We start from the raw sequence: 72,089 nt of genomic DNA, 5'->3' as shown, positions 1-72,089 counted from the left end.
CATTAGCCTGTCTGTGAATCACAAGGTACCGAGACATTTTCATGGTAGGCATATCTTCTCTCCCATCTTTATCCCCATGGATATGTACTAATCGTTTGGTCGTTGAAGCCCTGACTTTTTGGCTCCCCCAGTATCAACTGACAAAAGACACACATTAGCATTAGCCCAGATTGTGTCTGTCACCCAAGGTCACACAAGATAAGCCGCCAGCTGTCCGCTCCACCAAGGCACGGTACATTGGACATTAATTAAACTGTATTCAATACAGTTCAGATCGATTCAGAATGTCAAGATGCCTGGGCTGAGTCGTGCAAAATGTATTAGCACAAATCTCCCTGCCAGTACAAAATGCATTACAGCAGCATCCAAATATTTTCAGAATCTGAGACATGAGGTTTAATAAATTAGAGGATAACCAGATAATTGATTTCTGACATATTAGAGAAGGGACCCAAGTGCCTAAAGGGACAGGTATTTAACCAAGGGAATGCGCATTTTTTCGTGGATGAAAAGTCTGGTTCATAACAGCCAAAAGCTGAGCACCTCAACTTTTTGAGAAGTTGCTTAGTAATCTAGAAACTTGCAAAATAATTGTCATTTTCATGTCAGTTCACTAAAAACAAAAGCAAACTGCTGTCCTCTTTATTTATTGTTTTAAATTCTTGTAAAGAATCACATTATTTTTCTGCTTTTAAATCAACAGCAGGCATGGTAAAGGAAAAAAGATATTCTTTTTGCCAGGAAATGTCATCTTTGCTGTGGAAATGCTTCAGTTTCTCCACGAAAATGGAATTTCCCTTCAGAAGTAATTTAGTAAAGAAAAATGATGGATTTGTCCAGTAGCTGGAATTATAACACCTTCCATGCAAAAAGGTTTTTGGCATTAAGTTTTCACCACAGAAAGCTGAACAGAGCCCTGAGTAAAACTCGCAGTTGTTCCTGACATAAAACCAACTTCCCAGTTCAAGGAGAGTTTAAGTGCCGGTTCCCATCAATCTATGTCATGAATTCTTCAGGGATTTAATTCTTTAGAAAATGTAAAAGAAAGGCATATTTTTAACAGGTATCTGTTTTCTCTGTCCCCAGTGCTGACAAACAACATATCGATGGAAATGTTCTGGGCTTCAGTACGAGGAGGATGTACCCTTCAGTACCCTTCCTCTACTAATAATTAATACCATTACAACTGCCCTTAAAAACTCCAAGTAGTAATAGGTGACATACAAATGGTCCTTCTCCCCCAAAAACATGGCAGGCTAACAAGGCAGATAAATAACAGGAAAAGGAACGTATTGCTGTTATCAGTGTGTAGGAGGGAGAGGAAGGGGAACACTGAAAGCTTCATTGGTTTGCTCCTGAAGGCAAAACTGGCTGCAGGACTTGGATTACTGACGTGCCACCTGATTCTAAGGTTAGACTCCTTTTACTTGACTCTGGAACCATCAGTTCATCTTCCTTAACGATTGCCCTGAACAGCTACAATATACTGTGTATATTTTCTACAGCTTGTAAACACACTACCTACCCCTGCTATGCTGTTACTCTCAGTCCTCTTGACCTTTCTATGTCCTCCAGAGGAAAAACCCTCAGCTGAAGGAACAAGCGTTTTGGATATTTCCACACTAAAAAGCTTTCCTGAAACCAACCACTCGTATGATAACGGTGTAATCTGCACATCCTGATGGCTTTACTCCCTGCCTCGTTCCCTGGCCTGTCCAGATGTCCCTGCTTGCTGCTATAAATGAAGGTTATTACTCCCACACTGACATTAGCCATTGATTGAAGTGTGGTTTTTCAAGCTGGAGGGAGGAGGAAATAGCAGAGAGCAATAAAGCCATAGTTCATTGTGTTAAAGCAGTGCGGCATCTCACTAAGAACCAGGTGTGAGCTGAATAGACTGAATAATAGGCTCTAGTTAGCACTTTGTGAGCACTCTGCATAATAAAGTTAAGACAGGAGGCTGGCAATCAGCACTGCACATTCACCTCACACAGCCACCTCAGAAAATGTAGGATGGAAGCATCAATAATGTGTCCAGAGTTAAGTCCACAAACCCTTCATTCCAAACTCATCTTTCACCCTTCCAGTTTTTTCAAAGCAGTAAGATTTTCCTCTGAAGCAAATTGCACTGTAGGAGAAAAAAGAAATCTGGTTGGTTTTTTTTTTCTCCAAAATAATCTCATCTGCACTTTTCAAATTATAGGAGTTTTCTTACATGAAAAAAAAAAAGTTTCCTGAGTCTTTGGCACCTTTTTCGTTCAGGAAGTTCAATGGGAACTTTAGCAATCACACAGAAATAAATGTGTATAAACATACAGTAACTGACTTTTTTCCACCCTAAACCACAAAGATATTAGCACTTTTCACCACTTCAGAACAAATTTCAAATGCTGCTGTGGAAAGAGTGAGACCCTGTTTACATGAAGGAAATGAGCTCTGCTGTAGTTTTATCAAAACAGTAACCTGGGAATGTGGGCATCAATATTTGAGTGCAGATTTCCTTATTGGAAGTCATTACCCTTGATTTTCAGAAGGAATTGGTGCTCTTGTTGTGTCAGTGAGATGGGGGAGCCCTGTGGAGCCCAGCAGCTGTGGTGGGCAGTAAGAGCTGTGTGGTCCAGCTGATGAGCCCAGAAACCCACCAGAGCTTAGCAGCTCTGCAGGGCAGTGGAAGTTAGTGGACCCTGGCTCTGCCGAGCCCTTCAGATGTTATGCTTGTAAAGCAGCCACTATGTATTCCAGTTTAGCGTTTCAGTCCTTAAAGTTTTATGAATGTAAAGCTTGAAGGACGGAAGTTTTAAACTGGCTGAGGTCTCAGCTATTTTACCATTATAATCATAAAAGTATCCATAACTTAGTTCAGGCAGTGTAGCCCCCACTGAGTAGGAGAGGTCCTGAAGTCCAGACTGCTCACAAGAACTACTTTATGGCTTCAGTTGTTCTGTGTCTTTGCACCTTCTTTCTCAGCATTCGTGCTGCATAAGCTCATGTGAGAACCTGCTTCTGTGTGAGAACAAACTTAACTCTGACCCACACTCACAAACTCCACAGTTTTACTGCTGGGATCTGGTTTCTGTGTTTGCTCAAGATAAGAATGAATTTGCTGATATTTGGGGAATATTGCAGAAATAGGAATTTTAATAGGGGTTTTGGCAAGAGCTGGGGTTACACTTTGTGGGTGCAATAAAGATGGCAAAGAATTTCTGTATGGTTCAGTTCTGGCCCAGACAATTACTTCAGCACTGTTGCTATTTCTTGTTTTAAAAAGTGGTATGGTCACCTTTTTTCATTTAATATTCAAAGTAAGGAAAAAGAGAAAGTAACATCTCCCCTGTTCTACTTCTCTACCATTAGAGATGAATTGGGTTCCTTGTGAGCTCTGCAAGTCCCTGGTGGCATGTGTCAACCCTGTCTCTGTGTTAGGTTTACTCATCTGTAAAAGCATGATATGCTGTTTACTTACTCTGATAATAAACCCACAGAGAGTCTTAAATCTTTGCCTAGTGCTTTGAGTCTCCAGTTCTTCATGTGTTATCCAGAGGGAGTCACCTTTCAGAGCAAGAAATGCCCTGCATGATGGTGATGAGTTTTAAAGTGTCAACTTAATCATTTCCAGATTGCCACAGGAGGAGCATCCTGGGGCAAGGATTGAGTTTTGTATTTTCTATTTTTACTTAGCACTGTATGTAGCACAGAGCTGCCCAGAAAGCAGAGCCTCTGGTTAGTAAGAAATAAACTATTACCAGCTGAAGTTGGATGGCTGTTCATGGGCCAGAAGTATAGGACAGAAAAGGTCAGAATTAGTTCATATTTCTTTTGTCCCAGAACTAAGCAGGCACATTCATTCTCTTGTGTCTGACACTTCTGGCCATGGACTGTGGGATTTGCGACTGGTGCCACAATGTCACTCAGGCACTGATTCAGTCATCATTTGAACAAATGCAATCTTACCAAGTGATGTGAAGCTGATGACCAGCCCTGCCACAGTGCTGATACATGTGTCTGAGCAGCCAGCTGGTGGTACTTGCAAGTACTTATGTCAGGTGGTAGCCAAAACACATCTCTCCTTTTGAAATGCAGGCTCTGCTTTGTCTCTGTTTTGCTGCCCCCCAGCGCTGTACTGTATTTCACACTAAACAAATCAAATAATAAGAATAAAGAATAAAAATAGAAGAGGAGTGTACATCTGCTCTGCAACTGGGGTAGGCATGCATCTTAACTTTTTTCTGAACTTCATACCATCGGCACAAGAGAGAATGCATCTACTGTACCGAAACTGCATCAAATGGGAAACATAATGTGCTCGCTTATACAATCACCCCTTTATAGACAGCAATTTCCAAGCAGTACAGCTGCTGGTAGTGAAATCTGATCATCCAACATTAACCTCATCACCTCAGTACATATATTTTACAGCTTTTCTGGTCCTTGTCCCTTCAATAGCACCTACTCCTGTAGTCCATACATGTGTACACCACACCTATCACCCAACATATTCAAGTCAGACTTGTAAAACTTCACATGTATTTGTATCTTACAACATATTGTAACAATTCTCCCAACCTCTGTTTCTTTATCCAGCAATTCATGTACATATTCCCCTGTATGTACCTGCCAAACCAGCCAGGGCTGCACTTATGCCTCTTCACAACCCCTTTGCTCAGTGTTTGTAACTTCTGCCTACACTTACCCACCCAGTGCACAGATTATCTTCAGTAGCAACTCCTCTTAGATATATCTTGAAGCAGTAATCCACTCTAGTTAACTAACAAAGGTGGAAGAGTATTACTTACTTAAGTTTTGCTTCTGAGGACAACTCTTTTACTAGGCTAGATTTTCCTCTGTGAAGCTCACAAGCAGTTTCCAAAGCAACCAGAAGATAGACATGCAAGCACATCCACGAACATTTGGTTTCTAAATGACATCTGATCTTGTGCCACCACTCAAATGCTTAGCTTTACCCTCTTCAAATCCGTGGGAAAACTCCTTGAGGTTTCAGTAAGAGCTAGATTAAGCCCTTGAATAAACATTGGGAATAGCTTGCCACTTCTAGTGTAGACACATCTCTTGATTTCAGTGACCAGCTTTGGATTAAGATACTTCTTGAGATAAAGGTGTCAGAATTGAGAACTTTGTACTGGGCTGACTTGGCTGTCTTATGCTGTAGCTATCAATTCTAAGCAACAGGGCCAGTGTAGGAAGACCTTAAGGGGATGCAGCCATCACTTCTGAATGACATAAGTACATATCAACTACTATTTTGAAGACACAACTAATAGTCATGTGGCAACCATTACAGTTGCCAGAGCTGCACCTTCTGGGTCAGACCATCACCAGTATCAGTGCTGACTGTGCAGAACAGGGTGCTTCTGATGCCACAGTTTTGCATCAAATGAGAATCACATTTCTTTACCTCCCAAGCCCAATGTGTCTAAACAATACATAGCTTTTTAGCAGGAAGTGAAGCCTCCCTTATGTTATGCTGGAAAGACTATTCGGGAAACTATTTTTGGCTGGGGTGTTCAGGGACACTATAGGAATTACAACACTTATTTCCAACTTGTTGCAAATTGAGTGCCTGACTCCATAAGCTCTTTTGAAGGTGAAATCTATCTACTTGTATCAAACCCTAGTGCAGGATAAAGGTATAGGTACCCTCTAGCTTGGAACAGTGGTGCACAAAACTGACTTTAAGCCTGACCTAAGGAAACACCATTTAACTAAAAAAACCCTCTTCCCCGGAAGCAGGGATTACCAAAACATTAAATTTCTAACTATACCTTCAAAAGAATTGACAATGATATCTCCGTAGGATAGGGACTGGCTTCAAGAGTATTTGAGTTCAAGTTTTCCCAAAGGAACAGTTAAAAAGTTCAATAGTATAAAAGAGAGCAAACTTTGAAACTGCTCTAATTTATGGAAGTACGAAATGGACTAGTAGTAGGTCCTGTTCGTAGAAAAGTAAAAGATATAAAGAGCTGCTGTAGTGGATCAGTCTCATCCTTCAGTGATGGCAAAAAAATACAGAGTGAATCTTCTGTGATAGATCCTTGAGCATCTTCCAGTTGGCAGGTCAGGGGATTGCTGAGACAGAGGTTGCATCTTTATAGCCAGTAAAGGTCTTGTTTTCTGTGAATTTTCCACTTGAATACTTTTGGGAATAATGGAGAGTTTACAGAGTTTTCCAAGGTCACGTAGGAAGGTGGTCTCAGAGACTATAGTAGAAGTTGCGCATTATTTCTCCCTGGCTGCTCTGAGAGGTTCATGTGAACATGGTTAGTAGCCCTTGAGTGATGCCTTTGCTTTTAATTTCAAAGTGTACGTCTTCTGGCTGCATTACTGGAAATTGTTTATTTTACTGGTTACGAGACAGTATTTGGATTAATGTGTGTACTCAGGAAGGTGTCATTGCCTGCTGTGGTGCTAAGCGTATCAGGCATGTGTTCTAAGTTTCCACTGGTTCTAGTATTATAATATGTGGGTAGAGCAGCAGGTGCAGAGCAAGAGCAGTGATGAAATAGTTAAAACAATCTTTTAAAAGCAGAAAGATTCTACAAGACCTTACTGCTTAGTTTTAAATTAAGTAAGTGTTTAACAGTGAGCACTGCAACTGGTAGGAGAAAAAATAACGAAAAGAAAGAGAAACAATAAGATCAGTTATTGAAAAAACAACCAAATCATTAAAATACAAGGCTAACTGTATAAAAGAAATGATGTGTTAGGCCTTGGAGTTAAATGGTTCATTTCCTGATTCATTAAAACCTTCCTTCCTCAAGAATAACTGGCAATTGCAAAGTTCTGCCCTAGAGGGATGTTCAGGTCATAAAGGAGAAAGGATCCAGAGGCAAATGAAGAGTTACAAGAAAGTCCTCCAAAGCTACTTTGCTTGTTCACACATTCAAAACAGGAGGTTGATTGCTTTGCATTCACAGCTCTGCATACACACATAGAAAATACTGTATCAGACTGTATTTAGGACTGTGTAGAGTTTAGAAAGTGGTTAGGCTAAATTTAACAGCTAAAAATGTGTATTTTATAGGGCCTCAGAAAAGATTTAAAGAGGATCATCATGGTGCATTCTGTCTTAAGGGTCTGAAGGGATGTGAACACAGTGGTCTTTGCTGGTTCTGTATGACTGAGGTTAAAAATCTACTTTAAAAAAACTTTTATTGCTCTTATACAGCCCTCTTCATGTGGAAGCTGATCTCAGAGTATTTAGCCAAATAGATTATTCTGCTTGTGCCTACTGGGCAAGCTGAAGAGTAATACGTGTAAGGCCATGTAAGTGAAGGCAGATCCAAGAATACAAGGGGCTACAATACACATGGGTACAATAGTAAAGAAAGTTATACTTTACATCACTTAACCACCATTAAGACATCTCATTATGAACAAAAATTAGGTCTTTCATCACCAAAAACAACACTGCTCACCATTGATTATTTCATGTTAATGGGTTGTGGTAATCCATACTCCTTCCTTGTAGTGTGTTTAGGTTGTTAAAGGGATTTAGGCAGCTAAAGTTGCAGTAAAACTAATGAGATATTATTGTTTAAAAGCAGATAAAATCTTGGCCTGAGTTCTTTCATTAGGCGTTAGAAGCCAGCTTCTGGGCTTAAGTAGCCCTCTTGGATCACATGGATCAATAATGTCAGCTTTTAGACTATGGTTGCCTATTTTCTGTTCAGCTTAAACTCTCCAACTCTGTCAATGGTTCTAAGAGCCATCCTGGGAATGCTAGAAACAGTGGATGAGAACAGAAACATTCATACCCTTTTACAGAGGCCTGACCTCGCTGCCTTCGGTGGGCTTTGGCTCAGGCTTATGAACATTCACAGAAAACATACTGCACGAGTCACCCAGCTCCAAGGAGAGACTGTTAAACAGATCACACTGATTTTCTCAAGGTTCCTGGATTCTCCAGTGTGTCAGAAAATAAACCTTGAGGCCTCTTATGTGAGCAATCATTGTGGGTATGGAATGCGAAACATTTCTAATTTGTGAAGGCAAGCTCAGTTGCATATACTGTACAAACACACACACACAAACACCATGTGGAAATAATAAGTGTGTTTATGATGGAGATCTTTGCTTCCTTTATTATTTTAGGATTTTGTATGGATTTGAAACAATTGTTAAAAGCTTTAGCTTCAGTCTTTCCTTACTAACATACTCATAATACTGACTTCACCTAACAAGGCAGCTGTACTCCTCCTTCTTAACATATATTCAATTATTTTAAACATACCAGTTGTTCATACACAAATATACAAGGTCTAGAAAGCTAACCAGCCAAACTGAGATTAAGTAGTGCTCTTGAGTATCATAGAATCATAGAATGGTTTGGGTTGGAAGGGACCTTAAAGATCATCCAGTTCCAACCCCTCTGCCGTGGGCAGGGATACCCTCCACTAGACTATGGCTCAAAGCCCCATCCAGCCTGGCCTATCTTTCAGTTCTTTTAAACATGGACTGTGATATTCAGATTTTGATTCGAATGAGTTCATAAACGTTCCCACTCATATACATTACAAGTGGGAAAGTTGTCTGGTTTGTAAACTTCTTATTCATACAGGTAGCGGACGGTTTCCGAGACAATATTTCCAGTTTTGAAACTTAGGTTCCAATTTACTGTAGCTCCAAAGGTCCATTTGTAATGTTCTGCCAGTCACTCAGCTCCTCTATGGCTGGTGGTGTTGCACAAGGTCCTGAATCCGAACAGAGGTGTGTTGCCCATGTCCTCAACTGCATGAAAAGTGGCTCTTTCTGATGCTGGGAAAAGTAGTTTGCTGCATGTTTTCCCTATTTGAACATAAGGGGGGACTAATATACTTAACTAAAATTTATTTTACAGAAGAATTGCACAGCAGTTCTTTCAACTAGATTTTAATGTTTCTTTGTAAAATGCCTACCTCTAAAATGTAGTATTTCACTTTGGGTTGACTGTAACATTTAATCTGTTCTGAACTGAACTTACTTTCCTTCAATTTTCTTTTTTACTTCAAATAAAAAAAAATATAATAAATCTGTATTTGTATTTCAGGTTAACTCAAAATAGTTTGTAAGTTTTCAGTGAGTGAAATGAATCAGTTACTTGCCCAGCAACAATAATTGCCTATTCTGTGAATGTGCTTCAATAACATTGTGAGTGTGGAGGCCTTTGCAAAGTGCCTGGTCTCCTATGATGAAAGACCTATTGATTTTTTCCAGCTAATGGCACTTTTTCACTAGTGCAGATGAGAAAAATGTGAGCTTTTAGACATAAAATCATCCTTGGTCTATGCACGGGGTAACACCCTTGTTCAGTTTTCTGCCCAAACTCACCTGGGTGGTGAGATACAGAAAGAGCAGAGACCAGAACCTGGTTTTCCTACAGAAATGTATGCAAAATAGATGGGATAGTGGAACCACAAGCTGCTTAAAAAGTACCATGAATGATGCATGAGAGGTATAAATCAGATGTATACCCTCTATAAACCTGGCATACGATACTCACATGTACTCTCTAGTTTTTGTACTCGGAAAGCTTTGGAGAGACTTGAAGACAGAAGATGCTAAGTGCTTTTAGCTAAGCACTGCTTCCCATCCACACACTGAGCATCCTTTAGAGAAACTCCATACAAGGACTGGGCAGAAAGATGAAGCCCATTTTTAGGATGGGTTTATTTTTATCTTTTTTGGAAGAGTTTATCATCCCATTTTTTTTGTATCTCCCACCAATGAAAGCTCAGAATGACTGAAATAGCACAGTGTGTTGGAGTGAATTCTTCCCCAGGAGACTGATCTTATTTTATTATTGCCGAAGAGAGCAAGAATTTATTAAGCCTAGAAAAGCAGAGGAATTGGTACTTCCCTGCCAAGGTAGATGAATTCCCCAGCTGCTTCAGTCACTCCTGAGAAGCTCTTTTACTGACTTTCCCGTGTAGGGGAGAGGCACTATTTTGTTCATATTATCAGCTGACAAATAAAACAAGCAAATTCAGAAAGGGGGAGGAGAGGGAAAATTTGTTCAAAAATATATTTAAAAGCGTGAGCCTTCCTGTAGAGGAGTTTGTTTGGTGAGAAATGGATCTCTTGCTACAGGCTCCAATTTAAACTGGCTGACCTAGAAGGAAGAAAGTGCCTGGGAAATAAGCAAAAGCAAATAAATAAAAAGAAAAAAGGCAAATAAAAAATAGGATTTGTCTTTCCCACTTTTCAAATCTATGTGGGTACGATGGGACTTTTCTGTCCTACCTCTTAGGGAGCCAGCAGCTTTCTGTTTGTGCATGCCACGTAGCAAAGGGCACAACAGGAATCTATTACACTACACAGTGGAGTGTGTATTCCTCCTCCCTTGCTGATGCATATGATAGAAATAATGATAGAAAACATAATTAAATCAGACAGTGTTTACTACTGGTTCAGAGAATGGAAATTCGTAAGGTTTAGTGACTCTTGGTCAGATGGCAGCTATCTAGCTGGGTTTCTAGTCTTACTTAGCTACAGCTCACTCTTTCACTTCCACCTCTTGCTCTGCAGATTCCCATTACCTGTGTGTTTATCCGTCTCTTTCTTTTCCTTCCTTGCCCACTACCCCCTCCATGTATCTCTGATCACTCAGGTTCTTACACTTGTCTCCCACAGTTCCTGTTGAAACAACATGCAGCCATAGTGCTGGTGATGGTTTTGAGGAAGTGAAGGCTAAGTGAAATATCCTCTCCTTGTAACATACAGGATAGGAGAGTTTCTTTGGCTGTTAAAATGGAATGGTCTTGACCTTAAAACAGACCAAAAGTTTCTTCTAGATTTGAAAGACCTCAGAATTAAGTAATTTCCTCTTTTCTTGCTATCTGGATCTTCTGTTTCATCAAAAACATTAAAGAGATTATTCAGTCATGTTAAGATCTCATGAATTTTAGAGTTCTGTGTCTATCAGAGCAGATAGACACTGGTAACGCTTTGCACTGCATTCGAGAGGTTGGTTGATTGCCACACCTGCACTGGCTTCAAATTGCCTTGCTTGGGTGTGTTGATAGGGGAATTTAGATCTGGGGAGAGATTCAGTGGGAGCTGCAGAGATTTTTGGCTACATAACACTAACCCATGCATAGAGCGCCACAGTGACATGGTCACATCTGAACAAGCCGGATCAGGGATGTCTGTCTGATATGCAGTCATGCCTTTGAGTGCAGTGATCTGCAGAGTTCACAGAGTCAACATCTGAATAGAAAGGCTGATTAGCATCCTACCCGTTGGGCCACCTCATTTCCATCTGTGCAGTGAAGAAAGAACTACTGAGGCGGTAACAAACATGTTGTGGGAATAACAGCAATAGCGGGGGGATAGGAATTCTGTGTTTCTTTAGAGACAACATTTTCAGCCAGGAGTGGAAGTTAATACACTGAAAGATTGTAGAAATTAGGAAATGAGTTCTTTTATTTCAAGTGCTTTAAGTCACACAGTTTTGCTTGTCTGGATGAGCAGGAGTGAGAGATCATGAGTGGTATGGATGTAATGATGACTGGCTTTGCTGTGATTTCAGGAGGTGCTGCTAGGCCAACAGTAACATGAATCTCTAAGGCAGAGGGAGCTGGGGGGAGAAGAGGACCACCCAGACTTGCCTTCCCTCTCTGTGTTCCTGTTACACCAGCCCTGTGGAGTGTCACCCCTTTGGAGTACTGACTTGTACTCAAGCACAGAGAAAGTTTTCCCTCAAGTCCTTACTCTGCATGCGGATTTTGGAGGGGGAGAGAGCATTGCTGTAAGTTTTCACTGTCCTGCTCTTTATTAGGAAGCTTTGGTTCTCTGCCCAGTGGATATAACTGTTCCATATAAAAACCTATTACAGAAACAAAAGGGAATTGATATCAGTTATTACTTGAGGTTTCAGTGGCTCTTCACGTCCGTACAACTGAGCAATGGCTAATATGTAGAAGTTGTTTGGAAGCCAAGCAACCTTCTATTGGAATAATACAGGAGACAATGTTCAGGAAGGTGGTTCAGGAGTATATATGTATCCTAACTTGTGGTTGAGATGGGAAATAAAATTGCAACATCTGTTTAGCTCCAGAATTTTTTCCTATATTCTGCAGTCTCAAGCCAGAACAGCCCTTTTTTTCCTTCCAAAAGTGATGTAAGATAGAAGCGGGGACATAATAAACCACATTCTCACTCTTCTATTGATAGAAATACTTGAAAATGACTGGAAGTGTGACTAAAAGTCAATTTAACTTGAAGACAAAAAAACCTTAACAATTATTAGCAATGAGTTTTAGATACCCAGGGAATACTACTTTTCCAGGGAGACACTGATGTCACCTAACAGAAACTGAAACCTCATCCCAGGAGTAGCAACTTGATGAAGGGTGGTGCAGAGGGTTTCCAGCCAGCAGTAAGGATGTGCATGCAAGGATCTGTGCTCCCGCAGATAGATCACCAGTTTTAGATAGGATGGCAAAATAGTGATGAGGGCTTGCCATGGAAACTGTTAATTGTTAAGAAAGGCTTATAACTTTCCAGCTATTGCAAAATAACCCAAGTGATATTTTTGTTTATTGCTGGGAGAAGCCTTGGTAAGAGGCTGCTATAATTCTTAATTTGCTTTTAGAAGCAGCATGCTTTGAGATAGGTATCACTTAAGTAGAGATGGGACTAAACAGGAGTTTCATCTCTTCCCTACTCCCAGAATGAAGGGTGGTTTTGTTTTAGCATGTCTGCCTAGATTTGAACTTGTTTAGAAACCACAGTGGGTTTATTCAAATAATAGTAATAAAATAATAATAATAAAAAAACCATCCAGGGGCCTCTTTTTGCTTGCTTTCTGGATGCTGTCCAAAATGGCAGAGCTCTTGCAAGACTAAACTGCTCCAAATGAACTTATAAGCTTCCCACTGTTGGGGCTGAATATCAGCTCAGTTGTTCATGGGATGCTTGTGCTGACAAACCCAAACCGTAGTCTGGCTCCAGCCTCAGACTTGAACCACTGCATTTTAACCTAATCCTATTCCAGACAGAAAACGGTATATTAGGGGTTTGGCCCATTTTTAACATTTTAAATTCCTGTTTCATTTTCAATGTAACAATGCCAACAACATTTAGAAACATGTCTTAGCTGCATTAATTCAGAAAGGCTTTCAGGCAGACCCTTATATTCAGGTTCTGTATTTTCTGATTTATGTGCTTCATGGTGTGAAGACGACAGCAAGACAGAAAATGATACCTTGATTTGTCCTGGCTAGAGGTAATAAGGGAGCCCACAGGACCTTTGCTGTGATTTCATAGCAAATTACTTTTGGTTTGTGTGTGAGTGTGCATCTTTCTTTGCCCTTCCCCCATTCCCCTCTTTCTTCCAGTTCTGTAAAAGGAAGTATCAATATGAGCATTTCTGCTATGGTTGTTCAGACTTGCCCAAACCATGTGTGATGGCGCAGTCCTATCCACAGAGCATCGGTCCCTGAATGCCTCAGAGCCCAGGTCTGTGCGCTCACTACATCCTTCTCTTGCTCTGTGCCAGGTTGCCCACCCTGCTGAATGGGTCCCAAATCCTGCAGGTGGGGTGGAGAAGTTGCCAAAGAGGACAACAAGCCCCAGGCCAGAAATTGCTCCCAGCTCTTGGCTGCAGGGATGAGGCTGCCCACTGCAGCATAAGCATTAACATAACAGATTCGCTGTCAGTGTAAGCATCCTTTGCCCACAAGGTGAATCTACGTATCTACCTTAGCTGTACATAAATATTGCTTTATCATGCCTAGCATCTTTTTCCTTTCTGCATATAGGATCTAACACAAAGGAGGCAAAATTCATGTTGTGAAAGTATGAATGTAATTATTATACATGGAGAACGCTGTATTCTGATGGTGGTTAATAGGTAGTTTATAGCCCATGACTGGACGCATCTTTCCTTATAGAAAAGATACCTCTTGGACAAATACTGCATTTTTTAAAATTGCTTTTATTTGTACTGCTTGTTCCTAAAACCTCTGATAGAGACCCTGTAATTTCAGGAATTAGTCCAGACACATAATAAGACCTAGACCTTCGTGTCTTGATTTATGGGCAAAACCCACCATCATTGGCAGTCTTTGGGTGAAGACATTTGGATATGTACACTTAGGGTTGCTATGGTCTTTCTTTAATAGTTTGTGTGTGGCATTTTGTTGTATATAATCTTTCTTTTTCTAGATCTGAGAGCCCATGACATTAGAATGGTTTTGCTGGTAAAATCAGACATAGCTGTGGTATTAGGAATTATTCTAGACACGGTTAAGTCTTGCTGTAGCTGTACTTGCTACAATACACAGCTGGGACTGCTACATGCCACAGAGGGCGAACAAGCACGGCTTTTTCTTAACGTGAGTATGGAGAGACTCCCATAGGAAATGTTTTTGTTTTGTTTTTTGAAATCTGTGTGTGGCATAGGAAAGGAATGGGTGGAAGAATGATAACAAGAGAGAGCATGTCTGTGAGAGAGATAAGATTGAAAAGGGCTGCTAAGCAAAAGTGCTCAAAATTGAGCCCATGTTTGCAAAATTGTGCAGCCTTCAGAAAAGCCGATGCTCATTTAGTTGTGTAACTTGTACTGAAGTCCTGGAAAATCCAGCCCTCAAAATTAGCAAGATAAGAAATCTGATTTTAAAAATGCTTTAATAAGGCTTCTCTTTTCTCTGTGTTAAAAGCTATGAAAACAAACACAGTCTTGCTGGGCATAGATTTGGGGGTTTGTTTCCTTTTTATAAAGAAACAAATTCTGACTCTGCTTTTCCAGTGATTTATACGTGAGCCCCACCTTGTCTGTTCCCTCCCAAACATCTCTCTGGCTCTGACAGCAAAGGGATTCAAATGCTCTGTCTGCAAAATCTTCCTTTCAATTAGCAACCCAGAGAAAACCAGAATGGGTGACAGTGACTGGCTGAATGACCAGCTGGCTTTTGGAGTACAATATATACATATATATGTGTGTTTAGATATATGTGTGTATTAAATATATGTGTATGCTTTATGATTGAATAGACATCCACCCTTTGGCTCTGCTTTCTATTATTAACCTCTATTAGCATTGCAGTTACAAATACCTGGTAAACGTCTGCCTTTGATCTAACGCGCCTGTCACTCAATAGTCTTTTAAGCTCCAGATTTCCTCTCTCTTTCTTGACATTTGTCATTGTCTTCCCTCTGAATGCCTTCCTTGCTGTTCTCAAAAGCTGGCCAAAAAGCGTTAGGAGGGTAGTATCAAGTACCACGCTCGAGGCTCAGAGGCAGCTGCCATGTTCTAAAAGGTCTCTTTATTCTTTGCAGCCACAGCTTTGCAATTGCCCGAATAACAAATATTCACTTCCCTCCCCTTTATCTTTCATGGAAAAAAAATCTCCCAGAATAACAATAAGTTCTTCCCTCTTTCCAGCCTAGCCCAGTGTACATTAATACACCTTGTAATTGCTTGTCTCTATCGGTTTTAGTCCTTTGCCCTTTTTTGCTCCTTCTTTTTGTACTTCAGCTTCACCATTGATCCTATTCACTCTATTCCCAGTGCTGAAATCTAAGTCCCAAATGCCAGCAAGAAATACCCAGCCATTCATGACAAACTGAATGGCTCAATTTAAAGGGGAAGATAGCACCTCATCTACTGTTACTATTCACTACAATAATCTCCATCACTCGTTCACTGGAGAAAGCAGCATGTCCTGGGTTCAAGTACAGACTATGCTGATGATCTGCAGCTTGAAAGGACTAGAAGGAGCATTGCATATGACAGGGAGTCACCTTTCTGCCTTTGAAGGTTTTTATGCATTCACATCAATACAATGGTCAACACTACTAAGAGCCCAGGAATGCTGTTCTGTTCACCCCCGCCCTGGCAGGATCCCAACCCTCTTGCAGCAACATGCCAAAAAATAAGTCAAGACGGCTAAAACAGGCCCAGATCCTCAGCTGGTAGAAATGTGCTGTCAGTGTAGACACTTCTACTATAGGATCAGTGAAGATTCAGCAGAAAAAGCAAACTTCAGCATTTCAGCAAATGCTCCACCAAAAGGATGGCATAGTTAGATGTAAGTACACATCCCACCAGCCTCCTAGTACCTCCTGATGGTCTCTCCCTTTGGAGACTGGCCTACACAAAGAGGCCATGCACGGAATAAGACTTGTTGGTGATGAATCACTTGTACACGGGGTACCAATGTCTCCTAGGCTGATCAAAAGTTCTTTGTCAGCAGTTACTATTGTCAGAAAATGGAATTTTCAGCTGAACACAGATGTTCACAGGAAAGAGCCTGTGCTCCTTGAATACTTCTTTAGTTTTAATTTATCGTGAGGTAACTGAAAATCTCAAGAAGTTTTCTCTGAAAACTGAAAAGAAAAAAAAAAAAGTCCACTTATTGGTAAATTTTATCCACAGGGATCTGATTTGGGCTTTTTTTCCACTGAAAATGTTCTTCTGACAGAATTTAACTGAGTATTTTTCAGTCAATGAAAACATTATTCCTCTTTTTTCTTGTTAACAAAAGTCAAAACATTCAGGGTTTTCTCCATGTATCATTTGCAGAGCTGCCTAACCCAAACACTTATAATACAGAAGTGGGGTTTGGTTTTGTTTTTCTCTGCTAACTTCATTAGCTGTAGCATAGTGGACCGTAAATCCCCATTTCCATGCATTTTGTCAGCGATGTGACTATGTTGCATTACCAGAAAGTGGGCACAGAGTGATGATAAAATTATATTGGTTACAAATAGCAACTCAGCACACTGATTTCCTGAACTGCAAACAGTTGCAAGAGCTATTCAGGTTTGATGTGTTTTTGTGGTGGTATTATTCCCTTTAGAGAAGGTTACGTCTTGGTGGGGTAAATTCCAGCCTTTCTCCAGAACCAGCTGTCTACAGCTATCCATCTCACAGATGTTTGTTCTACTGAGGAATACTAGGAAGAATGGAAATCAAATCCAGATCATGTCCTTGTTTTATAGTGTCTCTCCAGGTCTTCTCATAGATCTTGGGTAGCCAGAAGACTTTTTTTGTGGCTACCTGGTGTTTTCCTTGCTTTTCCCAAGAGGCGAGCAGATTATTAGAAGCCACATCTGCCTGCCAGTTATGTGATCATAGCTCCCATTCAAATGTAGTTCTAGTTATTGCAAGGTGCAATGAAGCAACCAAGTTGCAGGGCATAAATAAATGCTGATGCAGAACCAGAGCTGCAGAGCTCAAGCTGTCTGACTCTAGGCTGTCTGACCATGGAGGGTTGGAGAGCCTCTGCTGTGGCAGATAGTGCCCCGAGATGTTGCAGCAGAAACTTATTTTGTGAAGGTTTTTTGGGTTTTAATGCCATGTGCATCACTCTCCAGACTTCACAAAGGACCAGCTTTCAGTTCTTGCATTTCTGAATGAGAAAATTTGTTGCAGAACAGACTTCGAATTATACTGAATGATTTTATGTTGCTATCTAACTTCATGTTGAATCATCAGGGAATCCTGGAGAAGATTGAGTCAAACAACCAGTAACAGGAGGAAAGGCTGTTTTCCCTAGTGATTTCTTGTAGGTCTTGGCTTCAACTAAGTCAAACACAAAATGGAAATAGTCTTTTTCGAGGTATTTTACTATCTCCAGCCAAAATCAGGAAATGATTCTTTGCAGGAAAAAAAATATAAACATGTATTAACTAAACTTTTTAAAGACTCAGGAATTTGGCTTTGGGATTTTGACTCATTTGTGTTTTCTCGAGACCAATCTTATCCTCTACATCTCGGCATAATTATTCTCTATTTTGTGTAACTCTGAGTGTCATTAGAAATGTCAGCAAGAGATGTAAAGGTTTGTGTAGATCTCACCTCCACAAGCCTTAATTTTTTTATTAAAAGTAAGGTTTGAATAAGAAATCACAAAATTATAGCCTACTATTCAAGAACACTGCTTTCTTGATGTATTTTCTTGTTTTCAAGCTTTTGGGGTAGATAGGCACTGGTCACATTTGACAGCATTATTCTATCATCCCTTGAAGATAGCTGTCTGGCTATTCCCATCTAAGAAACTGAGACCGTAAGCCAAAACATTTACACTGCATTACAGAAGACATTCCTCAACACTAAGCCTTGTTTCATGTGCAGGTCTATGAAAAAGGGGAGGAGAATGGCTGCCTTTTGAAGGAGATGACCAAGTTTCTTTTGATCTGTTTTTAAGAGTGCAGAACTTGGTCTGAAGGCCAACCTCAGGCATCGCAGACATGATGAACGAAATACAGCTTCAGAGGGTGGAGAAGATAGAATTATAGCATTGCTTCATCCCTCTGCACACCGAGTTATGCAGGAATGGTTTGCTAAAACTCACTTATGCCATCTTTAAATTAAAAATAAATACAAAGAAAGGATTATTTAGCAAGCTAATTGAGGAGTTTTCTTGTGGGCAATTCCCGTGTGTATTGCGCTTTCTCTTTAGCTCTTTTTGAACTTCAGACAGAGTATTACGGATTCTTGAATACAGAGCCTGGAATGACTCTCTTCTAATCTGCAGGGTTGGTTTCAAGGCCTTCCCAAAACACCGAATGCAGCTCTTGCACTGAACCTATTAACATGTGGTGGACACGATGCCTATCTTTTAGGATAACCAGCTTGATTGATAGAGTGACTGATGGGGATTCCAAGAGATCCTTGATAACCAGTTCTAATTTGGTCATATATAGGGCTGTTAATATCCAGCTACACTGGCTATTCTAGTATTAAGATGCATTATCTTTGTACCTAAATAAAGCTGTTCATATTACAGTAATGCAAAACTACCAAGACTTACCCCTTCACAGAGAAGAAAGTCATTGTACCTGAAAGATTCCACAATCTGAGTATTGAGAGCCAATCCAAACATTTCAACATTAGGAAGAATTTCCGTGATTTATAATGAAACCCTTCTTGTGACCTAGTTGCAAGTTTTAGCATTATCCATATGCCACAATCAGCTTTATCTCGTATCACCAGGAGATATATTTATGTATTGTCTTCTGGACTGAACATGGATTGAAACAGCTGCTTTGACAATTTCAGTGTCAGAAAATTCTGGTATTTCTAACCTGCACTATCTTCCCTGTTAGTGTTGCCATCCTGTTCATCACAGCGGTTTGGTCTAATAACTCCTAACATGTAGCATTCATTAAGCTTCAAGGAGCTGCAGCAAGCTGTTTTAACACACTGTGCCTTTTGTAGTGCAAAAGCTAGGGTCTCAGCTGGTGTCTGCTGAATTAGAAACAATTAGAAATGCTTTAATTGAAGTCAACAGAGCTACCTAAACTTACCACATTTGAAAAGCCAGCACAGACTGAGCAGCACTCGCAGTTAACAGCACTCAACTGCTGATTATGACTCATGTGCAGACTGGGAAAATAGGGAATTTTTCAACAATATCCCTTTCTGTGTTGTAAGCGGGTCAAATGCTGTCCCAGTTTTACGACCCATCGGGGAGATGGAGTTTAGGAACACACAAAAGCCCTAGAAAAAGAGTTACAGTTGAGGTCGCATTTTCATACCCGCATTATTGAACTATACCTTTGAAAGACAAAAGAGCAGGCGATGTCCTAACATGTAGCTGTTGCTTAATGATTGTGTTGTCGGTCTGGAGAGGGCGGAGTGGTAGGTTGCTTAACAGTTTTACATTTTCCCATGGTATAATACTGGTGATACGGTTAGCTATAATTAAAGGGTTATATAAATAAGCCATTGGGAAACAAATTAATTTATTTCCTTGGTGGGGCTAGTTATGTAATTTGGGGCTTATATGTTGATGTGTTTTCTCTTTGAAGCACTTAGCCCCCCCCCCCCAAAATCTGGTCCTCCTCTCCCAATTGTTTTCAGATCATTTCAAAACATGTCAAAGGAATGCAGATGTTAAATGTGCTGCAGCTTGAACTTCCTTGAAGCAGCAATGCCCTTAATGAGAAAAAGCTGGAGAGCAGAGTGAGACCTGGCTTGTAAAACAGTTTTACGGTATGTTTATTACTTTATCAGAAAGGGCCCTCGAACAGGCACAGTGGAGTAGCACATAACCTAGGAGAGCCATCAGTGCCAATGGGCCACTTGGACTCGACGGCAGCACCCACCCGCTGCCCCCAGCCTTGCAGGTAGTGGGAGAAGTGGTCACCCAGATCTCATTTGGGACAGCCTCGTTGATTTTGGTGGTGCTCCGCCTTTTGGTATTTACTCAGGATCTGGCCCAGTCTTAAGGATGGCAAAAGGAAGAGTAGGCTGGTTCCTACCCTGATTAGAGAAATCACCCTTTCCAAGGAAATAATAAGATGTCATTAAAATGTCGTTAAAACTCCAGCTTAAAAAACCAAAGCAAAACACCAAGTTTTCCTCTTATGCCTTATGTGTTTCTTTTATGAGCTTATAAGTAACATCATTAAGCTGATTGCCGTTCTCTGAGCAAATCTTTATTTAATCATGTATTTTTTTTTTTGCATTCTCATCCCTAGAAATATAAAGCCTTAAGCATTAGAACTTTAAAAACGAATTCCTGAAGTTTAATTTTGCCTACAAAGCTGTAATACAGAAAACAATTTCCATGAACGCTATTTATGTTGACAGCTATACTAGTTTCCTGTAATAGACATCATTTTGGCTTCACAAGAAAAAAGAGGGGGAAAGAAAGGAGGAAAAAGTAGTGTTTAAAAGTCTTGACATAAAGACCATGGCTGCACTTCAGACAACTCCTCCAGGCCCCAGCTGTGAGATTCAAACAAGCTTCACCAACTGAAGGGAAGTGTACTTGTGTGATATTTCTGGTGTTGAATGAAAAGACATAAAGCATGAAATGAGTTCTGGAACATGCTCTCATACCTTTCCTCCTCTGACATACTTGCCTTGTTATAAAAGATCTCAACCCTAACCTCTTGGACTTGCCAGTGTGGAAGACCCTGCTGGCAGAGGGGGAAAGGCAGTGCTGGTTTCTCCTCAGTTTAGATTTCTAGTCTCAGGATAAATCCAAGTCCCAGTTGGCGATGATGATTTCCTTTTAAGCTTTTGCTTAATGTAGTGCAGTAACTTCACAGCATGTGCCTTAGGAATGAACACCAACCAAAACTGCTGATCGTGTTTATCTTACACTACAGGGAAGCCACTGATCAAAGCAATGTATATTTTAATCAAAACTCTTCCCAAAGTGGCAGCTTCCACTGCCAGCACACTGCCAGTGTGCCTCTGCTAACACTGCAGAAAGAATAAAGAACAGTCCTCCCAATTAGTAACAGTCTGGAGGCAAATTTGAAGCCATCCAGCAGAGCTTCCCATCCCTGAAGTGGATATCAAGTTGAAGACTAGGATGAAGTTGGACTGGGGCCCAGAGTGTGTTTGTCTCTCTCTAGTGGATTTTGAAGGGAGTGAGGCTGTATGTTTGCCCATAGAGTGTCTGCCATTTTAGCATTTTGAAGATTAATAGCTTTGATTTTCAAATCCTGCAAAGAAGAGGAAGAAATTATTGTGAGTTAATTTAATAGGGCCATGCTGGGTTTGACCCCTCTGAGGGGGTTTGGTTAGTTTTTGTGGGAGGTTCCTACTGTTAGCAATCAGCATTGGATTAGGCACTGTGTATGCAGAACAAGAGGTACAAAGGTTCAGTCGCTGATCCTTCTATGACTTTGTAGTACAGCCAGGCACACAACTTTGGTGGCTAAGCTTGCCAGTGTTCGGAAATCACCTTGACAACTGTTCTCAATAAAGAAGTTTATGGCCAATCCAGCTCAGCCCCCTCCTCAAGCTGAGCCTAAGCAACCCCATTGTTGTCCTGATTTGGTTTCCAAAAGGCATCATAGTAATATGCAGAAAATAGTCAGAATGTCAATACTGGAGTGAAGGGAATGACAAGCTTTTAGGCATTTGGGTGGCTGAGATCAGGACTTGTGAAATCAGAAATGGTGGTTTCCTGTAAAACTCACATGTAAATTTGGACAAATTGCTTAAACTTGCTGTCCTTGATGCATAAAATTACCTAAACATCTACGTTAATCCATTTATCTTAAAGAAACTTAACTTTAATCATACTTAACTTCAATCATACACTTGTGTCCCAATTATGCTAATAGCACTCAAGTATGTACTTGAGTGTTTCGCTGACTGATGTTCTTCTGAATTGCAAGTGCAATTCAGTGTCTCCATTTCCAGGGATGGTGTACTTCCCCTGAAGGAGGAGAGCAAGCTAACGTGGCTGAGTAGGAACCACAGGGTTTTTACTTTTGCTAAATCTTGTTTGGCACTTTCAAGAGACCTGCCTTCTCTGGAGTTTCAAGGGCCCCTCTTTTCTTCTTCTTTTCTTTGAAGGTTATATACAGAAAATAACTTTTACATAAGCCACTGATTTTTTCCTAAAGAAAACCAAACCCTTTTATTATTGGATCTTCAGTTGAAAAAAATGAAGTGTTGTTTAAGTTACTGCTGCAAGAAAAAAAAACCCTGTCTTGAAATACTAATCTTATGCTCTTTATTTGCATTCTCAAAACTTAAAATTACCTTAATGTTTTCATGGAAAAATCAGGAAAATAAAACTGCTCTTTGTCATAGACCTTATGAGTCAGGTTTCAGCACAGGCTGAGTCTTACTGCTGGCTTTTGAACTTCTGAAGATGCTGCTGTGCTTGGACTCTGCATGACTTTCCTCTTATAAGAGTAGCATTGTAAGTCACACATAGGATGTGTTTTTCTATGCTCTGTCAAGAATCTGCTCACAAAGGAAGGACAAAAAATACTTTGAGCAAGGTTCTATTAGTTTACATAGCTGATTAAAACTCGAGGCACTGTTTCTTTGTTGAAATAGTATCCACTATCCATCACACCAGCTCCTCTAAGCCGTAGGGTAAGTGACCCTTTTGGCAACCATATTGTTAAAACTGAGCCTCAGACTGAGGTGAGAAAATAAACTGAAGACCCTTTGAGGAAATTTCTGAAGACTCTATGTAACTCAATGTCTTTATTATTTCTTGCTACAGCTGACTGGGTCTCCAGTTTTATATGTCTGCTGAAACAACAGCACCAGCAAGTGGGCTGCTGCCAATCCCTTGCCATCGCACACGAGGAGCCTGCTGGGGCTCTATATGAGCTCTAGTGAGCAGCAGTCTGGGCTCTATAGGCAATTCCCAATGAAATCTGAACTTCTGATCTCCTGACCTCTGGAGGGGAGGGTTTTTAAATTCACGGCAAATACTGCACACCTATTAGCCACGGGCAGATGTGACAGTGAGACACATGAGCCGTTGCTTTCCTAGGAGGTAATTATCATGTGCTTCTCATTGTGCAGGCAGCAGGCAACACAACAAGATGCATCCTCAGGAAATATTAGCCTTGCAAGATGTGGTGTTGTCTGTCAGCAGTAAGCAAGACTCTCTTCGTGGAGTGCAGATAGGACAAAACTGAGAAAAGACAAGAAGAAAAGCAGCAGAGGAAAGCTGTCTCAAAAAGCTTCTTTTAATGGGCAGCACACTGAGGAATAAATGGGTAGTGATTATGATGAAGTCTTTTGCTTCCTGTAGTGCTTGGCAATCCTTAATATGTATTGAGGGCTTTGAATTGCTGTTCTCCATTGCAGCATTAAAGAGTAAATATCCTGACAGATTTGGTCATTTGAACGTCATCTTATTCAACCTGCCTGTCTCCCTTTCTTACTCAGATCATGTTTTGCTTTCAGATGCTGCATCAACGCAAGTCCACAAACAAATGGTGCTTGTTAAAGAGTCACATCAGCCTCAGCAGGGCCTGCATGGAGTCAGCTGTGGTGATCACCAGGGTTGCACGACCTTGTGCAAGTGAGAGGAGGTGGACTGTGTCCAGAGAACAAGCAAATGCTGTCCTGATATGCCACAGGGAAGAAGAACTTAACATGTAAAGAACTGTATTGCAGTGGAGAACCTGACAGAAGTTATCATACCTTGTAGATGACATCTTCCTGTGTCAGGCTCAGGTAAAAGACTAGGACCCAGGTCTTCAGACATGTCCAGTGGTACTGAATGGTATAATGTTTTGAAATCAATTTGCCAGATGTGGTGAGCCACACAAATCTGAAATAACCTTTCCTCTTTATTTCCTTGAAAATATTACAGGTCTCTCTTTGTTTCCTTGAATCTTCAAGAGTTCCAGCTTGACCACACTGGCTTTGTACTAAGGAGCGCCTAGAAAATATAGATGCACTAAGTAAGAATGAAACATTTCTTATTTCTTACATCAAACATATTTTCAAGTGACACCTTTTAGTGTCTGTTCCATTTGATCCTGTCCTGTATTTCCAGAAGAATCCCACACCACCTAAAGCATTGATTGATTTAAAATGTAACTAATGAGCTTTCTTTGTTCTCTATCTCATTCTGGAAAATCCCACCTGATCCCTAATTAACAAATGGATTTATTAAAAGTCTAACTAATGACCTCCTTTTGTCCTTCTCTTCCAGCTGCAGAATCCCACCTGATCCCGGAATATCACATTGATTTATTTAAAATTAATATATATACATTGCATAGTTTCTTGATCATGCTTCTCTGTGAATGTCTCAGGCATATGTTCCAAGTCAGGTGCTGACACTGATTTTACAGCTCACCAATCGTATACTTTAAGAGAAAAATAGTTGTTTAAAATGCCACATTGTACCCTTAGGTGTTCAAATATTTGAGTCTTTGTACTATTAAGGTCAATATAAAGTCACTGGTAGTAACTTTGAGGACCAGCCTTGCAGATCGTGTTCCAACAGATCACTTGAGCACGTTTGTTTTCAAACGTTTGAGTCAGCCCACTAGTGTGACTCGATCTCTGCAGTGATCCCTAAGTCCCGTGCACCTAGTGTTTTGCTGGATAATGGGTTTCGCTGCAAAGCACTGCCCATGTCCAGTGGTGTTCCTGCCTCACGTAGAATAAACAGCCAAACAGCATCAGCCAGAACGTGGGGAGCAGAGCAGGACTTGCATGCCAGGGCTGATTCATCATGGGCTCCATCCCTTGATAACAGCTTGCGGCAAGTCTAGCACAGTTTGGAAGTGTATGTATGTATAACAAGAGCTCAGAAATACCACTCATCAACAAGATCTGACCTTGGACTTGCACCGATATGAACATATCTGCAGGCAACATGAGGCCATTACATCCCGGTATGTAAACACTGAGATATCCTTGGCCCTCTTCCCTGAGGTGTTCTGCAAAAACAAGCAGTGGGTCACTCACTGTACACAATGCCTTTAGAGAGAGGAACTGAAAAATAATGGGCTGTTTTAGATGAAGCGAGACAGAAAGACATGGTCTCTGGCAATAAAGGCAAGTGGTCACAGGTTACACATTTCTTGCATCAAAAGGAATGGCAGAGAAATATTCCAGTTTAGTGTGCCAGCCAAGCAACCTCTTTGTAGCACAGTACAAGTAGCAGTGCCCCATCCCATGCTGACAGCCACTCCAGTACACATCTCCTTTTCCCTCTGAGCTATCCCTTCAGCCTCACTATTTCTCTGGGCAGTAAAAAAAAGGAAAATCAGACTGAATTCCCTTTACAGACCCCATTCCCAAGACTGATAAAACCCCCACATAAGCACTAGTAACCCTACAAGCTCCTGAAGCTCTTTCACCACACCAGCACTGTGCAAAGCAGTCATGCACAAAAAGGGACCTGAACAAGACCCAGCTCCTCTGCAAAGGAAACATTTGAAGTGGTGTCTGAGATAAAAGAGCTGAGGTGTCAGCCTGCCTTACAGGAAGGCTCTCAAACTTTGGCGTGTAGGCCCGTGTTAAAGTTCTCTAAAGTGCACTAGCGTTCCTTGAGGAAGGCTGGAGGTCTCCCTAGGGTAGCAATAGTCTGCATTTGTCTCCCAGTCCCTTACTCAGGGTTCCACAACAAAGCTATAGTATGTCTGGCTCCATGACCTAATTGAGTGGTAAACCCTTTATTTCATTTGGCCAGTATCTCCTCTGGCTACTATCCTAATAGTGAGATTTCTTAGTTAATGCTATCGACCTCTATATATCTCCCTTCCCGTCTCCTGGACCCTCACAGGTTTATTTCTATATTTGTAACCGTACTCCTATATGCAGTTGTATCTAACACAGCTACATGCATCAGGCAAAAATGACACAGTTTAAATATAAAATAATGAATGGAAAAAAAGAAGGTGAAATAGTTTATTTTTACCTTACCTGCCACATTGCTTAGCACAGTTTGGAGCAGATATGGCACCTCATTTTAATTCAAAGCATGCAAAAGAGTGGCATCTAGCTGCTTAACCTTTAAAATCTATTTTTCCCACTCCCTACCTGGAAACAGTGTGTACATAGATCAGATAGGAGAGAAAAGGGAAGTTCCTCTTTTCATATGGGGAATTTAGACACCTGAATTCCCATCACATTTGTCTTACAACACCGGGCTTCGCCTCCATCTGCCTGTGTGCATCTCACAAGGCTCCCAGCTCGCCATTCAGGCAGGCAGCTTTTTCAATGGAAAAATGGTGACATTAAGTGTTGCCTTTTGCATGTAATAACCCTGTGGTGAGCCAACTCAGAGACCTGGGAGCCCCGGATCTGTGGCTTCCTCGCCTCAGGGCTTCAAACCCACATCTCGTACCAGGCTGTGGGCTAGGCGAGGATGAGTGTTTTTCCCAGCTCCCTCATGAACTGTGCCATTGTGCTGAAAGAGATGAATAGAGTCCAAAGGGAGAAGTAATCATGGGTGATGAGGGATGCTGTCTGGGAAAGGAGGTGCAGGAGACACCTTGTTTTGGTTTCTTCTCTCAGACTGTTTCCATGTTTTGTCTGAGGATGATTGTGTTTAAAATTCATTATCATCTTCTGGAGAAGGGACCTTTCCTCTCCAGGCAGTGAGAGTCATTCACAGATTCCTTTCCCCTCTCCATGAGACTCCCTTTCCTTCCTGTTCAACCCAAAAACCTCAGGAAGATTGCAGGTGCCACCAACAGAGACTACATGTATGTAGCTAACAAGGACTCTTTTGGATGTTTGAATTTACGTCCCATTTACTGGGTGTGGGGTACTTGTCTGTCATCATGACTAACAAAGAATAAGTTACTGTTAACTAAAAAAAAAAGTCCAAAAGCATGAAAGACACCATTTCTATGAAAATTTCTGTTTCATCATTCACCCCCCCTTAACTTCCATCACTGTATTTATCTCACAGAAATGAATTACACAGAAAATGCTAAAGGAAACGCATGACTGCCAAGCCAGTCACACCAGGTATTATCTTATTAATCTTAATTGACGTTTCCTTGTTTGTCTCTCTTATTTTTCCTCCCTGCAGCTTTGCATAGTCCCTTTTTCTAAATTCCAGGTGAGAACTCCAGAGAAAGGCACTGTTTGTTTTCTAATGAACCACATCTTAGTGGAAGATTGCTATGAGGGTATTTGATACTATAATATCAAAGAGAAAGTGTCCAAAGGGAACCATAAGTAATAACCAGTAGCTTTAGAGTAATGAAACCCTGATTTTTTTGCCTTTGTTTCTAGCACCTCAGCTCCAAGAATGTGTTGTCTTTATCAGATGTTGGTTCTTTAAGACGAACCTTTGTTTTCAGCAATGGTCAGTATCTGATGTGTAGTAGGAAAGTTTATTTCTGCCCTATTGGTAGTATGTAGCTAGGTGATATTGTAAATCTCAGCAGTGGCAAATGACAGCTTTCATCTCACTAGTGCTTTAGAATGGAAAACTCTTTCTTTTTCTCTTTTTGCCTAGCCCTAGAGTTAGATGATATTTTGAGACAAACTTTTCTCCATGAAAAATTGCTTCTCAAAACTGATTGCAACATATTTTCCAGTTTTATATAAAAAGCAGAAATAAAATCTTCAGTTAGGAGGCATTTAGTTAGGAATTGTATCTTGATACCTGAACAGTAACGCTTTCTAATGGGCCAGACCTCTGCGCAGATTTTCACAAGAAATACAAACTTTCACAGTTTAAATAAGGCAGATATTTCAATTTTTCTTGGTTCAACCTCACTAGAAATCAAACAAAGAAAAGCATTTTTCAGCCAACCCAACAACACTGCCACAATGATGTAGAAAATACAGAGTCTCATTCCCAGCCCTCAAAGCTTACTCACTGTGAGACAGACACACTTCAACTCCAGAAACTAAAATTGCTCAAAAGCCTGGAGACATTTGGAAGAGGTAGTTCACCTGCACTGAACAAATCCTTCATGTTACCACATCAGCAGTGATGAAAGCATGTAGGCAAAGCTGTGCGTAGTAAATTACTATATCGTACAGCTTACCTTTTTTGGTTCCACCATCTTTAAACAGGCAGCATATTCTTCTTGTCTTTGGAAGATCCAAAAAGAAAGGCTCTTTATTCCATTATTAACGCTTTCTTTGGGCTCAGTGTAAATTTGGGGAATATGAAGGATGTTCTCCTGTGTAGTCATTTAACATTGATCCAAACAGCTGCACTTGAATATCATGGGTGAAAAGAAGTTTCACACACCCACTGGAAGCAAGGATAAGGAAATGCTGCTTGCTCTGGTAGAAGAATTAATTTGTGCATCTTCAAAGCTTGCAAAAATGCTTTTTTGTTTTTTTAAATGGACTATACTTAGAAACAGGTTTGTCAAAGCTGGAAAATCTACCTTTGGGAAACAAACCACAAGATTTACTTGGTAACAGTTTACTTGGATGGTTAACCTTTGTTATCTCTGTTCAAAGCTTGCCTTCAAGGTCAGCTTTCTCTTTCACACATATTTCTTCTACTGCACAGGTATCTTGATGAGGTCTGTCTCTGTGGTATCTGAATGCTTAACTATATTTTAAGGAAGTAGGCTCATTTTCCAAGTGAGGAAACAGACCACAGCAGTCTAGATACCTTGCCCATGATTGGTCAGGACATATGTGATGCAAACAAAAACTGAGCTCTTAGTTTCTAGCAAAATACACTTCAGTAATGTCAAGGGAATGGGAGAGAGAAATCTCTGCTACTGCATTATTAAGAGATGGTAGGAAATTATGGGAAAACAGTAAATATGCATGCAGAAACCTTTATTTTCTGTGCTCATTCCATCAGGACTGCGGACATAAAAACTGTCTGGATCTACATTGCTCCTTTGGAATAATGATAATTTCATAGGCGTAACTATTTATCTTCCCACAGGCCTAATGTCAGTAAAGTAGTTTGAGATCCTCAGATATAAATTATTTTCAGTCAAAGCATAATGAATAAGCTTCTCTAGTACAAAGGAAGTTAGGTTTCACTAAACCAACTGGACAAACTCGTCTATCATCATCAATATACTAAATTAGGGGCACATCCCAGTTTGTTTCCAAAGCTACATTTTGTTTTTCCATCTTGTATTTCTCTGGAAAAATAAATGAATGCAAAGTAATAATTCTCAAGCCAGCACCTTCCTGGTGGCATCTTCACTAAAGAACCAATAAATCTACTTGGTCCTCTTGCAGATGGTTCAGCTTTGTGAGATAGAGCTCTGGACCCACTCACTGATGACTCTTGACATTGCGCCCTCCACCTCAGTATGCAAAGAAACTTTCTTCCCCAGCAAACTTTATAATTGAATCCAAGAAAGCTAAGCAGTGTCTTTCATGGGAGTGTAAAGATCTCTTTTAACAGGGTTTATTGGGGTGTCCCATAGTTACACAAGAGCAAAAAAATCACATCTCCCTTCAGAGAACCCCAGGGACTTTTCCTGGTGGTAGATGTGCTCTGACACTGCTTATTAGCAAGAAAAAGAAGTGACATGGTCTTGCAAAGGACTGCTCTGGTACACTTATATTTGAGGAACATCAAAGAGCAAGGTGGGAGCTTGTGCTCTATCAGCAGGAGAAGACATTTCTTCATAATCAGAGAGTAGAAACCAGTTCCATTATATTCTCTTCTCATGTTATGAGCATAACTTGGACAAAGGAGTGAATTTGCCCCAGAGCAGTTAAAAAAACCCCAAAAACTCAAGAGGTCTACTCCACAGGCATTTTCCTGGCATTCTCTTCACGTGTAGATGACTGATAATATCACCATAACAGCTGTTATCTCAAATGTCTGCCTCCAGGCAAATTAAAAGTAAAGCCAAAACACTGGAAGAGATGAATATAGAATGCATTCGCCAGTCATTTACGGGCCCTGGATCGCCTGCTGTCAGGGGTAAAATGAAGCGTATTTGCTTTATAAGAAAATTACAGAGCTGTCATCCTTGCAGCTCATATACATAGAGCGATGAAGAGCAACAGCATTGCCAGGACTGAAGGCAAAAGGATTGGGTTTTTTTAACCAGAATCTGGAAAAATCTGGAATTACTCAAGGATATGCTTGAGCTTTGCTGCCAGGGAACAGCAGCAGGAGGGCTGTCCCCAGATGGGAACCAAGCTGGGACCCAAGGAGAACACCCGTACAAGCAGTACATGAGCACAGCTGTTACAGACATGGCAAGTGGATGAAGTAGGTCCAGGGTCTACCCTGGGTGTCCAGCTATGAGCAGCAGGAGATGGGGCTGGGGACAAGCATGGGTCTAAGTTCAGGTAGGCTCCAGCTATCCTCTCTGGACTCTTGAACACACTCCTTTGATGCAAAAGTTCTCAACTGGGAGATGCTGCTTGCACAAATTCTTCCCAGGCAGCTCCCACAGTGGCATGCTGGTTTTATAGCGGGAGCCGCATAGCTATGTGGTGTAGCCTACAGTGCCAAAATACATATGCCTTGGCATCAGCTGTAGGATTGAACTAATACACATGTGCAGTTTACCTGCTGGATAACTTTGGAGGGCAGGTAGAGAAACTTGGGTCTACACAAATCTGTGCTGGTAAGGGATGATCATTTTTCTGGTGATCTCAGGGAAGACTGATTGATCTTACAGGGACCAAACAGGCTTTTGAGGTGATGTGTCAGCTTGTGGAGATGGGTTTTTCACTCCAATTAGGTAACACCAAGCCTGCACCTGTTTGCTGCAGCCACAGGTCCTTGAAATGTCCTGTCTATGATAAATTAAAGATAAATTAAGTTTTCTGGACCAGGCTGAAGTCAAAGCCACTGAGTGCTCTTGCCAGAGCTGTCAATGAGGGAATTCAAATGCAACCAGCAATAATAATGATTGAACTATTGGAGATAGTGTGAGAGATTAAGGGCTATTGCTTTTGGTGTCCTAAGAACCTAGTGTCCTCCACAAGAGAAAACTCACACTTTTGTAGGAGGTTCTGATTCTAGACCAAACCATATCACAGTAAAACTCTGCCTTGATAGAATACAACTCCCTACTGGATTGTTATCCATTTAAATTGTGTCCACATGTAACAAGCCTGGCTTTTGCATACTTCTGGCAACTCTGGAAGTAGAATTACCACAGAAATCTGCATTATTTGAGTGGGAAGGGGGTACTACTAACCATAAAATTCATATTGAAAGTCCATTTGAGGCTAAGACACGCCAAGAAAGCCACATGGGCCCTAGCAAGAGAAGTACCAGGGGAAGGGGAAGAGAAGGTCATCTTGCTTTTGTTGGAGAGGGAAAATAAAAGCTTTACAGGTGTTTAGGGAATAGGAACTTCACCATTTCACTGATGTCAGATAACTGTCTGTAACTGGGATGTTTATTTTAATAGTCAAACTTTTAGCATTATGTGGGATAAAAGATGTCCAGGAAAGACTATGAATTGTCAAGATTTAAGATTAAATTCAAGAAGCAGCAGCATAGATAAAACAATGGAGGGGAAGTTAGCAAATCCTGGTTTGGCTCGTGCTTCTGCCCGTGGTTTTGAAAATGTCAATTTTCTTCTTTGTGTATGTGTTTCTCAAGCCTTTAGCATCTGTTTTGCATCTGTAGCTGATCTTCCCACTAAAGGTGCATCTCCAGGAGCATTTTCATAGGCTCACAGGAGGGGTTAGTTCAGATCAGGAGCATGCTTTGGAATTGAACCTCTCATCACCCCTGCTTACAGTGCCTGGGTTCACAGGTAGAGCAGGCCAGAGCTGTGTCCCATCACCCCAGGCACTGGGCACCTCTGTGGGAACAGGGATGGGCCAAAGGAGAGCTGGAGAACAGCCTACAGAAAGTGAAGTACAGCCTGGAGACACGGCACGCTTTTAAATGTCTTTGTGTCACTGAAAGCTTTTCAAGAGCTGAAAGGGACCCATGTTCTTTACTGTGAGCGTGGTGAGGCCTGGAACAGGTTGCCCAAGGAAGTGGTAAATGCTCCATCCCTGGCAGTGTTCAAGGCCAGGACGAACAGAGCCTTGGGCGACATGGCCTAGTGTGAGGCGTCCCTGCCCATGGCAGGGGTTTGGAACTGGATGATCTTAAGGTCCTTTCCAACCCAAACCATTCTGTGATTCTATGATTCTATGTGGTCTGAAACGACAGCCAGGAGCCACCTGCAGAGCATCACCTCATCTCAATCCTTCCTGTGACTGGTCCCTTGGGACTCGCAAGAAAAGAGCATTCTGGTGAAAGGCACTTCCAGGAATGACATTTCCCAATGAAAAAGTCCTTTCTCTTCTCCAAGAGTTAAAATTCTTCGTTATAATTCCTGGAAAGTGGTCTAGTTTAAAAAATCCCGGCAGTGCTCACGGGGGTAAGAAAACAATCATGGTAGAGGTTGTGTAAAACAAACAAGAAACTTGGAAAAGCTTTAAATTCAGGAGTATGAAATTCTGGGCATTTCCAGCATTTTGTAAAAATGCCCTGACATGTTTTCTTGAAAAAGTGTTTGTGAAACTTTGGGTAAACTTAGGCCATTTGACTCTTTTTGTTGGAAGTAATACGAAACTCTGTGGTTCTTACTTTTCATCTGCCAAAATTAAGGAAATAATTGTACTGGGTTACTTGCAAGTGTGAAGAATTGCACTTTACTGAGTAAGGCTCAAGTAAGATTTAGGTAGAACTGGAAAAAAATCTACTCACTGGTTTTTATGACTGTTGAAATGTGTACAGATTCAGTGTGCATGTCTCTGCTAGTGGCCAGATTGGACAGGGCCTCGAGGAACCTGGTCTAGTGTGAGGTGTCCCTGCCCATGGCAAGGGGATTGGAACTAGATGATCTTAAGGTCCTTTCCAACCCAAACCATTCTGTGATTCTGTGATTTTATATATAAAACTGTAATGGGGAGAGGAAAAGAAAGCTTTCTTCTTTTCATCTTCTGTACTTTTTTAGTACACAGGTCCTGTATGGAGCTTGTAATATATTGATCAAAAATCTCTGCCTGCCTGCAGGAACATGGATCCACTGCAGCCCATGCGTCTGTCCCAGTTCACACTACATTTTCTTTCAAGCAGTGCAAGAAAGTAGAAGTTGCCCAGAAAAGTTTCTTCTTTTCAGAAATAACAATATCCAGTAATCAACAACAGCCAATTCCACTTTTTGCCTGCCCCCAAACCCTTGTCCTTGCTGTCTCTGTGAGACTATAAATTGATCTTTGTAACATGTCCAGAAGATTAAAAATAATCCAGGCTCTCACAGAACACAGAAACATGTCACCCGTTCCAGAATTGAGAGGTCCTCAGGGAGGTGCTGCTTTAAAGTTAAACCAGGATAACTTTAGCATGAGTGTCGCACCAATCTTAGCTGTGCCGTGTCCAGGACGTAGTTGCTTGGGAAACAGTTTCCTAAAGTTTAATAGATATTGCCGAAAAGAGTTTATAAAAAAGAACAGAAGTTTACTTAGCAAAAAAGACCTTTCTTTGCATTGAAGTATTCCCAGTAACTTGCTGGGTGGAATGAGTAGAGAAGCAGAAATTTTGTTCAATATTGGTTTTGCATGACACAATATAACGTTTCCATGGTCTCCAAGGAGGACCTGTAAATACCACGTAACAGTTCATGTGTCAGAATATCAATGCTGACTGGATTTTCAGGTCTGACATTTGCTTTTGTCTCTTCAGATACGAGAGATCAACATAGTCATCAAGCAGTTTACAGATGCACAATCATCTGTTAGCACAACACGCATTTAGATGCTGTTTTCCTTCTTCCAGATGACTTTCGTAGCCCACCTGAGAAATAAATTAGTGGGCAGTGCTAGAGTTAGTAAACCTGTATATACTCAAAAAAGTTCAAACCAAAGTCTGATCATCGAGTACAAGTCAGTAATCACAACCTTAATTTTCAGAAGTAATTTAGAAGAGATGGTATTATCATAAAATCACAGAATCATGGAATGGTAGAGTTGGAAGGGGTCTTAAAGCTCATCCAGCTCCAAGCCCCTGTCATGGGCAGGGACACCTTCCACTAGAGCAGGTTGCTCCAAGCCCCATCCAACCTGGCCTTGAACACTGCCAGGGATGGGGCAGCCACAGCTTCTCTGGGCAACCTGTGCCAGTGTCTCACCACTGTACCCTCACAGTAAAGAACTTCTTCCTTATATCAAATCTAAATCTCTCTGTCAGTTAAAAGCCATCCCCCTGGTCCATCCATCAAATCCATGTCTCTCCAGTTTAGTGACAAAGATGTCATTGAGGACAGCGTCAAATGCTTTGCACAAGTCCAGATAGATGACGTCAGTTGCTCTTCCTTTACCAATCAGTGCTGTAACCCCATCATAGAAAGCCACCAAATTTGTCAGGTGTAATTTGCCCTTCATGAAGACTCATGTTGATGGTCACCAACCACCTCCTTATTTTACATGTGCTTTAGCATAGTTACCAGCAGGATCTGCTTCCTGATCTTGCAGGGCACAGGGGTGAAACTGATCGTCCTGTAGTTCCCCAGGTCTTCCTTTTTTTTTCCTTTTTAAAAATAGGGATTATCTTTCCCCTTTTACAGTCAATGAGAACTTCACTGGACTGCCACGAGTGTCTGGAAAAAAACATCCTTCCTTTTCCGAATATCCCGTTGTAAGCTAGTAATAAGCATAAAAATTAGGACCTAGCTGAATGTTCGCTGAAGCCAATGGAAAATATTTAGTCTAATCCTGGGGCACTTTGGTGGGAGCATTTCAAATCTTACAATTCAGAAAAGCACCTATGTCATAGTCACTTTATAAGGTCCCAGTTATATTACCCCATTTTGTGGGACATACCTAAAGCCTTGAAGTTAATAATATGCTTAAATACTCTGCAGAGTAGGGATGCATTTAGAGCCAAGTATAGGCATAAGATCCATGTCAAACAGGGCCGTAATATTTAGCAGACCGCACTGTTTGCTGCGCATACATCTTTTGCCACTTAAGCTATGGGCATTGGTTTGATTTTTGGAAGAAGGGTCTTCCAGCATGTTCTTCAAAAAGTTATATATAGCAACAGTAACTAGAGGTGGTATGAAGGACTGTTTCAAAAGCAGGCTTTGTAGAAAGCGATATAGTTATGTAGTTCTCCCAGTTTACTCTCAGGTCATGCTGCTGCTGTGCACCAGAGTCCCAGTCTCACAAATAAACAGGTTGCACTGGTTCCAAGAGTCATGACAACAAAGGAAGGCATAAAGCTGCAGCCTGCTCCTGGCAGCATTTCTTTACACCATTTTTGTTTTCTTTGCAGCTGAAGAGTCTGAGCATGTTGCAGTGGTTCTGCTCTCCCGGTGCACGTCATCTGCAGCAGCCAGAGTCAGCCGAAACAGGCTCTCATAGGTTGGGAGTTTCTCACAGCATGATCAACCACCTTTCCAGCAAATCACAGGTGTTCTCCACATGGCGTGAGCAGGTGAGAGCACAACTTTGCCAAACCATGATGAAGTTTGGTAGCTGAAATACAGAATCCAGGCTTGGCCCAAGATCTGAATCTGGCATTCCACTTTATCCTCTGCTCCGAGCCAAATCAAACTGCAGCACGTCATGAAAACCAAACACCACTGTGCTCTGGGTCACTTAAGATCTGGATCCAGCTATAAATTCCAATGAGAAAGCTCCTTTCTATGCATGTTACAGTGGTGTCAATGCCCAACATGTTCCCACATTAGCTAAAGGTGGTAGCACTCTGAGAAAAATTCAAACACCTGAAAGTCTGCATCTAAAATTCTATAGAGAAGAGGCTAAAATGCTGAGAAGGTGTCATGGTTTAAACCCAGACAGTAACTCAGTATCATGCAGCCATTCGCTCACACACCCCCTTCCGAGGCATTGGAGGTGCAATGAAATTGCTGCTCCATGTAGCTTGAAATGAAACAAACACAGAAGAAACACACGAGCAAGATTTATGGGTGGCTCAAGTTCTGAGGCAAAGCACCCCCTCTGTCTTTTTGGCTCCTAAAGTCTCTTATTATTAGTTTAAGAGCTGCTAGGCAAACAGAGTCATTCATTCAGCCCACCTGCTTTTTTTGAGGGGAAATAAGATTGCAAAGGATGTGTTCCATATTCTTCAGGAAATGCTCCTCACCGTGGAGCCAGCTTTGCTGCAGCCTCATGAGCACTTGCAGGAGATGTGTGGTGTGCCAGCTCACCCAGGCAATCCTGCTCTTGCATTCTCTCTCGCACTCTTCTTTTTGTTGTTTGTTTTAATAGGGAAGCATTTGAATTTTTGTTCTGGTGTATTTGGCACTTCTGGTAGAGCCTTTGACATGGAAAAAGGCTCATCTTTCAAATGCCTGTGGCACTCCCTGTGAAAGGTGATTTTTAAAAAGCCATTTTATTTTGCTTCCTGGCAGTGATATCAAAGGAACAATCAGTGCCTGATTTAAAGCCAACGATTTATTTCCATTATAATAAACAGAAAACAATGGCATGCTGCCTTATTAGTTATTCGCTTTCCAAGTCAACAAACTTGGAGGGTTGGGATGAGATCTAACCAGAGATATGCTTTGATGTTTTCAGTTTGGAGAATTGGTCTCCTAGCCAAAATGCTGAGCGATGCCAGTCCTGGGCAAAGAAGGGAGGGAAGGAAGGGCAAAGGGAAGGGAGAGATTCCCTGAAGGCACAGGGCAGGGGGTAGCTACTGGAAGAGCAGGATATCTTGAGGCATGATAGCAGCTGGTTATAAGAAGATATTGGAGTGGCGATTGTGGTACTTGGGAGTCTCACATCAGATGTACCATGTGTGTGCAAAGAGCAGCAGCTGCATTGATTCCAGTGTAGTTACTTTGATTTATACCCATTGAGGATCTAGCTCAATACACACTCAAGATCTGCTACTGCACTTCAGAAGAACAGCCACGTCTGTGGTGTTTGCACTGTGTGTTGCAGAGGCTGATGGATCCAAACCAGATGTGCACAGCAGCACTGGGTACTTGTCCTTCTCTCTCAGGAGCAAGCTCTTAGTCTTCTAGCACTGTCACATAAATGCTGCTTTATAGGGAATGCTGCTGAGCAAAATGAGTTACAGTATTTATCACTGTACTTTGTTGTTTTAGCACTGATTTCACATATGTATAACGCTGCAGGAGAGGAAACTCCTCAGCGGAAACATGAAAGTTAAAGTGATTTGAAATATGTTGTTCTATATGCTTAATCGAACAGAGGAGCTATGGAAAACTGCCTCGCAAGAAGGTCTTGTAGGTGGAGATAAACATGAAAGATAAATATCTGCTTTTTCCTATATAGAAAATTGCGATAAGCCTCTTTCTTGGCATTGTGATGCCACGAAATAGCAAAAAGAATCCAAGACTCCCCATCGCCTTGAATGCATTTCACTAACATTCCTGGAACAATCAAAATATCCACAGTGCAAAGCAATTGATCATTGCTTATTTATTAATCATGTCTCTCGTGGACAAGCCACCCCAGCTGTTTTGGATTCTTTTCTAATTATATCAAAAACATTGTTTTCTCACAGTATTGTTGCTTCAAACTGCCCAAGTGGTTTGTAATGGTGACCAAATGAATAGGGACAACAGTAGTATGTTGTTTGCTTTAGTGGAGAACTGCGCATTGTAGGGAGATATACACCTCATGCTTACCTGTAGATTTTCATTTTAAAGGAATTTTAAGGGAATTTCTGTAGGGACTTTTTAAAAACCTGAGAAAACTGCAAACTTCTCCAAAGCCAAAAGAAAACTGGCCATTCTTAGGAGTAGCAAGATAAGTTGCAATCTGTTTTTGAAAAGGTATTGCATGATGATCATAAATCATTATCTATGAGGTAACCAAATAGAGCATAGACACACAAAAATACTTGTTAGGAAGGTATGTCTTCTCTGAGCAAAGATGTTTACTGATAGTTTTGTGTGTTATTGTTGTACTGCCTTTAAACACCCAAGCCTATAGTTATAATGGAGAAGAGAACCCGAAGCGGGTGATATTGCACGAACAATCACTTGGCACTTCAGTGGGCCACAAGAATTTGTGTGATGATGATTTTCAGAGAGCACAGTCATCTTATAGAAACAGAATAGTTAGGGTGGGAAAGAACCATAAGATCTTACTGGATCCAAACCTCAGAGTGTTTCTTGAACAGGCACTTTTCAAAAACATCCACCTGTAATGACCAGCAGTGGGAGATTGTCACTTGCACAGGTCAATTTTTGGTGCAGAATAACACCTTGAATCCTACTTGAGCCTTTTCCTCTCCTTTGAACCCCCTTTCTTATTGTCAAATGCTCAGTCACAGTCTGGTCCTCATTCTTCCAGTCCTCCCATAAATGGAAGCAAATTTCCACCGAAAGCTTCCTCGGGGGCATAAGGAAATCGGAGAAAGAATAGACCTGGAGTCCTCTCATGTAGCTAAAATTCCTCCAGTTAGACATTGCAGCCCAATTCTCTTTCCTGTGCTCTGTTGCAACATGATCAGTCTTTTTCCTAGCCTAGAAATTCTGGCTGCTTGCTTTATTCCAGCCAATCTCCCTTCAGTAAAGGCATGTGATACCTAGCCTTGATCCTCCTAACCACAGTAACCCAAAGCATCCCACATAAAGGGCTGCACTTCTTGCCCTTCTGCATTTTCATGATTGCCTTCTGGACAGTAAGAGATGATGCTGAAATTCTTTCAACAGACATACGAGCTTATCCTCCCTCCTTCAAATGCTGGTTCTCTCTCTCCTGTGCTCTTAATTTTACCCCGTTAGCCCAGTCTTTCTGCTGGTCCCCACTGATTTCTCAAGCCAAAAGTCTATACGTTCATAGCCACAAAGTCTCAGAGCTCAAGGTGTTCCAGCATGAAGTGATTTCAGGTCAGCAATGGCTGAGGCCAGCCTGGATGCTGCTTTCCCCTCTTGTTAACAGAGGCTCAGCATCACACACTAAACAGTTACTATGAGGAAGGTGCAGCTGGAGCCTTCACACAGCATAAAGGAGAAAATACCTAGCCAAATTAATTTCAAGAAAGAGTAAGATTGGTGTTTCATAGGGCAATAGGATCTGTCTCTGATGTATTCCTCTTTTTATTTGTCCTTGCCATGAGTTCAGTAAATATTCTTATTAATGTATGGAGTGCAAAGGCCTTCACTGAGGTGGGTACCTTGGTTTACTAGTGCTTTGCCTCTAAAATCTTGCAAAACAGATGAAGATAGGCAAAGGGTGAATGCTGTTCCTTCCATCCCACATGGAGGCATGGAGGGCGAGGCAGCAATGCTTTTAGGTGAGGTCCTTAGAGTCACACAGAGCATCCGCTAAAGAAACAGAAACTGAATCATGAATCTTTAACTCCTGTACATCCTTTTGATGCAGAGTCAAATCCTACCCCTGTGAAGCCCCACTGAAGGCAGCATAACCACACATGGATAGATGACAGAGACATTGCCTGGTCCTTTTTTCAGTCATGTCAGATTTCCCTGAAATCTGTTTTATCTAACTGCCAGGCTTCTCAAATCTGCAGCCAGCATTCTTTGGTCAGGGCATGGAGGTGAAAAGCCCAGCATTCAATAGAGATTCCTTGGAGTATCTTTAAGATCTTGGATCACATAAAACAGTCCTCTCTCATAAAAGAAGAAAAAAAACCCACACAAACTTACCATTGTTGAGTGTTTCGTTAATAGAATCAGAAACAAATTTGTGACCTTGTGGCCCAGAGGTGGGAACACCATCTATAAACTTGCCCAGACATAGAAATGCATTCTGCCTGTCAGTAGGAGATTGCCATTGAACATGTGTATAAAAAACTGCTGGTGTTACATTAGGCCAACATTTTTTAAATGCCACAGCTCGCTTTATATGCTGTAAACCTTGTTAATGTTGCTAACAAGAAAGTTAAAAACTCTAAGCTATAAAAATAGGAATGCCACTGTTAACTAAATAAATGTACACGAGAACCAAATATTCAGATACAAGTTCTGAATAGCTTGTGTCCATGGCAGGAGAAAGGAAAAAACCATTAATCTGAGTTGTTTCTGGTGTTATAAAAGCTCCCTATAGTCAGCAAAATCGTCTCCCTTTCAGTTTGACTTGATTTCAAATGGTTCTTGAGAATTCAAAACTATAGCATGGAGGAAGTGGTCATCTCAGAAGTCAGGGCAGGGGGGCAGCAAGGACCACGCCAGCAAGGGCAACTCAGCCCTGGAGACTGGATGGGGCAGGGAAGGAGGGAGGTTTCTTTCTATCTGGCTCAAGAACAGATTGTTAACATGGTAGCAGTGGGGAAAATGTTTCCATCAAAACAGGCCACCTACATATTCTAGCCTCTACCATTGGGTCTGGATCCAAGTTACCAGACCCAGTTTGTGCCTGTTACATGCAACCTGGGATGTATCGTGAATCTTTTTGACAGCCTGGAGTTAATACTGGTTCAGGGGCTAGAACTTCCAGGGACTTTTTTTTTTTTTGGCATTTACATTCTAACTACATATATTTTGAGTTGTTTATCGATGCAGCTTTTTAACCCTATAACGTAAAAATTGAGATTTACTCCTAATGTTGGACCTTCTGACATCAGAGTTACATGGGGTCACCTCTCTACTTAGCATTGGCAATCAATTCTGTGTCTTTTAGTCTTTGCTTGTGAAAAGCAACCTTTTTCTTTTCCTAATGTATTACCTCCTGGAAATTATGAATGGAAGATCTTAATGATATTTACTCACATGATGGACCTTTGTTTACAGATTCTGGCAACAACAAATGATATATATCTTATACACTTAGGTATATAAATCTAGAGCAGGTTATACAGTGATGAAAACTGGCAGAGAGAAAGAGGTGTTACTTTCACCTTCCTGTGAATGCAGGCTTTGGCTTCTTCTAAGAACAAGTTCTATATAGTCCTTTTCCTCCACCGGTGTATGCAATGGTAGTGTACTGTATTGTCAGACAGATATGAAGCAAACTCCTATTTACTAAACCATTAGTTTCCTGATCCCAATCCCAAACTCTGCTTATGGAAGTCTTATGGACTGTAGATCAGCTGCTAAGAAAGACAAACTGATGGCTTAACCCGATAAACAACAAACACACCCTCCTCCCCAAAGGGATTTGTAGAAATAGGGACAACTTGTCAGGGCCCTGAGTGCATTAATAGGTCTTGATTGCCCTGACTCAACCCCACCTGGGGCCACCAGCCACGCATGAGAGCTCCTACCTACACACCTTCTCTTCATTGGTGTAGGGAAGCATTTAATCTCATGCTTGAGAAACCAGTTCTTGCAGAAGCTATGTTGAAGGTGGATGTCTCTCTAATGCTAAAACTGGCCCTATGCTCTTGAGAGACCCTCAAACCTACTTTGAAGAGGTAGGTTACTTGCTGCTCTGCATTGCTCTAGAAGGTTTCAAGAAAAATGAGCATGTGAACCAGAAGTATCATCAGATGGAGCTCTACAATTGGAAACTATTATTTCAAGGCATATATCATGCAGGGAACTTGGTTTGTGAGGCAAGCTCTGTTTGCCTTCTGCCCTAGGGGACCTTACAACTACCCCTGAGGCCATCACAAAATTCTATCTTTGCTCTACTTCGTTTTCTTATCTCTGTTTTACTGTTCTAAGGAAGAGGCAGAAGAGCGAGCATGCTGTCAAGAGTGGCCTTTTAGACCAAGGTCACAGCAAGACTCAGACTTTGGGGTACAGCCTGATGACTTGTGCTCTTGGACACCACAGCCAGGGAGCACTAAGAGCAATGGGGGTGCTGCAGAGCTGGAAGTCCATGACTATTGCCAGGTACAGAGGAACAGCAGACAAGGAGGATGGAGTCCAAGGGCTTGTGGTACTGATAACTCTAGGCCATTGCCTCACAGGTTACCACAACAGGAAAAACTCTTACAACAAAGACTGTTAATTAGAAAAGCTAAGAGCCTTGTATTATAATAAGCATGTTGTGGGCAAGGGGTTACAGGGACCACAAACAAACTGCTTTTCTGAACCTGATGGGAGCCTTGAACATGTCTCCAGTTGGGGTAGAGGATGATGGACAATTATTTCTATGTAGGTCACTTCTTGACAATATAAAATATTCAAGGAAAAGTCCTGAAAAGATCTCAGCTTCATACATCTTCCAGGAGTTTAGCAAGATCTTGGGTAGCTCAGAAGCTTGCAGAGTAAAAGCCTTGTTGGTTGTTACATGTTCAGGTTCTCAAGTATCATTAGCTTTATCTGGCCTCACTTTATGTGGGTTGTGAACGCTTGGATTCTTTTCTGTCTTAAGCAGTTAATCATAAGGGCTGCTCTTTCCTCTAAGCTTATGTCCTCCCTTCCTGCCCCTATGTTCCTTTAATTTTTCTTCTGTGGTGAGTGCTAGCTGTTTATCTGTCGTCTACTTGGATGTTCTTGCTTTTCTCCTTCAGCTAGACCATTTGCCATACTTCACTGTTTTTGGTCAGACACACTGAGCCTCCCATCACCAAAGGCTATAGAGCCAACCTCCTTCCAGCATGGCATAACTAAGGGAAAGAGCACTTTGGGCTTTAAAGAGGATTTGGCAGAAGCTCTTGGCAATGATTAAAAAAAAAAATTACTCCTAATATAGATTAATATGTTCCATTCTTTATCCTTGTTTGTTGTAGCCACCTATGAAAGTGGCTACAGGGTCAGAAATGAGGAATAGTTGGATGACAGCAAAGAGTATTCAGAAAGCTCCATGCTCTTTTTGACTTAAACATAGTGGGGAAAAGTACATTTTTATACCTTTGCAGATTTATTCAACTTCACTTCCACAATGACAGAAAGATTACTTGGGCTATCCTGCTTCTTGCTGTGAGGGGAAAATTACACTCATCCAAGGCTATGGTGAAGCCTAAACTGTTTCAGAAAATGGTTGTCTTTCTCTATATAGAGATTATGTGCGTGATTAGCAACCAATTAATGATTAAATTGATTAATGATTGAAAATAAATCTAAGCAGTAGGTGGGGATGATATATTGGGACTATTGTTCAGGAGTGAAGAAGGCAGGTAATCCAACTGAGAAATCTGCTCTCTTGTATGGCTAATCAAAAAAGCAGCCATTTTATATAGCTTTTCAGAATTCAAATGAAATTTGATGCAACTATTTGGCCTATTTGAAACAACGATTCAGTTACCTACAAGACTCAATATAATCTGCTCACAGGAGAAAAATTGGTGGGATTTTAGCAAGAACATTTCATTTTCGAGGGCTACTGGTTACAAGTTGGTGAGAAGTTTTCCCTTCCCCCCCACTTTAATCTCAGTAGTGACTGTGATTTGTTCATCTATATTTCCAGGATAACATGCTGACATGCTGTTTTTTTGGAAGACCACACTCAAAATTGTGCTGAAATTGGATGCAGCATGGGAACCATCATAATCAGGACTCCACCACTGAAGCCTAGGAACAGTTTTGTGGCGGGTCATGTTGCATCTTGTCTAGGCCTTTCACAAATTACGAATCTATTTAATATATGAATTTTAAATCAAAGCACAGGCATTCTGTATTTTCATTTAAAGCACTTACATTTTTCTCTTTGCCTCAAACATGGACTGTGTTCAGCATTCTCATTTGAATGTGCACCAGTATAAGTCCTGGGAACACTGTTTTCTTCAGCAGTCAAATTCTCTATTAATGCTGCTAAATTTCTAACACTAGAAAAGACATGAGGATGGCAAACTGTTGAATTGTTGTTCGTGGAATCATAGAATAGTTTGGGTTGGAAGGAACCTCTCTGAGTGGAACCAAGGCAGATGTGAGATGTGAAATTCCCACTGAGATGTACTGTTGCAGACTGTCTTTTCACCTAGTTTCCTTCTTTCGTTTGCCTCAGGAGTTTTCCATTTGGCTTAGGCAGGTCCAAGTCTTTCTGCACATATGGGGTTTCTCTCTCTGTAGATCATTGCATATTCAGATTGCAGCACTGAGGCTTAAGTGTTGAATAAAAACTTTATACTAGAGTAACTGCTGCTGTTAAATATCGAAGGGAAAAAGAAAACCTAGAAAAGGAGGAAAGTGGAGGAAACAAAGAATTTGGTTCTAGTTGATTTGTGTCTTGGGAACACTAAAATCACTCTGTAATTTTTCAGGTAAATAACATTCCAGTTCCAAAAGCAGGGTGGTTTGCAAGCGAATTCAATAAGTGGGATTTTCTTTTGTATTGCAAGAAAGCCTGTGAAATTTCTTTGGTTATAAAGCCAAGGTACATAATTTCATTTGAAATTCTGAGCAGTGGCACATTGCATGTTCTCCAGGTGTTGCAGTCTTGAGTAACAGTTCCATTAACTGGTAATTTATAGTGCTCATGAGTCGAGGTAGCAGAGGAAAGGGCAGAGTATGTGATAGTCTCTAGTTCACTAGCCTTTTTTGGCTTTTATGTATATAATAGCTTGGATTCTGCTCAGTCCTTACAAACTGCAGTTTGCAGGTCCCTGTTTCTTCAATACAAATAAAATGAGGATGATGCCTAGATCATTTATGGATAGCTTCAGGAACATTAGTTAAAAATTACAGATATAGGCACCTTCAGCATTGCATATCCCCAGCAATGAATGTATTTTATTCTGGAACTGGGTGTCCTACCTCAATTCTTTCCTCTATTCAAATACTAACACCTTACGTTATTTGGTGGAAAACTCTTTCTTCTCCTAGTTATAATTTAGGAACCTATCTGGACTAATCACCCCTACAGACAGAGGCATCCCTTTCCAATGCCGCCTTCTCTCCAAGAGAATTCTGAGAAATGTGAAGAACTTCATTTCAACATGAAAAATAGTCTTGGGACTAAATTCAAGAGCTGTAGGTAAAATAACAATGAAGGAAGACAGATTTCTTCAGTCATCCATAAGCAGGATCCAGTGCTGAGTTTAGCACTTAGGAAAGAAGTGATTTCCATATAGACTGAGTTAAGTCATCTACAAGTAGAAAAATAGTAGGAAAAAGCTTTAAAAGCTTGAGTTCATCTACTGACTTAGCTTTTATTTTTCTTTTTGAGCTCATGGCGCTCTCTATCTTCACAGCATGCTGAGTGGTTGATGCAAAACACGAGTTAATGCTTAACTGCTTTTCTGATGCTGTGGTTGTTAGGTTACTGAAATTCAATGATATGTTATATTAGCAGCAGTATATATCTGTGTGTGAATGTGGAGAGACATTGTGTTCAGCAGAAGGGTTGTTTGGAGAGAAAAAGAGGAAAGCGTACTCTTTTTATGCCTCTGGCAAGCTTCCATAACTGGCTTACCCTGACTGGATAAGATTTGTTGTTTGTAGAGCAGTGGCTGCCTGGAGAAATGCTGTAGCAGTGAGCTTAGCCTGTGTGTCTAGCAGCAGTTATTATTAATTTCAGTAGTGGGTGGAAAATGCATTAGCTTCATATATTACTGTTGGGAGGTTGGTGGTATCCATTCTCCCAGGGTTACTACATGCTTCTAAAACTATATCTACATGGAATTTGCTCTTCATTCTCCTCTTTTTTTCCTTTCCTTGTCTTGAGAATTCAGCATTGCCTGTGGTACCCTCATTTCCTGCATCCTTTGCTAGCAAAGATATGGAATGGCAGAACCCTGATACCAGCCTGAGGTCCTTCAGGACGCCACAAAGTGGAGGAGGTAGTTTTTCAACAGTCATTCAGCTACCCTTTTGTCTAGGTTTTTTGTTTGCTTGTTTTGTTTTAAAAAGGAAGGAAAATAAGAGTATCTAGTAAAAGAAGAACAAGATTATTCTTCATTACAATATTCTCAACACTTTCTACCTTTCTTCGTCTTCCCTTCCACTGAGATGTCTGGAAACATCTCTGTTTCAGTACTGCCTGAGCAATTCTGCAGAGGTGTCTTCTCACAGTAGATATAGGGGACAGCGTAACCTGCCAATGCCTTCTTTATGTAGCTGCCTATATCTGCCCTCAGCAGAAATGCTGGCGGTCGATGCATGCTAACATTTTCCAATGGGACTAAGCAGGTGATGTTATGGGAAGGGAGGACTGGTAGAAGGAATCATTTAAAGAAATAATTCAGGTGGCTCCAGCAGGCTGTGTCACAAAGTCTGCCACTCCAGCACTAGTCATCTGCATAGGTGGGAACCAGCCTTGGAAGAGCAAAGCTCAGCACTGACTTCCCAAGGGAAAAGCTATTTAGGCTGTGTACCTGCAAGGCATTTATATAGCATAATTCTGTGCACAGTACATCCTTCTGCTGTCTGTTGCTACTAGTACCAGAAAGATTGATGTAGACATTCCATGGGTAAGATCAAACCCTACTGGTTTTGAAGGTAAAAATGTCTTCTGCACTGTGGGAGCCCACAGTTATGGGGTGTTGATAACTATATCTCTGGTCATATTACATTTGAGGGCAAGAGCCCATGGTTTTTTTCATTAGCTCTGAAAACCTACAGTGAAAACACCAGAACCCACAAAACATGCAAAGCTGAAGAAACTGCCTCTGTTTTATGGCAGCTCTTCCAACTGTATCACAAACTTGCAACAATCAGCACTTTTCCTGCAAGTGATTCATGCTTTTGGGGGGCAAATCCTAACTCTTGCCCCCAGACAAATTAAAAAGTGCTTCTAGTTTTTCTTATCTGGGGGAGAAACCTGAAAATGACAAGTTGTGGGAGAGAACTCCAAAGCTATTGATTTTGAAATGTTTCAACTTCCAGATCAATTTTGTGAAGGATCCAGTAAATGGAGTGCTGAGAGGCAGTAAAAATTTCAGATCAAATACATGTAAAATGTGGTCAATTTGAAACCAAATCCTTGCACTTCAGATGTGGGACTCTGATATGAACTGATACGATAACAGTGGTGAAGAAACCTTGAGTTCATTTCAGCCAACATGTGGAAGGGGTTGAAAAGCATTAGCTTGTAGTTTGAGCCCCTAAGTAATATTCAGCCTTTCTGCTTCCAGTGGTGCCATGTGCCATTTTTTAACAGAAGGAACAGCTTACTTTTACTCTTATCTTCAGAGGCTTTAACAGGAATTTGGCCTAAGAGAAGACTGCAGGTTCCCTTGCCAGTGTTACTTGCTTTGTTTTATGAGTGCATGCGATGACCTGTGTGTCTCCATACAGGCTGTTTACAGCATGATTACAAAGATAAATGAAACGTGGTTAAAGCTGTTAAATTCCAGTATCCCCTCATTGCACAGTAAGCCATGAACTCTACTGAACAAAACGCATTTGGAAAGAAAAGTGACGTAAAATGCATTTCATCTAATAAGGGCATATCATAATTACAAGAAGTACTCTCCATTCTAAGTTCTTATGGTAGTGCATCAGTTTATGAAAACTGGACTGAAATTGGGCATCATTTTATAAATGCTAACTGAGATGAGATGTCTCACTTCTAAATATCCGAAATATCACCTTTGGTTTCAGATCATCAAACATTTTATTTCATGGAATTCAGAATTAAAGTTCAAAAAAGTAATAACAAAAAAGCAAGACCCTCCTCTAAACTTATCATCTGTCCTCCAGTTCTGGAAGAGGAAGTTCTGCAAACCAGCTCTGAACTCAGGAAAGGGAGGTACAAGCAAACTTGCTGTGCTGAAGGAAAACACAAAAGGTAAAATACAGCGTCATACAGAAGACGCCGCGCTCAGTCACGCAATTGCTTTGACAGCTGCAGCTCTCATCCAGGTCACAGCAGTGTAACGGGACGCAGAACACTTCAACCAAGGAGCAGACATTACTAAGAGCTAATATGGATGGGCATTTAAAAACTGCTAATATGAAAAGCTCTCTGTATCAAGGCATCAATGGGTGGAGTGTTTCCCTTGCATTTTCATGGATAAAATATTTGTTTCTTATGGTGACTCACCCAGATTACTGCTTAAAACTGAGCAAAGGTGAAAGGATTTGTTCTGCCTTTTCTAATTCATCTGCTGAGCCTGTTTATTTCTAGACATCTTACACATTGAGTAACATTTACTGTACTTTATTACTATGTTCTGCTTGTTGGTCTCTTTTTGCAGCTCAGCCCCTGGTATGTGATTAAAAGTTTTAAGTGACATCTAATGCCTTGTTAAGTTGTTAAGTCCCACAATAGCATCTGGAAATTATATCTGTCTCTCTAGGTGGATTCTTGGAAAAGAATTCACTTTAACTGTAATTCCCCCTTTACCTTCCTTCCCAGCCTTATCTTCCCTCCTTTGAGACCTGACAGGGGAAAATGGACAAGTTATGAGACAATTGATATAAAACCTGTGTACCTGTAAGTCTAAGTTACTGCACATAAAAGGAAGGGAAAATGGTATTAGAACAGTACTGGGAGTTATGTGATGGGAAATCTGGAAAGTTTTTGTTCCATCTTGCATTTGAAGCATAGAACAAGAAAATTACAGGCAATGGGAACTTTGATCCAGGCAATGAAAAGCAGGGATGTACAGCCCTGTGCTAGGGGTGAGAAGAGCCAGACTGAAATATTAGTGAATAATTTTGTTTCCCTGAAAGGAATTAACTTGATTAACGTTATACAGACAAATGTTATTACAGCATGGGTCAATCTGCAGACAAAAGCTTCAGAAGGAGCTAACGTGAAAGAAAAGACATGCATGAATCTTTGCATCAAAACAACACTTCCATGTTTACACTTCAGTTAGTCATTAAAGTTTGCCACTGTTTGTGTGGGTTGGGAATAACCATTTCTGTGAGACACTTATGGTCAGCTGGGGAAAAATAGTGCTTCTCATGTGAGTTTTGTCACTCTAAAATTTATGCAGCTGAAACTGCCTGAAGAAATTACTGGCTGTAGATAGCTGCATTTGGTGGTTCGAGCTGGTTAAAAAAGGGTTTAATTAAATTCGCATTCTTTTTTGTAACATGTTATTGACTATATGTTAAACCCACACAAAGGTAGAACAGCCGACATGGCTGGAAGCCATTTGGATCTCACCTCTGAAATGGAGGTAAGGATTTATATCTAATCCCCTGCATTTGAAACAGAAAATATACAACTTCAGATTAGGAGTTGGGGCAGCAGCGCTCTGATCATGATGGAGGAAGGCGGATCATAATAGTGCTTGAATATTCTATTATGGTGTTGCAGGGAACAGTGCCAGGCGGTTTTTGACTTCTCACTTTATCTATATTGATCTTCAGTATTATGACCTGCATTGTCTTAGTACAGGGGTAGTAAAATCCCAGTCATGCAGACCCTAGTATTAGCATAGCCAAGCTCCATGTAAAAACTCACAGTAAATCAGCCTTGCTGCAGCCAAACCACATGTAAAAGCAAGCTGTGAAACACACTCAACATCGCCAAACCACATGTAAAAGCATGCTGAAAACCACCCTCCACATAGCCAAATTTTATATATATATATATCTGTGATGGAGAACAGTTGAGGTTTGCATGTTTATTGGAATAACTTGAGACTGTGGAGGATCTCCTTGCACAAATCACCTTTTCTCCCACCTAATGTTAGAGCAACTCCATCCAACGATGCACTGCGCAGACCCATTCCCAAGTCTTAACTCACCAGGTAGGAAAAGTGGCTCCAGTAGGAATTAAGTACAGCACAGTGGATTTGGGATCAACCTGCTCTATATTTGCAAATGGTGAATGAGCAAAAGAATCGAGCTCAGAAAGAGCAAAAGACCAATTTTTTCTTGTCCAATTTAGACAGAGCTGATATTGTCAAGTTATTCCCACTAATACTTTCTATTAACCTCTCTGACCACATAGTCAAATGCCAGTGCTGGCACCTGTGATAAATCTTTCCAGGTAGAAATGAGTAAAATGCAGTTAATAATCCCATTTTCAATTGTCCTGTCTTCAAAAAGCTGTCTTAGACATTTTATTAGATGAGAGGGAAAATGATGAGAACTGAGCTTCCAGTTCATGGATGTTTCGTTAACTTGAAATGCACTGAGCTTTTAAATGGCTTTTTGTGACACATTTCAGGTATTATCATCACTGCAGTTAGTTATTCACAAAATATTTGGGGTGGGGGGTGTTACAGGCTTTTTCTCACAATAGGTCTCAAAGCACTTTACAAAGGAGCTCAATATCATTACCTGCATTCTACAGCTGTAGAACTGTAACACGGAGGCATGAAATGACTTGCCCAACATTGTGCAGGAGGTCAATGTAGATCTCTGCATGGAACTTGCATCTTTTGAGCCTGCATTTCTAGCTACTGAATATTATTCTTGGTTACTTGCTGTGGTGGGAAGTCCCAGTAATGGCTGCTGTATCTTGCTAAATAGAAGTCAGGCTGTTTGTAGCAGCATGTTTCTTATATCAGTATGAAATATCCAGTTCTCTGGGAGCCAAAGAAGGCTTTTGTTGGAAAAGGCTGCTCACAGAAGCTTGTAGAAAAGCATTTAAGGGTGTGCTCAACCAACAAGAGTTAGTTTTGCTTTTCTCTTGCACTGTTTTGTTTGAACATGTTGTTAAATATGCCAGTAGGGAGTTTGGGAACTGACTTCTGTGAGATAATCCAGGGTTCCTGGCCTTTGACACACAGTATGGTTGTTGAAATCAGGGGGTCTTAGCTTCCTCCCATGTAAAACAGAAAGGCTTGACTGGCTTGGGTGGAGAAATTTCAGCGTACGTATAAGTTGAGGTTTTGCCTAAGGCAGCAAAGTTGGATTCAGTGTTAGGGGCTATTAATCTATTTAAACCACTTTTAGATTTTAAAATTAATTTATTTGATCAATAGCCTTTTCTTTTTCCATTTCCAGTCCTCTGGCTGAGCAGTCTGTCAGGATCCCAATACCATAACTTATTTACATGCTTTGCTAAGCTCTCTAAATGCAGTATTTGACAACTCATTTTTCTCTTGCTCATTCCAGGCTCGTCTTTGCATTCGTGCCTGATTGAGCCTTACCAGTAAATACAGAAGCATGGAGCCAGGCTCGTACAGAGCAGTACAAGGATAAGGTAAGGTGCATGGCTGCTTGCCCACTGCATAGTCCTGGCTAATTTTTGCCCTGTTCTAGTCCCAGATGTTAACTATTGCCAGGTGAAAAGAGGATTCAAGACCAAGCCTATGAGTGTGTTTTGCTGTCATCTACACTTTTTCTACTTCGGTGAAGAAAGGCCACAGGTTCAGGCCTGTGAGCAGCTGACACTCTACCTATGCTTTTATTTTCCTAGCTTATGCTTTTCAGCTCATTAAGTCCCTTTTTCAGTCCTTAATGGATTGACCAAAAGAGCAGCAATTGCACCATCAACCAGTGTTAACTGGGCGTCTCCCCCAGGGCAATGCCATCGAAAATAGAGAGAAGGACATGAATGATGTATGGACAGGTATGATGAAGTCAGCTTTCTACATGGCAACTTTCCAGCTCCACCAGAAATTAGTACACTTGTTAGAGGCCTGATAATCTCATTATTATTAAGAGAGAAATTGTGGAAGAGTTGGTATTTAAAAGAAGAACAGAAATTCTCTGCAATATGTTAAAAAGCTGAGCAATGTCTCTAAGAAGTACCAGTTAGTGTATTTACCATTAACATGTAGTATACTCATGGAAAATATTTTCTCAGGACAACACTGATGGTGACAGTAAAAATACTTGAGGTAATATATGAAATAAAGCAGCCCTAGGTCTCAAAAGCTCTCTTATAAAGCCCAGTGATGTTATAATTATTTACCATAGTGACAACTGACTAGAGGGAAGAAACAGAGAGCAGGGCAGCAAGTGAGAGAGGGCAACTATTGCTGTATGGCATGGAGATCCAGACTCAAATCCTGAATGCCAGTTTTCATATTGATTTAATTTGTTTTTTAATTGTTTTAAAAATAAGAGTAAGTAGAAAGGAAAAACACACGTAAGTGAATGCGGAAAATTTGCTTTTGCTACTCGTGATTATGCATTTACATTCTGTTCATTGCTTCTGTGTTATGCTGCTGCTCACTGTTATATCTGTATGTATGCTTTTACATCTCATTATCTGATGTACTTTAACAAAATGTCTGAGCTTAAGAATAATAAGCCAAACAAAGCCCACATTTGCTCTTGCCAAATCTTATCTCTTTAATATAGAAAGTTAATCATGAACACAGCCACAGTGCGGTTAAAAATATTCCTTCTGTCTCTGAAAATTATACTTTATAATTGGCTTTTAACTATCTCCACCACCACCAGATCAACATGTGTAAGTATGTTCTTCTGCTTCATGAAGCTAGAGGCTCTGCAGATCATAAGGTAGATTCATATCTCTCAAAATGCTTGTCATTTCAATACTCCATCAAATCACTGTGGATAGAATTAGTTTTTCCCACTTGCAATTCAGTGGGAAAATCTTTCCTGGATCTCGGCAAACGCCCCAAGCCAGGGACTGATTTGGCAAGGTCAGACTGAAAACATCTCTCCACACTTACTTCAAGCAAGGCACGGCTCAAACCCTGCTTTGTCCAGCTGTCAAAAGCCTCAAGTGGGAAGCTAGTTCAGTCACAAAGACATAGAGATTGATCAACTAGAAACACATCTATCGGAACTTAGGAGCAGAGGTGTCTCGGGATCCTTCTCTCTAGGCTTTTCAGCAACCATCCCTGCCAGAAATATAACAAACACCTATTCTTTTATTAGCCCCTTTGGTATCTAATAAGACTCAGTTTGACAGCTCCAGCTTCTGGATTCCTGTTGCAGCAGCCTGCTTCTGCTTGTATGCTCTTAAGATAGGAGTCTGTGGGAGCAGGACCTGTTAAATCCAAAGACACTGGGAGAAATGGGTTCAGAAATGTCTCCTCTTCAGTGGGAGGTGGGAAAGAAAATTTAATTGACCTACTCTTCCCCTCTCATGAGTCCAGGAGAGAAAACCCATGAGAATTACTTAGGACTTTAGAGACAGATAATTTAGGAGTTCAGAGCTACTGTGTCTGTGAAAGAGCAAGGCCACTTTTGTCATGCCCTGCTCACCTTGAACAGACTTAGAAATTAAGTCTGTACCCCCCCCCCCCCCAAATCCTCCATGGTGAGAATGAAATCTGAAGAAGGAGCAGCACAGCCTGATCTGCTCTTCTTGGGTAAGAGCTGTAAAGCCAGCACTGGGGAAATCATGTTTCCTGATGTGTGAGCTGAAAAAATGAAGTGGGGATGAAATAAATAGGAAATTCTATGAAAACCCAAACTCAGGGAGTTTTCTGACTTAGCTGCAACAGGCTATCAAAATGGGAGCAAATTTCCATTTCCATCTAGCCTTTCTTAAAGCCTACAGCGCTGGCATAGTTCAGACCTCAATTTAAATGAGTAGAGAGAGTCACTGAATTTGTCCTGCTTTGAATCAGGCACAAGAAAAAACACCCAGAGTATAAAATCACTTGATTAGGGGTTTCCTCCCCAGTTCAAAAATATCCTAACCTCACCAATGACCTTGATACAGACAATTTCTTTCACCTTAAGCCCTCCAGTTTCTCCAATCCTTAGGATGTGCCCTTTGCCTTCATCCTTATTTCTTGAACAATCAGACCTATTTCTTGCCTGCTTTGGGGCAGATAACCTCAAAGTATTAACACTTAGGAAAACTGGATGCATTTGCTTCCAGAAGGGAAGATGCTCAAATAAAAAAGTGCTTTTGAATGTACTAACTCTAATTATCCCTGCCTTTTTTTTTTTTCATTTTTTCCATTGTTTCATACAGAATTATCACATTTCCAGAAATATTTAATGACCCCATTCTTATTCTTGAATGGTTTTATGTCTAAGTTTATAACATGTATTCTGAGTACTCCTGAAAACAATTGAACCTTAAACTGTCAGCTCCTTGGAGACTGCTTTATTTTGTGTGCCTCATCAACATGTTTTCTAGACGATCACCATCAGACCCTCTCATGAGAGAGAGGGGAAAGCTTGAAAGTGCTACTTCATAATGGTATTCTTTATAGTATTCCCCAACGGTAGGCTTACAGCAATGTTAAAAAAGAAAGAGGAAAAAAAGAGGTAATTATGAAATTTACATCAATTAAAGCAGCTAATGAGAACAAAATGCTGATTTCTTTCTCCTGTTCTCATTCTCTTTAGATGGAGTATAGTTGCCGATATGTATGCTGCTCTTCTAATCCTTTAATGGGGGCAAAGGCTTTTGAAGACTCTCTCTCAGAGGTGCTATTACCTCTATATATGCTTCTAATTTAACTTCTCATGCCATATTACAGTAGCCTGAAGCAATTTTAGGTGTTGGGTTTGTGAGAAAAGCCCAATGTTTATGTTTATCAGATGACCTTTTAAAGGGTAATGTGGGGGTTATCCATTGGCATGATTAACACCATATGTAGGTTGCTTTTCCCAGGCACTTCTTTCTGCTTTTCAAAATCCCATCTATTTTTACCCAAATTCAACCAGGTACCTTTCATCTCTGGTATGTTTATGGGCATTACAAAATGAGACTGAAGCAAAGTGTTCCTTTGGAGCCATTTCTATTGGGAAAATCAAGAGAGCTTGAATGCATAAATAGAGTGTCAACACAATGCTATTACCAATAAAATTCTACTCCCTTATTTTTGAACATTTCACATGTTTACAGCCATTTTTCCTTTATCCTCTTTCTTTCATTGCCCCTTCCTACAAAGGCTTCTTGAAAGTCTATGGAGAAGTGACTTTTTGAAGAATCCGTTATCACTGTTACAGAAAAGAAGGGCAGAAGACAAAACTGCCTCAGTGTTGTGCCTGTGAGAGTGTCATTTTTGCTGCTTTTGGCTCATCATCTTGGTAGAGGCCTTTCAGAAGACCAGCTGCCATAGTTTCCTGCACCATCAGCTGGGATTGAACAAAGAGATGGCATGGTAAGCTTTAGTGCAAAGCAAAGGTATAATATGATGCTTAGATGTCTGCCAAGGAAGTAAGTGATGAGGATGGCATTCACAATAACCACGAGCCCTTTTAGAAGAGGAAATGGGGCAAGTACTTTACGAAGTCTTTAGGTATAAAAACTAGACTTTAAAGGACTTTTCCAATGAATCAGGACCTACTCTCTTTTGTTCATGTAAGTAGTTGTTATACCCACTATTTTGAGGTAAGGTGACAGCATGGATTGTCTAAAATACATGCACCTTGGTGCAGTTAACACTGAGAATCTGGTGATATTTTCAGGTTTTTATGCCCCAGATTTGTAGTTCATTATTGGGAAGCCCTAACTTCTCCTCTGTCACTAGTCATCCTACTGCTGAGACATGTTTAGCAGATACAGGGGAGAAGAAAGTCAAACTCAAAAGTTACCTATATATTGCATTCAAAAGGAAATTAAGGCTGAAATAGTATGTCTGGCACCAAAAAGGGTTCTTCTAATACAAAAAAATTTTCATTCCTGCTGGCTTATTTTTTTCTGAGTATCAAATATTTCTTTTAAATCTTGAGTTATGTAAAGGTACATTGTAGTCTGTGTACTGTACTTAATATGTGGTTACACAGCGAAATGTTGGGCCTGTGACACAAGATACTAGGGCAAGGGGAGCTTGTGGCTCACTTCCACTTGAAATGCTATGAACTAGTGATGTCTTAACATCAGAAAATGAAGCACTTGTTTCCCTGGGGTTAGAATGCTTGTGTCTGGGCCTTGAGGGCACGAACAAGCTGTAATGTTCCTACTCCCTTGGGGAGCCTCCCCAGGGCTCCCCTGACTCTGACCATTGATTGCCCAGGACCCCATTTCAGCCTAGTGTGAGACTCTAACATGTACACATGTGCCACTTCATCACCATCTACCACCAAGAATAAGATTCAGGTTGCAATCAAGCTGCTGCACACCAGACATGCTGCGGTAGCTCATCCTACTAGCCCTGCACGTGGCAAATACAAAAACCCAGCTTCTTTACCTGTCTTCCTTTGTGGGGTAAAGCAAGTGGCATTGCTGGCATGTCCTGCAGGCTGAGAAATATGCACATGAGCAGTCACCACTGCACATCCAACATGCGCTTACATGTTAAGCCACAGGAATGTGATTATGAGGCAGAGCTTTTCATCGGCTTATACTACAAAGGCAAAATGCTGCCCCCACTGAAGTTGGTGGCAAAACTCCTGTTGGCTTTGACACAGCCAACACTTTACCCTTCTGATGGCCAGCCTTTGAGCCTGCATGCCTGGCTGCAGAAGGTGCAGTTCATGACTTGCCTGTTCCAGACAATTGCAGAGCTTTAAGCTCTTGAAGGAGTTTGTGGCAGCGCAATAACCAGTCAGGTTTTGCATTTTCCATTGCAGTCACTACAGCTGCTTATCTTAGAAAGTATTACACAACTAGGGGAGCATTTATGTATCTCCCTTTAGTCCACATGTAGGAATTATGTTCAAATAGGACGGGCACAGCTACCTGTAAATTCTAGTAATAACAGCTGTGAATAATACTATCCTGCCAGTTGTGCTCTTCTCCCTGCTTTTGTTCCCCAGTAGCTTGCAAAAGCAATCAACATCAAATTTAGGGTGGAATTTAACATGGGAATCTGGACTTCTTAACGTGAAAGGCTTTGAAAAAACTCAGTCTTACCAAACAGCAGCTAATAACAACGATAACAATGGAGATAAGCCGATTCATATCTCCCCACCCAAAATATTTATATAATGAATTAGTCAATTGTATTTTATCTTCTTGTGATGGGTGGGTGGCTAGCCTTTGCATTGCAGCAGACCCAGGGGAGCTCTTGTGCAGCCTGAAGCCAAGAATATGTGTTATTTCATATTCTGTTATTTGCTTTGGGTTTAAGGTGGTGAGAGCAAATTCCCCTGCAATCAGCCCTAAGTGGTTTTGCAGTGAGCAAGTCTTTTGGTGCTTGAACATCTCTTATTGAGGAGGTGGGAGGGAAAACCTTTTATCTGCTTTTTGTAATTCAGATATTCACCATATATCTAGAGAGAAGCATTTTAAAAAACAAAAAAGCAAGCATTAGAGTGTACAAAAATTAATTCTGGTGTCATTTTATCTGCCTAATTGGACCTAAAAATAGCTTGTGGGAAGGAGGACCAGCAGCCTTGAGTGTCTGAGGCAATTTGTATCAATTATTTCCCAATGTACCAGTCAGAAGTGAAAGCCCTTGCCTGAGTGCCTCCATTAGCCAGGTGTCAGAGCTCTCTGTTTTCATCTGGGGCTTTGCTCTGGGAACAGGGTGTATGCACCGAAAGGCACCGAGGAGGAACTGAGGCCTTGGCTGAGCCAGGAAGGTGCCCAGAGCAGCTCTGCGAGTGAAGTTAGTGCCTTTACTCCTCTGTCATCACCAGTCCCTGAGAGCAATCACCACCCACCAACAGTTCCTTGAGATAAGACCGAGCCAGCTGGGAGAAGAAAGCCTTTGATATTTCCCTGCCTTGCTGAGTAAGTATGCCATAACAATACTTTGAACTTTTACAGCACCTTTTCATACCAGGGGCTGAGTGCTCCACAAACATTCATTCCCCAAGCCTCATACCACCCATTGGAGGAAACAGGTTTTTTATTGTACCCCTTTTTATAAGCCAAATCTTCAAGAAAGCTCAGTACCCATTTTGCCTACGCTAGAGAACTCATTTTCTTTCTGTGAAAGACCTGCAATATCTAAGTTGCCACTTTAGATGCCCATGGCCAATACCAGTAACATCTACGCAACTCCTGCCTCAGAATGCTCATGTCCTGGACTTGTGCAGGTGTGCACGCATAAGGCTCAAACACTTGTAAACTGCTTGTCTCCCGTTTATAACCCACAGAGACCCTCATGAGCCTCCTGATGAGAATTTTTCTGACAAAGCAATGTTTCATCAAAACCACCCTAGTTTTAGTCAGGCTTTTCTGTTGTCTTTAGCCATGTTTTTTAGCTAATGTTAAACATTACAAGAAAAATAGATGTATTTGTTTTGTTCATTAGAACTATTTTCCATGATGCTCCCATACTCGGAAACAGAGCAAGAACATACTTGTTCACAGTTATATGCAGGCATACAATAGATAAATAAAAAGAGAGATGCTAAATCCCAGATAGGCATTGTATTTTGCTTCGGTAAAGCATGCAACAGGATTAAACCTTGATTTTCATCTCCTGTCTGCTTTCTCAGTGAGAAAATACAGTTGAGGCCAATTCTGGAGTTGATCTATCTCTACAGAAAGTTGATTTTAAAGCGGTGCCAAATGTCAGTGAAGAATCACAGTTAAGGTTTCCACACTAAGAATAACACTGTCTTGTAGGGAGGGTGAGCTAAGAGTGCACTCTGCAGCCCAGAGCACAATATACATGCCTTCCAGTTACTGGTCCATTCAAGAAGTGCACCCATTTCTGTAAGGACACCATCTATAGAGCAGCCAGAGTCTCCAGCTCTACCCCTTCCCCGTGTCCAGTTGGAGCATCCAAAGGGTAAAGACTTTAAGCTTTACACGGGATACAGCATTTGAGCCCTGCTCCAAAGTACAACAATCCACTGATGCCTTCACCTCTCGTTTCTCCTGATGCTACTGGCAATCAATTAATCCTCTTGGCCTGTTTAATTTTGGGGCACTGTAACTATGTTAGTTGCTCCTGGGAAATACAGGTATTAGCTGTTCCTCTTCCTGAAGTATGCCAAAGTATTCGGTCATTCACATCCCATGAATTAGAGGCATATAATTCATGTGCTTGTTGCAGTGACCCTATTGTACTAAAATTGAAAAGTAAACTTCAAACTTACAGTTGCTTATCCAAGCCAAGCTTCTAACCTTTTGAGACTTGCCCATCACAAATCATAAGTACAAAGTGGGGAAAAAAGGAGGAAATGCAGAGTGATAAAGCCAAGCTAAAATCTGTCAAATATATCATCTCTTCAAGTAAGGCTGGTCTAATGTGGAAAACAGGATACAGCCTGATGATTGGTTGAACTTCCTTTAACATGTACCCCTGGGAAAAGAGAAAGACACTAAAAACCAAATTAAAATACAGTATTAGAGCTGTTTAAACAGTCTTTGAACTGCTGGAAAGATGTGCCCTTCAAATCACTTTCTTCTCCTGAAATTCAACAGCTGCTCTCACAGCTCACATCTCAGAGTGGACCAGCAGAGGTGACTGGGCATATAAGAATAACACTGATAGAAGGTATATATGGAAGGTGCTAATCTTCTGCCATATGTAAAGGTATGTAATCACTTAGCAGATAATCCTGAATTCTGAAAAGACAGCCATTCATTTTAAAACAAAGACCGAACTTACTATTGCCATGAAGCTCTGACCAGTTTATGGGTCAGCTTTAGCTCCCAAAAAATCCTCATAATTAAGATGGAAGATATTAAATTTGTGTAAATCAGAATAGCCCCAATTTTCTTGCAGCTTAGACTGCAGCTGAGCATCAGGTATTCCAGTGTCCTCTAACTGAGCTTCTCTATCACTGCCACCACATGGTAATTGTCCTCCCTCTGGACAGTCAGTGTATCAATAAGGCAACCAAAGGTGAAATGGTAGAAATCAATCTGCTTCTCATTAGTGAGATGAATAGATGTATGTAGAGAGGGATCGATGAAAGGGTGAGAAGATGTGTTAAGAATTGGTTAAAAGAGGGATTGAAGAAGGAAGTTAATACTTTTTCAGATAGTTTAGAATAAACTTTGGATTACTTTCTGGATAAGTGTCTCACTTGAACAGTGTTACATAGATTCTTGATAAGTTCAGGGAAGATATCTCATGTCAGACTTGAACTGAGGCAGGTGCTTTTATATTTTTCAATTTCTTAGAGTATTAAAATAAGAACCACATGTTTTTCATATAATGAACATCAGTGTATATAGGTGTACTGAAATCGAGCCACTGAACATGCACAGACATTATATAGATGTGCATAGATTTATACTTGCCTGCGGTCAGGCGCACACAAGAACACACAAATAGCATATGGACAATTGCATGAGAGCCACTTATGAATATTTATGTCCTTTTTACTTCTAGGTAGCATATTTCTGTAACACAAATTACTTGCAAGGAGCAAAAAGTGATTTGTCTGTAAGCAGAAATAGAGATGGGGAAATGTTTCACTCCAGATGCAGTGACAAGTATATTATTGAAGTAGTTCTGGAACAGCTCATGTGGACACAAGAAACAGTACGGCTGTGCTGCTGGGAAGCCACTTTTCTCAGGCCGAGCACCTTGCATTTTTCACAACACAAATATGGCATTGCTGCTTCTGGGACACAGGCCAGCTCATTTAAATGTGGTGCTCTAGAGATGGAGGAAAGGCAATTTGCCACGACACCTTTTACATCTTGCTGCCTAGCTCACTGCTGCAGTTACAGATGGCCAACATTTGTGTCTTAAACATTTATCTTGCAAAATATACTTTTGTATAAAAAAAAGTATTGAGTGCTGCAAAATATTTCCCTTCAATTTAAATTTTCATCTTGTTTCAATTTTTAGAAAACAGTTTGAAATTTCAGATGTTGGTGTTTTTCCTCCTTTTCGTCACCTTCCTTCTGTCTCACACTCTGTTTCTGCACACAGTAGATGTTTGCCAAGGCTGGAGAATTTGGGGGAGAGGGGTTCATTTTCTCTTCTTTTTTTCCACTTTGTAATTATCTAAAGCTCCACTGCTAGTGAAGTGCATTCAAAGCTTGACTAGCACAGGTTCTCGGCGTCTTACCACACCTCCTTTACCTGCTCAGTCAGTTTTCTGAAGCTTGCAAAATTACAAAATGGATGTAAAAATAAGTGAGCATTTCTTAAAATTTGGACGTTCTTTTTTTTCTTACAGTCAGTGGCAGATGGAAACTATTATCAGGGAAGAAGTGAAAAATTTAACAAATATTTTGGGCGAAAGAATGCACTTTGTCCCAATTTGAACTCTGAAAGTCTGAAACGACTTCAAACTGAAATGAGTCTTCTAAAGACTCCGCTAATTATCTCTGTGCCTTGTACATGCAAGTTGAGAGCAGGGTCTTGACAGGCTTTGGCTGAAAAGCAGGGTTTCAAGTTCACAAGAAGCCTTGTCTCCTCGCAGTTGGGCTACATCCTGAGTCAGACTGAAATGGGTAGCTCTCAAATTCCTGGTGAACTGGAATCTCTGAGAATATTTTCTTATGACTACACCAGAACATGTTGCTTCTAAAATAAAGCCTGTTTCCTCAGAGCTCCAGATTCCTAGGCCTGCAGCAGTCCTCAGGGAATCAAGATGTACATGTTTTTGCTGCTAAGTATATTTGAGATGTACCGAGTTTATTTTTTGACAGAATTTGTTGCCAGGATCAATGGCAGCATATAGAATCCAAGATGAGCTCTTTCAGCAGAGAAAATCTGTACTTTACAGCTTAACTTTGCCTTCTCAAAATGGAGTGTCTGTTTAGAGTCACCAAGATCTTTGTTTAAAGATTATACTAGACATTTTGACTAATCCAAGGCTCACAGTGAGGCTTGTATGTCTCCTGCTTTTGCTTTTTACCTGTGGGTCACTTTTTTATAGTGTCACAAACTCCTTCAGGTTCTGCAGAGGTACTATGTGAAAAGGGATGGATTCTGTGTGTCCTTCCGGAAGGTTTGTCATATTAAAGAAAAACCTGAAGAGAAAAAGCATGCATCTGATGACAAGTATTTATGCCCATTAGGTAATGTTCAGAGAAGTGTGTCAGTCGTTTAGGCACTCAAATTAAGATCAGGCTTTTATGTGGGTCTTACTTAACTCATGGATGAAGCTCTTTGAGAACAGTTCTAGAAAGCTGCTCCTGCATTTCTCACCATGGTTATATATTATGTGTACAAGGTGTCTCGCGACTGCTTTTGCCAGATTCTTATAATTGTGGCTGTTATGAACAACTGATGTTCTTTGGCCATCTGAAAATAGGAAAGGCTGCCAGCAGTCTGGCTCTGCCCATGGCTACATGCATCAACACAAGAGCACCCGGGCTTTGTGCTCGGTTGGGTTATGAGCGCAGGGTGGTCATCCCGCTGGGAACGGTGGCAGCAGCCTCAGCGCGGGAGGAAACGCAGAACAATCAGCAGGGAAATCCAACCCAAAATAAGAAGCTGACCTCCACGAAAGAAAGGTCACTGCTTGAAAGCCACTATTTGAGAGCAGGGGCTGAAAAAGAGTGAGCGAAGGAGACTCAATGCCTCTGTGGTTCCAAAGAATTCCTTTTTTTGTGACTAAAACAATGCAAGAGAACAATGCAAATAGTTGCAGTGCTTTCGAGGCAGTAGATTAGTGGGTTTTTTCCTTATAGAAAGTAAATTGGAACTGCTTCCATAAACAATAGGCATTGGCTACAGAAGAAAGTGTGAGCTTTTGCAAAAGATTTAAAAATAACCAAAAAAAGTAAGGAGCGTATTGGCAAAGTGTTCTGTTTTCTCAGAATAGTAGGGAAAATGTGATGCAGCCTCAACGTTTGAGGAAGAGAAAGGCTAAGAAAGCAGATTGGGAGACATAATGTGGTAAACTTCAAATCTGCCAGATTTTGTTTTAGAAGCCAGTGTTTGATGATGGGTTACCTCATGATGGGAAGAGTGAAATGGATTGCCAGCTTTGCCAGCTCTTTCCCCAAACATCTAAAATCTTTCAAAATATTGTTCTCTAGGAGACCAGCTTATTCAAACACATTATACTGCCATGTACTGTGTCCCAATTCGGTTTGGTGCTTAAAGCTGCCCAGAACTGAATATTCATGAATTCTAGGCAAAACCATCATCGTTTGCTGTGTTCGTGCAGTACCTGGCACAGCGTACAAGAGCACAGCGCAAACAAGCACCCCAAACCCTCAGTGCATTAACCTCAGCAGCTTTAACTTTTTTAAAGGCATGGACTTTGCTTTATCTAGTGCTAAAAAACCCACGTTACGTTGGTGGTGTTAACTGGTTCCTGACCTCTTTAGTTACACTAGCACCAGCATTATGGCAGCTGCAGTTCTGCTGCTGGAGAGGGTTCTTGTACCAGTAAAGCTTATTTGATTTTTCTCAATGAAAATAAGCTGCCCAGTATGTCCCAGTATAGAACAGTAAACCACTGGCTTCAGTAAAGAGGATTTGGTGCTTCAAAGCAGCAATCTTGTATTTTAGTGTAGGCAAGTCTCCAATGAGGCAATAGCCACAAATATGTCAATAATACAGCCAAAAGGCCTTTATCAGATGCTGAGTCAAAAAAAAAAGAGTCTGATATTTTTGTGCTGGTTATCTGTGTTGATAAATGCAAGTTTAATTACTCAGTATAGCTTTCATTTGGACCAAGTGGACGTATGCTGCTTTATTTCCTACTCCCATTAGAAATGTAACATTGCTGAGAAACAGTTGGAGTTTATAGGTACTTCAATATTAGTGTCTACTTTTTCTGTCCCTTGTGGCTGTGCATCAGTCTGGAGATTTTAGTTTTTCTTTGACTTTGCTGAAGTTCAGAATGACTTACAATGACTTTGGGGATGTAAGTTTTGTCTTGTAAAGTTTCCTGGCAAATTGCTCATCTGCATCAGTGAAAAGTTCACAGTAACTGGCCATCTGAACCTACTCCAACAAGCTTGAAGCTGAGCCGGGACAACTGACTAGGTTTCTTTATGATAAACCTCAGGGAAGAAGTTAACTAAAGGGATTCAGATCTTCCTCTGAGGGGATGTTACACTTCAGAGTCAGTTTGAATCCTGGCCCTGACTGCTCTCCTGGGCAGAGGAGCCCTCAAATTCAGAATCACACCCTTTGGTCCCCTCAAGTCAGCACAGAGAGCTCCCCAGAGTCCCTCCCTCCGGTCTCTATGGGATGGACACATACCTGCAGTGTTCTTCCTTGGGAAACAGCAGAGAAGCTGGAGTGTATAGCTAGTAGCAGAAAATTTGGGTAGAATGGCTCTGTCCAAATTTGGGATTCAAGGGCAGGCTGCAATCGCAATGCTAACACAGACCAAATGGCTCACTCAAATCTCTTTCAGACTGGTATAGCATCAAAGACTGTCCGTGGTGATGGGTGGATGTGTGCAAGCCTCTGCTGACCAGGGCAGTGGTATCAACCCAGGGCCAGATGAATACATCCACAGCATGGATGGAGACTGAACCAACCCTGACGTGTGGAAATGGTCCTCTCCAGCTTAACAGTTAGGTAAATTGTCCAGAGGCTAATGAATGTGTGCTCAACATAATCAGAAGGCCTTCAAACCTTCAGGGCTAATGATCTTGCACCTTCACAGCTAAAATATCATTCAACTTTTTTCTCAGGCATATAATGATCTCTCAAACAGACAATATACTCCTTGGAGGTCCCTGGTCATCATGCCATGTCCATTAGAAAACCTAGCAGGTGTTCCAGTCGGTGTGAAAAGGCTGCAAGTGGGTGGCTGTCAGGAAAACATGAGGGTTTCAGGAGTTTCTGAAGCCTGAGGAATAGGATGGGGTCCCTGAGCTGAGCAAGAACAAGCACAGTCATACATATGTTATGATTGAAGGTAGTTCTGGCATTTAACTGTAAGAATAGGATAAAGCGCACTTGTACGGGAGACAAATAGCTCTTTATCTAAGACATTGCCCAGGGCACCATGCCAGGCTATCACTTCCAGATTTTGAAGTGTTTTGTATGTCACGACGGAAACTTTTGACAAGTAAGATTTCCTCTTCAGTACACGTGAGTGACACCTGGCAGTTTGTGCACTGCCATCATGCTAACCTGTGCTCCTGTCTTCCCTGCTTCTGAAGGCACAACGCTGGAGCAGCAGTAGGGAGGAACTGATTTATCCCAGGGGTTTGTGGCAGGCAGCACAGCTTGTGTAGATATCTCAGCAAGCAGTCTCCAAGCTCCCGCAAAGTCTATATGCACCAGGACTGCTGGACAGGGCCTCTCAAGAGTGTGGGCTGTAATGACTGAGACCTAAGGACCTGGCAGTGTCAGCTTTGAGAACAGCAATGATTCCCAACCATTTCTTCTGTCTACACTTCCAATGCTCAATCAGTGTAATTACTGCTGGGCCTCTGCCCATCATGTTATGAAATGCTTCAGAGGTTAAGGGGAAAAAAAAGATCAAACTGTGGTCTAAACCTCAGGAGGAAGAAGGCATCTGTCAGGACAAGCTCTTACCAGAAATGATATAAAGAATCCTTGTTTACTAAATCTTTCAAGTCTGTAGCTAGTTCAAAGACACCTCACGGTGCTCCTCATTAGAAGAGCAAAATAACAACTGAAAAGTGCTCAGCCTAACTAATTAAAAGCAGTAGCTTTGTGTGCTGTGGTGTGGCAGGAATTCATGTGCTGGAGTTTTTTCTTTTGCATCTACCAATGGTTTTATTACGTCAGAAAGTTTTTTCTGAGGTGATAATTCTGCCCCTTTATTGAAATGTGAGCAAAGGGAAACTTGCTCCATTGGATTTAGATTTATTCACATCACTTGTAAACAGTGTTAACATAAAAATGATGCGTGCAGCGAGTGTGTCATGAGTTGCCATGAGTGATAAAAGATCTTAAGGCAGTTGGAAGACAGTTTTCAACATGCTGTTTTTTCTTGAAGATGTATTCCTGAAGCAGTATGTGAGAGCAGGAAAGAGTTAAAATAGCATTGCAGTCCCCTGCACAGAAGATTCACATGGAAGCAAAACACAGCTGAATTGTGGCATTCACCCACAACACAATGGAGAGCATATAGGGACTATAGCGATAGGACAAGGGGTAATGGGTTTAAATGGGAAGTTCAGGTTATATATAAGGAAGAAGTTCTTTACTGTGAGGGTGGTGAGGCACTGGAACAGGTTGCCCAAAGAAGTGGTAAATGCTTCATCCCTGGCAGTGTTCAAGGCCAGGTGGGACAGAGCCTTGAGTGACATGGTCTAGTGTGAGGCGTCCCTGCCCATGGCAGGGGGGTTGGAACTAGATGATCTTAAAGTCCTTTCCAAGCCTACCCATTCTGTGATCAGTCAAGTGAAGATGACAGCATTGCAGCAGCTCTTCCATTTAGCAAACACAGAATAATAACAGATATCACCCTTTTCTGGAGGTAGGGTTGAGGGCAATAACCTGCAGGGGCTTGAAGTTCCTTACAGTCAGGTCTCCTCCTGAGCCATGGCTGATGTGATACCTGCCCCAGGATGGCCACTGCTCACTGATATCAGTGGAAACTAAATTGCATACAGCCACCCTGCAAAATCACTAGCTTAGATCCCACTGAAGCATGGCTTTGGCTCTCAGGCATTTCTCCCCTACTCAAGCCTTGTATAATGAATCCCCTGCAGAAATTATGAATTAAGTCTTTCCACTTCTTTTATTTCCAAGGAATATCAGTTGACGTTCATAGCCATTCACAGACTCTCCAGTGGTCCCCAAGCTTCATGTTACACCTGAACAGTCATTTTCACTGCCTGCATCTGGCCTGTACTTCAGCTTAAAGGAAAACCTACACATTTATTGAGTTTTGGAGAAAAAGACTGGAGCCTTCAGCTGTAAATTTATCTTGTGTTATATGTCTTCAAGGTTCATTCACGTTATACTTTGCAAATGACAAAACAACGTTGCTATTTATTAAAAACAATCCTGCTCTCATATAATTTTGATGGGAAAACAATGGCACAGGGGTGATGATTACTAAATATAACTCCCACGTCTTCCCCAGGGCCTGGCAGAACGAGGTGGAGCTCAGCTATGGAGTCTCCCTGATCCTTCCATGGATATTGGCATCTGCAGCACCTGGGGTCCACGGCAAAGCTCCTTCCTCCAGAGGCCAAGAGCTGAGCCTGCAGTTTCAAGCAGGGTAATCACCTTTCTGAGACAAAAACAAGCACTTCCTAAGAGCAACTGTTTAAGATGGCTCAGAAGCAATGACAAGAATGTGGTTAGAAGTCTGGTCCATGAATCCAGCTTCTGCGCATGGAAGGGAAGAGACGCCTTTTGATAAAACACCAGTCATAGAATCATAAAGTAGTTAAGGTTGGAAAGGACCTCAAGATCATCCAGTTCCAACTCCTTTGCCCTAGTCAGACACTTTGTATTCCTTATGATTCATGTTTGTCTGATTCCAACGTAATCCCTCCTTGCACTATTATTTTGCAAAAAGATGCATAGGAGACAAATTATACTTATTTAGGAAGAGCTGTATTTTTATCCTGTGCAAAATGCAGAGGACATGTTTTAAAGCCCGTAAACACGACAAGGTCAGAAACCAAGAGCTCCAGCGTTTGTAGTGCAGTTATCAGCGGCACTGATTTTTCCTGTGCTTTATATTAACTGTGCCCTGCGGTCCTAAGCAGGCATGTTACAAGGAGTGGAAGAAGTAGCTTTCAAGGTGCTGGGTACAGCACAGACCTTTTTTGCAGGTTGTAGATGCTGGCCTTGCGCTACGAACCGGTCTGCTGTTGCCATCTGCTGGAAGAATCCTCGTGTAGTCAAATGCGGTGAGGAGGAGCATGTCTGTTCTTATTACAGAAATAGTTGAGTCTTTCTGTGCTTTTTAAGATGGGCTTTTTCCCTTTAGGTCCTGTATGATCTGCCAAAGAACTACATATGCACCAGACATACATACACACACATGTACACTGAACACGTAGTCTGGGAAGAAGCTGCACAGCTCTGGGCTGAGTTTGATGTCTTACATACTGCGCTCTGGTGTTTTACTGTGCAACCAAGACCAAGGAAAGAGCAAAATGATTCCGTCCTGGAATGCCTCCTCCTAAAGAATCAAAAAATATCCTTCCAAAGGAAGTTATCCTTCCTGTCTCTTGCCACTCTTCTGTTCCTTTCATTGCCATTACCTGAGCTGTGCAATGTCACACAGAGACCACACAAACTTTTACACAAGGAAGAGGCCTAAAGAACCTGTCCATCTCAGCATATTAAATCTAGAATTTATTTCTATTTCTACACTGTTTTCATTTGTTTCTTTCTTAAACTATCGTGCCCAGAGGAATATTTCCGCAGCCTGCTCCTATGGGATTTTCAGACACATGGGATATAATTTTCTTCTCCCTTGGATACCTTTTACTCTCAGTAGGAATCTTTAAAAATCCTTTCCTTTTCTTAAAGATTCCGCAGCTAATTATTCTGTAAAACATAAGAGCACATAATATTGTGGGATGGGTGAAATCTCTTCTTGCTTGCAAGCAGCTTCAAGAGAGACAGCTTGCTGGTTGCCACAGGCATTCTTCACACCGTGTCATCAGGTCCCAATCTAATCTATGAGGTGTAATTGCCATGGCGTTAAATCCATTGCTGGTGGCTGATCACCTCCAGCTCGAAGGATTGCATGAATCTGAGCCGGTGCTAACAAAAGCAGGAAGGTTTTAGAAATGTCTCTGCTGTTGACAGGGTTTTAAAGTCTTGTACTCAAAGTAGAAGTCAATGGGGTGTGAACCCACCCACAACAAAGCTGAGAATAACAGAACCCATGACTGTTCTGTCTCTAAGCTCCACTTACACTGCCTATAAACTATCCTGTAATGTGCCTTTGAATTACAGAACAAGGGATATTTAAAGCTTAAACCCTGGCCAGAGGTGGTATGGACTTTTTTAGGTATCCCAGGGAATTGTCACTGCCACTTTACCAGGTGGAGAAGGTTTAAAGGCAAGTTAGCCCAGACCCAGGGCTGCTGGCTATGTTCATTGGTCTGTAGATGGCTCAGCATGGGGACAAAGACAACTTCTACCTTTACAAGCCTATTATTTAAAGAACCTCTATTAACCTTCACTGTCAGAACTAAGTGTCTTCAGTTGCACTGATCCACTGATTTCAAACTAACACACACAGACCCCAAACATGGGGCTTGTAGGACTTCTTGTGTGAAATACCAAAGACTTTGCAACCTCGCTGTGCCATCCATACTATTACTTGACATGAAAGTTGTATTGGTGATATTATTAAGTCATGTCCTCAATGTGTCTCTTTTTATCTTACCATTCATGATGCCCGAGGGTGGCTTATCCTAGTTAGAGTTCTGATGTAGAGGAGCTGAATTGCCAACTTATACGGAAGTTCGCACTCACTGTGGAGTGACTTATCCTATCAAATTTCTGTTACAGCTTTCTGTGGCTCTACTCCATAAAAACTGACATGGCTCATTGTTGGCAACCCTTATTTTTGCAATAGTGTGAAAATACTACTTTAATAGTACTTAGTATTATTTTTAAAAACTATTTTTAAAACTTTAAAAGGTATCTGAAATCATGCCTGAAAGACTGAAAGAAAAGGGCAAGTATATATGATGCTGCTCCCTTTTTCTGTTGTTATTTTTCATTTGAGAACTTCCTGATGTGGATGTGGTTTTATGTATTGAGTGACCCTTAGAGGATTTCTTCTCAACATGCTTTTGAGCCTCTCCTTGAGCCTGTGTAAGCTGCTCGTGTCCACACCATCCTCCAGCAATGACTTCCATAGGCCTTCAAGCTATTCCATGAATAATTGTCTTCTTTTGTTGTTTTGGACTCTGATACCCTGACTTTGTACCCCTTGTTCTTACATTAGCAGTGATGGTGAACCTCTTGGCTTTCCTCTTGTTTTCTTTTTTTCAGCTGGTTACTTTTAGGACTATATAGCCACACATTTATCTTCTCATTGATGGTGAAATCAACCTGTGACAGTATCTGTGGAAAGCTGAGCATCATGTTGTTGAGCAAAGCAAACCTTCAACTGCATTTTATCATTTATTACTAAAATTTGCTAGTCCCATCCTTTGGCTATATTCCCAGTGGTCTTGCTGATGTCCTGAGAAGCCACCACTGACCTCGCCAAGGTAGTGGACACCCACTTTACCTGAATTGTGACAACAGACAGTTGACTATGCTTTTGATGACTCTATTTCCCTGCACTTGTAGCATGCAATTACCATTGGAAAACTCTTGCAATGAAAAATTCTTCCTTCGGATATTTGCATCTCTGCAAAGCAAATACTAAAGAAGATAACACACCTCTCTCCCACAGATGACCTCTCATCCTTTACAGCATCAGAGGCATCTGTTTGTGTGCCCAGCTTTATCAAGTTCAGTGGGAGACAAGTTAGATGCTTAAATACCATTGAAAAAATAAGTGCAAGCTCTGCACGGCAGTGGTGACTTCTTCCTATCATGTGTGTAGCCACCAGCACAGCAGAGCTGGGTTTCCTCTGAGCCAGCCAGGCACCAGTGGAAGAAGAAACCCCTTCCCAGCTGGAGCGAAGGCTGCTGCTGCAGCCTGTGTAATCTGTCACATACCCCATCAGACAGGAAGGCCTTTTCCATCAAGGGCTAATGGCGCTAAAAGATCTTTCGCAGGAAAACCAGAACAATGGAAAACCAAAGTAACCTTCAGTTCTCTGTGCAGATTTGGGAATGAATGGAGGAGGAGCAGGGCTGGCCCAGTGCCACAGCTCTGCATGCAGTGAGGATGGAGAAGCTGTGATAACGTGTCTCCTTGGCTGAAGCTTTAAAAATAAGACACTGACTTTTTTGTTGTTTTTTCAAGCATTACATAAAAGTTCCCCTTAGAAGGCCAAAGGCAGCTGTTTTCTTAGGACAAGGAAGTCAGGAAGAGGCAAAGCAGGCAAAAACATCAGATAAGTCTGGATAAAATACTTGGCTAACCTATTTTTCCCCCTCATAAACAGCCAAGTTTGAAGCACTCTGCAGAGCTCTGCCTCGGAGGAAAAGCAGAGCCAACCACTGAGAAATTACATCCGTGCTCTGGTAAGGACCATTGCTCTCGCTGCCTCAGTGTGGAAAGTCCTAAGGTCCCATTCCCGGTGGTGAGAGCACTTCTCCTCTCATCCAGGCAGCCCAAAGATCTTCTAAAAAGCCTTAGTCCCTGCCAGCTCCTTATACAGCACCTGGATGTTGGCAAAATGGGGTTTGCAATAGACACTGTAGGTCTCCCTATCACAGGGAGAGAGCAACCTACTGTTGCCTGCAGAGAGCATCTAATCCCCAGACAGCATGGCAGTGATTTCATCCCTGCCTTGGGCTCTGTGTGAACCCCTGGGGTTCCCTCTGGGCATCATGAAGAAGAGCCAGATCCATCCAAAATCTTGCAGGCTTTGGGGTTTATGCAGTTGTAGCGCCTTGTCACAAGGTGGCAGGGACGTGACACTTTCTGGCAGGCTCCTCCTCAGCCTGCCACAGACGACTCTTCAAAGCCTCACTGCTTTCCTCCTTATCTGAAAATACATGGATTTATCAGCAGTCCTCTGTCATTTGCTTTGAAAATGTCCTTGGGATAGCTCAAGGGGAGGGTAATTAGTTACTTCTAAGCTTAAATATTTTACCTATCTGCACTAAAAAAAAAAAGTAAAAGAAACTGCTTGGCATTCTTCTGCCTGAAAGCCATGGTGATGTGGGGAGGCATTGGAAAGGGCTGGCCTCGGTGAGCCTGTGCTGGGACTCAGCTCTGGCTGCTGCTGCTTTTGTGGGGAACCCAAAAGCTGTGATGGTTAAAAAGCAGGCAGCCCTTCTGTCCTGAGTCACAGGAGTGACTTCTCCCTCAATAACTGAAGGTGGGAAATCATTCTTGTAATTTAAAAAGAAATATATTTCCTTTAATGCAAACAACTGTCTCAGGAATACTGTGTTAGCTCTGTCTTCCTAGAGTAGATGCTCAGCTTTGGGCTTCTGAAAGCAAATGTCTGTGTATGCATAGGATCAATTCCCTTCTTTTCATGTGCTTCTCAGTTATCTTTTACCCTTTCACATGCCAGGAGGTTCTGTGATTTTATTGCTGTGCTCTCAAGGGTGCTGCAGGCTGCCACGGCAGGCAGTGAAGCCTTTGTCAGCGCTCACCAAACATTTTCATATTAAATTTTACCTGCAGTGATAAAATCAGATTTGTGTTAATAATCTGCTAATCACCATCAGGTAATTATTTAGTTTATCTCTAGAGTCCAAGCTGATTGTTGTCGTCTTCTGCTTGCTTGCCTGGCGGTCTTTAGAGACAGGAGGTTTTCAGGGGTTTTAATCTGAGGTACATGCAGTGAGAAATTATTCAGCTGTCGCTGTGCAGAAAATGTCCCTATCATGCAGCAGGAGGTAACAATAACAAATTGCTGACATCCAAATTCAGCTTTGCACAAATAGCTGTGCAAGATGCCTGCTGCTCCCTGAGTCGTAACCAGACCACAGCGAATCAGAGACATTGCACAGGGAGAAGGAAATAAGCAGGAAATGCACCCAGGTAGAGCAGGTAACATTATAAAATCATTATTTCTGAACTGGTGTTCACTGGATAATATTTATTTCCCTTTTTGAGCACAACACAGTGTCCCATGAAGG

This window comes from Strigops habroptila, chromosome 6 (genome assembly GCF_004027225.2).
Source record: "Strigops habroptila isolate Jane chromosome 6, bStrHab1.2.pri, whole genome shotgun sequence".
NCBI lineage: Eukaryota > Metazoa > Chordata > Aves > Psittaciformes > Psittacidae > Strigops > Strigops habroptila.
This window is presented reverse-complemented; position numbering follows the sequence as displayed.